The sequence below is a fragment of the Homo sapiens genome, chromosome 21 (assembly GCF_000001405.40).
Source record: "Homo sapiens chromosome 21, GRCh38.p14 Primary Assembly".
Taxonomy (NCBI): Eukaryota; Metazoa; Chordata; class Mammalia; order Primates; family Hominidae; genus Homo; species Homo sapiens.
The window spans coordinates 32878951-32951039 of record NC_000021.9 but is presented as its reverse complement, the minus strand read 5'-3'; the positions used below and the strand labels follow the sequence as shown (position 1 = coordinate 32951039).

General features: G+C 42.9%; 1 long non-coding RNA gene across 1 annotated transcript, besides 2 other annotated features; it reads right to left on the bottom strand.

Annotated features, from left to right (window-relative positions):
* Positions 18337-18416: an enhancer, noted in NCBI's record as "active region_18366". NCBI's record gives its function as "activates an Ori minimal core promoter by ATAC-STARR-seq in GM12878 lymphoblastoid cells {active_cell/tissue: GM12878}" and the evidence as "EXISTENCE:reporter gene assay evidence [ECO:0000049][PMID:35858748]".
* On the bottom strand, positions 18905-71336 carry LOC105377136 (uncharacterized). Its single transcript, XR_937669.3, has 6 exons — positions 70566-71336; positions 66813-66936; positions 64972-65108; positions 57271-57462; positions 23995-24088; positions 18905-20188 (listed from the first exon to the last, which is right to left on the bottom strand). It is a non-coding gene; the product is annotated as an uncharacterized LOC105377136 (long non-coding RNA).
* Positions 31233-32566: an enhancer, noted in NCBI's record as "VISTA enhancer hs1188". NCBI's record gives its function as "enhancer in: neural tube[3/6] | hindbrain (rhombencephalon)[3/6] | midbrain (mesencephalon)[3/6] | forebrain[3/6]" and the evidence as "EXISTENCE:transgenic organism evidence [ECO:0001131][PMID:17130149]".
* Positions 71337-72089: the final 753 nt, after the last annotated feature.

Here is a 72089-nt window from a genome sequence, read left to right as displayed (position 1 = left end):
CTGATCTAAGAACAAAACTTTTCCTCTTTTGGACAGAAGGTGGTCTGTCCAGGTCAGGGTATGGGTCACTGGAAGGGCAGCCTTCGGAAGCCTGCGTTTCACAGCAACCACTTGTTACAATTAGTTTAAAAAAAAAAAAAAAAAAAAGCCAACATGCGGTGAATTGACACTTTTGTGGGTCCCTGAGTCTGGACGGTGCAATTGTTCTGGAAAACAATGTCAGGATCTTCATTTGAAAGTGGAGAGGGTACAATGGTATTTCAAGTAGCAAAATCCCCACGCTCTGAGCCATGTGGGGATTTCATTTCCTTCAGTGTCTAGAACCCTATTCCCCTTCTCTGTACCAAATCCAAGTGTATTAAATGAAAATGCACAAATGAAGAAGGGTTAAGTTGAGCAAGACGGCATCTGTGCATGCTGTCCTAGCCTGCTCCTCAACCGGGCTGACAAATCATTTGCAGAATTGAAATTAGGAAAAGGTCCCTTGACTCTTGGGACAGAGTGCCCTTGGACTCTGGCAGAGTCTAGACAGTAACCCCCCTCTGCCCGCCCCACCCAATGTCAATTCTGTTCTGCTTCCTTTGCAGTAGAGGCCCCAGTTTATACCTGGGCACAGGTCCACGTGGAATAACAACACTGCATTTTGCAGTATTGCTTCCAGCTAAGTGTGTCCTTGAGACTAAGTCCTAGCCAAAGGCTGAAGGTAGAAGTGGTATACAACTTCCAGAAAGCATACTGTAAGGGAAGGGACATTCCCTTCTTTGCTCTCCTTTCTTCCTGCTGACTGGAATGCAGACGTGATGGCTGGACCTCTGGTGCTATAAGAAGCTGTGCTAAGGAGGTAGAGCAGCCCCTCAGGACCTATGGAGCAGAGCCATCCCACCAACCCTGGGCACATGAGACAGAAATAAACTTGGGTCATTTTCAAGCCACTTTTATTTGAGGCCTTGCTTTCAGACAGATGAACCTAATTCTAACAAAGGCAGATGCTAAAGAGATTCTCACTTAATCCTGCCTAGTCCGGATGAAAGTTCTAAAATATTTGTTTCTAGAGACTCCACTGGAAAAGCCAAGTGAGAAGATGTCACCAGTCCCACGTGACAAGCTGGCCTGGCCCTGCCCCAGAGGAGGGTGGTGACAAGGATCAGTAAGCTCTTGTGAGCAAAGCTGCGTCTGCAGGAAGCCAAACCACCCAGTCATGCTGTCCTTTCATGCTAATTGCTGTTTGATGCAAAGCCACTCAAACAAGTCTAGGGACATTTATCAGATAGACAAGGAAAACTAATTCTCCACTAATTTTTTTTTATTTTCAACTGATTTTTGTAGCTTTGTGTGGACTCTTCACCTGGTTAAACAGGCCCCAGAGATAGAGAAGGAGAAATATTTCAGCTGCATTGGGACAAAAATAAATAAATAATAACAAAGGCTAGAGGATCTCAAAACTAAATGCCAAATGGGGAATTATTTGAGCTTAAATAATTTTCTTTTGCAAAACGAAAATTTAGGAGTTTTGCTTTCAATTTTATGTTTTCTAATACAATTAAAGCAAGGCCTGGACTGGTGTAGAGAAATGTGTAGAAAACACTGAATAAATGGGAGCTTCAAGTCTCTGTAAGTCCTAGCTGTTAATGTCCAGCAGAGGTGGCAGGGAGCACACTGATGCCACCCCCTGTGAGGTCATCTAGATGTTACCCAAAAGGAGTTCTGATCCAGACCCCAAGAGAGGGTTCTTGGATCTCACGCAAGAAAGAATTCAGGGTGAATCCATAGAATAAAGTGAAAGCAAGTTTATTAAGAAAGTAAAGGAATAAAGAATGCCTCCTCCACAGACAGAGCAGCTCCAAGGGCTGCTGGTTGCCCATTTTTATGGTTATTTCTTGATGATATGATGAACAAGAGGTGGATTATTCATGCCTTCCCTTTTTAGACCATAAGGGTAACTTCCTAACATTTCCATGGCATTTGCAAACTGCCATGGCACTGGTGGGAGTGTAGCAGTGAGGACGACTAGAGGTCACTTTTGTCAGCTTCTTTATTACAACCTGTTTGGTTTGGGTCAGCTTCTTTATTACAACCTGTTTTATCAGCAAGGTATTTATGACCTGTATCTTATGCCAACCTCTTATCTCATCCTGTGACTTAGAATGCGTTAAACATCTAGGAATGCAGCCCAGTAGGTCTCAGCCTCATTTTACCCAGCTCCCATTCAAGATGGAGTTGCTCTGGTTCACATACCTCTGAAACAGACATTAACAAATGGTGTTGGGACGAAGGATATCCACATGCAAAAGAATGAAATTGGACCCCCTCCATCACACCATACACAAAATTTAATTCAAAAAGGACTAGAGTGCTAAATATAAGAGCCAAGACTATAAAAGTCTTAAAAATCCTTAACCTTGGATTAGGCAATGATTTCTTAGACATGACACCAAAGGAATAGACCAAGGACAAAATAGATAAAGTGGACTACCTCAACTTAGATTTTTGTGCTGCACTATCAAGAAAGTGAAAAGATGACCCACAGAATAGGAGAGAATGTTGGCAAATCATGTTATGTGAGAAAGAACTGGTATCCAGAATATATAAAGAACTCTTACAACTCAATAAGAAAAAGACAAATAAGTCAATTAGAAATGGATAAAGCCTTTAAGTAGACATTCTCCAAAGAAGAAAAACACATAGCCAATAAATACATGAAAAGATGTTCAATATTATTAGCCCTTAGGGAAATGCAAATCAAAATTACAGTGAGTTACCACCTCACACTTGCCAGGATGGGCTAGAATCAAAACCACAGATAATTACAAGGGTTGGTGAGGATGAGGAGAAATAGAAACCCTCGTAGTCTCCTGGTGGAAATGTAAAATGGGGCAGCTGCTTCAGAAAACAGTTTGGCAGCTCCTCAAAAGCTTAAAAATAAAGGTTCCTTAAGACCCAGTAATCACATTCCTCAGTATATATCCAAGAAGAATGAAAACATATGTCCAAACTAAAACTAGTACATGGATGTTCATAGCAGTATTATTCATAATAGCTAAAAAATGGAAGAAACCCAAATGTCCATCACCTAATAAATGGAGAAATAAAAGGGGTATATCCATACAATGAAATATTATTCAGCCATGAAAAGGAATGTAGAACTGATACATGCTATGACATGGATAAGCCTTGAACACATTATGCTACGTGTAAGAAGTCAGTCACAAAACACCACATATTATGTGATTCCATTGATATGAGATGTCCAGAACAGGCAAATCTATGGAGACAGAAAATAGATTAGTGGTTGCCAGGTGCTGGTGGGAAGGGGAAATGGGTAGTGATTGCTAATGGGTATGCAGTTTTTGCGGGGGTGATGAAAATATTCTCAACTTGGATTGTGGTGATAGGTGCCCAACTCTGAATATACTAACCCCATTGAATTGCATATTTTAAATGAGTAAATTTTATGGCATGCAAATTATGTCTCAACAAAGATTTTTTAAAAAGGGAAACAGAATTGACCCAGCAGCCAAAATGAAATCAGCCCCAAAGCAAAGAACCTCTACCCATGATCTGGGGTTTTCAACCCTGCTCTCAAAGCCTCTTATTAACTGCCTGGTCTCCAGGGTCTTGTCTCAGCCTGCCTGGCTCAGTCTCTGGTTGATGCCCAAGGCTTCCTGCCTTGATTGGGCTTCTCTGGACTCTAATCTGTTTCCTGCCCAGACTCACACACTCCACCAGCCCCTTTCTGCTTACCTAGCTCCTGCTCCCACTGTGTCCTGACCAATACCTGTCTCACTGTACATATTCCTGGTGTAACCACACTGCATCCACACTGTCACAGTTGTCATTTATTGAGCACAACTATGTGCCAGCTGATGCCCCAAGAGCTTTACATGTTGTAACTTATTTAATTCTCAAAACAACTCTCCCTTTTGTTTGGAGACAGGATCTTGCTCTGTTGCCCAGGCTGGAGTGCAGTGGCATGATCATGGCTCACCTTAACCTTGAACACTTGGGCTCAAGCCATCCTCCCACCTCAGCCTCCTGAGTACCTGGGACTAAGGTGTGTGCCACCACACCTAGCTAGAACAACTCACTTTGATACAAGTTCTATTATTGTCTCAATTTTACAGATACAGAAAATGAGGTCAATGAGATCACCAAGTTCACACAGTCAGTGAATGGAGCAGGAGGATTTGAATCTTACTCGAGGGATGACTCACAACCATGGGCCACATGGCCTCCCCTGCGATTTGTTGATGATAGCTGATGGAAGCCAAGATCATGGCTTCCAGATTTTCTCTTTGGAGCCAAGTCACACTTATGTGGAAGGACTGGGCTTCTTCACTCCTTCTCCTTTGAGATCTCCTTGGACCCCTTTTTCTCATTTTTTTGCACTCTTCTTCTTGAGATTCGTTTTGCTTCCCATACCTACAGCCAGCACCTGTGGCTTCCCTTGGTCTACTGGAGCCCCACTTTACTCAAAGATGTGGAGCTGGAAGTGCCTGGGAATTTGTATTCCCCCAAGGTGGGCCTGATCCTCTAACTGATGGCATGCAAGTAAGAAAAGCCCAGCTTCCTTGCTTCTACTGGGCATAACTCTGGGGTAATTTACACTCCACTGTCCCCTGCAGGATCAGGTGACAGTTGCCTTGGAGCGATTTTGCCTGAGATCATACATTTGCTCGGTTTCCTCCCTCTCCGTGTCCTGCTTCTTCACTCACTCACCTCTTTTCCCTGGGAGCTTATCTTTCATAAATGACTTGCACATGAACTTTGTCTCTGGGGCTCCTGGGAAACCCAGCCTAGGATAGAACCTACGTAAAGTACTGAGCATGGCCTAGAGCACGTAGTATGTGCTCATTAAATGGCCACTGTTCTTGGCTTTGCTGTTCTAATAATCATAGCTTATGAAGGATGCTTTTCTTTTCTCCACTAATTCTTGAGTTATGACAAAGAGGTGGGGGAAGTAGAAAACTTGAGATCAGGGGTCAGTCTTGGATTCCAACCCTGTTTGCTTCTCTTAAGAGCTATTCAGCTCTTACACCAGATAGCTGATGCTCCCATCATAAAATAACTTTCACATCTGGCCTTGAAGGTACCAGCTGATATATTTTAAAAATTTAAGAAATTTTGAGAGAAGTTAGAGGATTTAGGCCTCCAAGCAGCTAGCTTCTAATGCTTTCCCAGTCTTGCCTCCTAAAAATAAAAATCAAATATTTATTGAGAGTAAAATGTCCAAGTATTAAAAAACCTCTTATAACCACATATCAAATGATGGTCCTTGTCATACAGCAAGGCCTTTCCTAAGTGCTTTAGAGATGTTGATTAATGCAAACTTCTCAACAACTCTGTGAAGCAAGTGCTATCATCACTCCCATTTTTATGGGTCAGGGAACCAGAACAGAGAGGTTCAGTCACGTGCCCAAGTTCACCCAGGCTGGTTGTGAACTTCAGCAGCGTGGCTCCAAAGTCCATGTTCTAAACCATGAGACTATTCCACCTTCCTGTAATAGAACAGGGTGGTCTCATGAGTAGGCAATGGAAGCAGTCAAAGTCCATATCCCTTGAGCGCCTGCTATGTGCAGAGACGTCCAGTTGCCTGAAAGAACTACCATTAGCGTGCACATGTGCACACACACACAGACACATACACACACACTCACACTAACCTCCCCCCAGAGCCAGAGCCTGACATTACCACTGTCTGGTTAAGTCTCCAGGTCTCAGGTAAGGCTACCATGACTAGGTAAACCCACCTATAACCATGAATAGCTCTTGGTATTCATAACCCCAGGTATTCATGGTATTCATAACCCCAGGCATACTCATTTTGTTGCATTGCCCAGCAATTCTCCAATAAAACTATGATCTAATCTTTTCTGATAGTTTCTACTCTGTGGAAGTCAGAAAGTGTGCTGGGAGTATCTGTGTTTTGTAGCACCTCAGAGGTTTCCTCCACAGAGGAGCTCAGAAAGCCTTTGGTGGATGCGTGAATGAGGGAGAAGGGAGAGGTCCATTCAATGGTTTTCCAACTGTGTTCTGAGGAATCCTGGGGTTCCATGGAGGTCCTGCAGGTGCACCAGATCAAGAGAAAGGCCACGCAAGGGGGATGCCAGAGGTATCCTTCTCCCCATCCTGTCCTGCCTCCAGACCCCTTGCCCACCCTCTTCTCACTTCAACCAGAGAAGCTCTGCCTCAATGTTTTTCATATCTTTGTCTGCCACTCAAACAATATTTGAAAACCCCTTTTGGAAGGAAGGTTAGATGACCACAGTCTCCATGTTCTCACTGCTTAGCCTGCAATGAATGTGCTGATGCGGCCTGTGACATTCTGACCTGCCACCACCCTTGAGACCCCTGTCTTGCTCCCTGATGATGTGGGTTTTTTGTTGTGTTGTGTTGTGTTGTGTTGTAAGACAGGGTCTTGCTGTGTTGCCCTGGCTGGAGCGCAGTGGTGCAACCACAGCTCACTGCAGCCTCAACCTCCTGGGCTCAAGTGATCCCCCTACATTGGCCCCCGAGTAGCTGAGATTACAGGCACGCACCACCATGCCTGGCCAATTTTTGTATTTTTTGTCAAGACAGGGTCTGGCCATGTTGCCCTGGGTGGTCTTGAACTCCTGAACTCAAGCAATCTCACCATCCTGGCCTCCCAAAGTGCTGGGATTACAGGCATGAGCCATGGTGCCCAGTCTCCTGATGATGTTTGACACATGAGTCACGGCCCCTCCTGGGGGCTCTGGCTCTGCTAAAGTCTTCTAAACTCTCCTAAACAAATGCTGAGCCAGCTTGAGATTGGCCAGGGGTGAAGGTGTCTGTTTTTCAGTCATCCAGATACAGTAGCCTGTCATTGAGTCCTTTCCCTGCATTCCTGCACATCAGCCTTGCTTTTAGGGGCGGGAAAGCTCAGGCCAGTCAGTCTTAGTGTGTCTTGGTGACTCTGGTGAAACCTTGGTGCCAGGTACCTAGGGAGCATTCTCTATGTTCCTTATTACTGGAACCCTGGGGGTCTCTGAGTGTGGTTCCCTGGCCAGCAGCGTCAGTATCGCCTGGGATCTTGTTAAACATGCAAATTCTGAGGCCCACCCCAGACCCGCTGAATCTGACTTGGGAACTCTGGAGCAGGACCCTGCAGTCTGTGTGTTAATGAGCCCTCCAGGTGACTCTACGGCTCATTGGAGGTTAAGAGCCTCCGCTGCAGATCATTAGAGTCAGCAGTGTCCATTCAGTTTTCTGTGTATCCTCCTGTGAGTCTGTAACCAAGTGGTAATCAAGCTCTGTGTCTTGGAGCTGGAAAGGGTTTGGGAAGAGCCCATTAGGATCATATATATTTGCATATTATGATTGGAGGAACCTGTTCAGACCACACAAAGGTATATGAAAACCAGAACCCATGTGTTCCCCATTCCAGAAAAACCCTCAGCACCTTTTTGTATCTAGGTCTTCCAAGAAAGAAAACATCAGGACCAGGTGCTGTGGCTCACACTTGTAATCCCAGCACTTTGGGAGGCCAAGGCAGGTGGATCACTTGAGCCCAGGAGTTTGAGACCAGCCTGGGCAACATAGTGAAACCCCGTTTCTACAAAAAATACAAAAATTAGCCGGGCATGGTGGCATGCTCTGTAGTCCCAGCTACTAGGGAGGCTGAGGTGGGAGAATCACTTGAGCCTAGAAGGTCAAGGCTGCAGTGAGCCATGATCACACCACTGCACTCCAGCCTGAGCAACAGAGCAAGACCCTATCTTAAAAGAAAAGAAAAGAAAAGAAAAGAAAAGAAAAGAAAAGAAAACACTGGGCAGGATTCTGCCCCCAAAGTCAGGAATCCTGGAATGTTGAAAAGCCATATGATGTCCTAGTGTCCAAAGCCATCCAAGAGGACAGGATCAGAGCGAGTGGGCTTTGGGAAATGCCCCACTTTCCAGGGAACACTAGGAAGCTCTAATCACCTGACACTTGGAAATGCTCACTTCGTCCTTTTTAAAGTAAGTTGTTTATTTTCACTGGTAGCTAGTGATACTGAATATTCTATCAAGCTTTTCGAGTACTATGGACTCCAGAAATGCTAAGGAAGGAATACTTACTGGAGAAGTTTGCTCTACGGTGTTCTCAGAACACTGAAATGCCTCGCCCTATTAAGTCCTGTGAGTTCTCAGTTTCTGTGAGGTGCTTCGCTCTTAAAAATATGCCATGTCTTTAATTCTCTGTGGCTATTTTTTTCTGTATTGTTTTTGTTTTTTTGAGACAAAGTCTCACTCTGTCATCCAGGCTGAAGTGCAGTGGTGTGATCTTGGCTCTCTGCAGCCTCCACTTCCGAGGTTCAAGTGCTTCTCATCTCTCAGTCACCCAAGTAGCTGAGACTACAGGCGTGTGCCACCATGCCTGGCTAATTTTTGCATTTTTAGTAGAGCCAGGGTTTCAGCATGTTGGCCAGACTGCTCTCGAATGCCTGGCCTCAACTGATCCACACACCTCAGCCTCCCTAGTAGCTGGGACTACAGAGCATGCCACCATGCCCAGCTAATTTTTGTATTTTTTATAGAAACGGGGTTTCACTATGTTGCCCAGGCTGGTCTCAAACTCCTGGGGTCAAGTGATCCACCTGCCTTGGCCTCCCAAAGTGCTGGGATTATAAGTGTGAGCCACAGCACCTGGTCCTAATGTTTTCTTTCTTGGAAGACCTAGATACAAAAAGGTGCTGAGGGTTTTTCTGGAAAAACCCTGGGATTACAGGTGTGAGCCACCTGGGATTACAGGTGTGCGCCACTATGCCTGGCCTATCTTTTCTAAACACAAAGCAAGGCTTCACAGATGCTTATTTTTGGTTATTACTTTTCTGTGTCTGTTTGCAAATTCTTTGACATATTTTCTCATGGATGTGCGCTACATCTTTCCAAAAGCATGCAGTCCTTTCCCCACTGCACGCCGTTCTGTGAAAACACACTACCGTGTGTGTGCGAGATGGAGGGAAGTCATTTCAGAAAGGCATTCAACTCCAAACTTTGAATCACATTATTTAAATGTACCAAACAAAGAACAAATGCATTTCTCAATTATAGAACCCATCTGTGAGGTGCTTTCAAAACACGCAGTTGTGCAGCCAGACATTTGATCAAATTCTTAAATCATCTTGAAACAGTAGTTGCCCCCCTGCCCCTCTCCACGTTTGCTTGTGCAATATGATAGCATTGTATGTTTCACTTTTTAAGTTAAATATGTTTTCCATTTACTCCAACCAGCAACAAAGTGATTCCAAACCACTGAGGGTGGCAATAAGCAGTGATAACCGCCTCTCGGAAAGAATTGTCACCAATCAACTTGAACCTTCCAGTGCCCAGGCTGGAATCAGTTTTCTCTGGCTGAAAACAACTACCCCTTCCTCCGGGGAGGTGTAGGCTGGATGCATCATTAGCACCATGTGGAGGAAGTCCTGTTCTCAAAACTCCATAGCTGTAATGTCAAGAAACCAGGAGAGACTTTAGAAGCCATTTGTTATGGGTTGAATTGTGTTCCTGCAAAAGACGTTGAAGTCCCAACCCTCAGTACCTGTGAATGTGACCTTATTTGGAAACAGGGTCTTAAGATGAGGTCATCAGGGTTGGCACAAATCCAATATGGCTGCTGTCCTTATGAAAAGGGGAAATTTGAACAGACAGACACATACACAGGGAGAATGCCACGTGAAGATAAAGGTAGAGATTGGGATGTTGCATCTATAAGTGAAGAAATGGCAAAGATTGCCAGCAAACCACCAGAAGTTGGGAGACAGGAATGAAAGAGATTCTACCACAGCGACTTCAGATGGAACCAATTGCGCAGACACCTTGATCTTGGATTTCCAGCCTCTAGAACCAAGACAATATATTTTTGTTGCTGAAGCCACCCAGTTTGCAGTGCTTCATTGCAACAGCCCTAGGAAATTACCATGCAGTCCACCTAAGTCTACAGATGAGCATCTGAGTCCCATTAATTAGGTAGTTACGGCAAAACTGAGACTTCTTAGAGCCTGATTTGGGGTCCAACAAACTTTCCATTATTGTGTCGCTAAACTCACTACCAAAGGCAATAATCATAGGCCTTGCCTTGAGAGATCACTTAGCATCCCTCTCCAGGGCTTGTTTTCAAATCAAAATCTCCCTCTCAAGCACCAAGGGGCTGAGAATACAAAGACACCCAAGATTCAGCCCTTTCGGCGAGCCGGTCTCCCCGTGGCGAAGGTTTATTTAGCTCCAGTGTCAGGAAGTTTTGCCGAGGCTCTTTGAGTAGAAGAATGGCAGAGGAACCAAAGTTGGTTAATGAGGGGCTGAGATGAAAGAGAGACAGTTGAATCTGTCTTCTTTCTTCTCACCCTCGGGACCAGGGCGGTGTAAAGACAAATACAAGAATACCTTGATAGTCGCCAGTCGCCTCCTCCTCTCTTGAGCGCCCTCTGGTGTTCTCAAGTAAGACAGCAGTAGCTCATTAAGGTTGCAAAGGTGCCTGAGCAAAGGCGCAATTCCTTTATTTAGAAAGCTGGAGGAATTCTTTCGGGTAACTCATTTTCAGAGTTTAATATCCTTCAACTTTCCAAGGACAACAGAGGTAGCAATTCTGAGCTCAAATTTTGGTTTGCTTCCTCACTGTTTTCGGCATTCTTTCTGACCTCAAATTTCACTACCGCGTGTCTTTTACGATGACTTTTTCCTGTTCCACTGACCTTGCCCATACCTCACATACACCGGTTCTGAGAAAAAGGAAAAAGACTCTGACCCCACTTCCCTGGGCACACAGGCAGAGTCGGGCTAGTCTCTAAAGCAGAGTTTCTCAACCTTGGCACCACTGACATTTGGGACCTGACCACTCTCTGTTGTGGGGGCTGTCCCGTGCTTTGCAGAATGCTTAATAGCGTCCCTGGCATCCACCCAACAGAGGCCAGCAGCACCCCCCTCACCTTGTCACAGCTAAAGATATTTCAGATATGGTCAAACGTACCCTTATGTTCCCTAGGAGGTAAAATCACGCCATCGATTGACCTAATGTGCTCTCTCTCAGTATACATACTTTTTTTTTTTTTTCTTGGAGACGAAGTCTCACTCTGTCACCCAGGCTGGAGTGCAGTGGTGTGATCTCAGCTCACTGCAACTTCTGCCTCCCAGCTTCAAGCAATTCTTCTGCCTCAGCCTCCTGAGTAGCTGGGATTACAGGCAGGTGCCACCAAGCCCAGCTAATTTTTTTGTATTTTTAGTAGAGACGGGGTTTCACCATGTTGGTCAGGCTGATCTCGAACTCCTGACCTCGTGATCCACCCACCTCAGCCTCACAAAGTGCTGGGATTACAGGCATGAGCCACTGCGCCTGGCCAGTATACATACTTTAAAAGCACTTTCCCCTCAATGAAAATGAAACTACCACTCAAAGTTCTTTTTGATTTTTGGATGTCATTTACAATTGTGTGTGTGTGTGTGTGTGCATGTGAGAGACAGGGTCTTACTCTATCGCCCAGGCTAAAGTGCAGTGGCACAATCTTGGCTCACTGCAACCTCTGCCTCCTGGGCTCAAGTCTCAGCCTCCCAAGTAGCTGGGACCACAGGTGCATGCCACCACACCCAACTAACTTTTGTAGTTTTAGTACAGAAGGTGTTTCACCATGTTGCCCAGGCTGGTCTCAAACTCCTGAGCTTAAGCAATCCACCCGCCTTGGTCTCCCAAAGTGCTGGGATTACAGGCGTGAGCCACCATGCCCGGCCATCAGAAGTACTTTTATGAGCTAGCCTCTGAAGTCAATACCATTATTCCTTAAATATCCTATTGGTTACACAAGTCAGCTCTGTGTATATGGGAGGGGACTATACAGGATGTGAATGCAAGGAAGTGAGAATTACTAGGGGCCATCTTGGAGGCTGGCTATCACACTGCTGAGATAAGGAGGGTACAAGTGTTTGCCACTAGGGAGTGTAGACAACAAAGTGGCAGTGGTAGGAGTGGATGCAGGTGACTACCAAAGGCTGTGCTGTGGAGTGGATGCTCCTTGCCCAGCTGGGAAGAGCCTTCCTCCATTTTGAATTGCCATTTGCGACCAAGTCCTGTTTATCTCTCTCCAGAATCCAGGAGCATAGCTGTCACTTTGTGTCTTTGACAGAAGCAACTAAACATTGCAGAGGAGACACAGGGTGTCTATCTTCTATCTGGTTACCAGAAAGTCATCCATAAAAATAAGCTATTCCCTGCTCATCAAATCTCCCAGGTGTATGCGCACAAGAAAATGTCCCACAGGACTCCTTCTCATGCACATTTGCTTGTAAGATTTATGCCAGATTTCTCACCAACCAAACCTGCCCCGTCTGCCCCCAGAGGAACAGAAAGCAAAGGATGTTTCCGTTCATTTCTTCTTGTTTCCTTCTTGAATGTTTATGAGATCAGGCCAAAGTCCCCCATGTATCCCAACTCCTAGAAATTATCCCAAATCAACACCAAATGCTGCATAAGTCCTGAGCATCAGCTTTTAGATTTAAGGGTAAGCCCTGATACTACCTGCCATGGGTTGAATTGTATCCCACCAAAAGATATGTTCAAGTCCTAATTTCCAGGACCTCAGACAAATGTGACCTTATTTGGAAATAGAGCCACTGCAGATGTAATTCGGGTGAGGTCATGCTGGAGTAGGGTGGGCCCTAATCCAGCATGTCTGGTGCCTCTATAAGAAGACAGCCATGAGAAGACAGAGACACAAGGAGAAAGCCGTGTGAAGATGGAGGCAGAGATTGAAGTGATGCAGCCACAGGTCACAGCAGGTCCGAGGCCACCAGAAACTGGGAGAGAGAAGAAGGCATCCTCCGTAGAGACCTCAAAGGAAGCAGGCCCTCAAAGAAAGCAGGAGAGATAAGAAAGCCTCCTCCCGTAGAGGCCTCAAAGAAAGCACCTTGATTTCAGACTTCTAGCCTCCAGAGTTTTCAGATAATAAGTTTTTGTGTTTTAGGCCACACAATTTGTAGCATGGCATCTACAGTTTCCACAACTGTGCATTCAACCAGCCACAGGTCGAATATATTTGAAAGAATATAAAAAATAACAATACAACCATAAAAAATAATACAAATTAAAATACAGTATAACAACTATTTGCATAGCAGTTACATTGCGTTAGGTATTATAAGTAATCTAGAGATAATTTAAAATATATGGGAGGATGTGCACAGGTTATATGCAAATACTGTGCCATTTTATATCAGGGACTTGAGCTTCCTCTGATTCTGGTGTCCTGTGAGGGTCCTGAAACCAATCCTTCACAGAAACCAAGAGATGGCTGTATGGTACGTTGTTATGGCAGCCCCAGACAATGAATACACTATTGTTATGGTGAAATTAACTTCTCTCCATTGTAAGCATTTTTAATGAATGAAGTAGACTTTCCTATGATTTTTTTTCGCTTTTGCTGCTGATGCTCCTGATTCCTACAAATCACTACCATTATTACTTAATACTACAACATAGCATTTATCAAGCAGAGAAATAAAATTATTTTGACCCCCAAACTGGGTTTTCACCCAATCACCTGATAACGCAATATAACTGCTTAGGAGAAACATTGCAAAGTCGACACAGATAAAAACAATTACGTGATGTTTTGAGGAACTGCAGCAAGTGTGGAAAGCAAAGTCTATTAGTCCGTTCTCATGCTGCTATGAAGAAATACCTGAGACTGGGTAATTTATAAAGGAAAGATGTTTAATTGACTCACAGTTCCACGGGGCTGAGGCCTCAGGAAATTTACAATCATGGCGGAAGGGGAAGCAAACACATCCTTCTTCACACGGCAGCAGCAAGGAGAAGTGCCGAGCAAGGGGGGAAACGCCCCTTATAAAACCATCAGATCTCGGGAGAACTCACTACCGCGAGAACAGCATGAGGGTTACAGCCCCCATGATTCAATTACCTCCCACCTGGTCCATCCCATGACAGATGGGGATTATGAGAACTACAATTTAAGATGAGATTTGGGTGGGGACACAGCCAAACCATATCAGGAGGCTTTTCAAAGGAAACCTGGCTATCAATCATTTAGGGAGGGTCTCCACCTGCCAACTGAGAGTTACAGAAGCAGAGCCCTGGGGAGAGGAGCTGGCAGGTAAATGCATGGATGTGAGTCACACAGGAGGCCTCATTTCCAGCCCCAACAATTGTTTGTGACCTGGGCAAATGGCTTAGCCTTTTGCACCTACGTCTGTTAATCTGTGAAATGATGATAATTCCTGCCACGTGGACAACACAAGCAGGGGTTTAGCACCATGCCTGGCACACAGTAAGCTCCCAGTAACTCCCAGTAAGTGGCCGCCACCGCACTTTCCTGATGCCACCATTATTCACAACCATCATCTTCAGTGATCACAGAAGATAGTCCCAGTGACGCAGAGAAGACAGCGAGGCCATGTGTTCACCAAGCTCAAGGAAGCAGCTGGTGAAGGGTCACAAATGCGGCTTCAAATGGTGGAAATGGACTCTGTCACTAACTGGTTCTTCCCCTTATGTGACTTTGATTGAGTCCTCTAGCCTCTCTAGAGGTGAATATGGAGGGAAATGAATCAAACATTGAAATACTCAGCCTATAGGGTGATTTTGAAAATTTAATAGGAAAATATACGAAAGAGCATTCTGGAACATAGTAAAGGCTCTGCAAATAACATTTGAATATAAATAGTGATTTTGTTCACAACCATAAAGGTAGCATTAAACATATATATATATATACGTTTGACACATATCTTGGAGGTTTCACCACAGATTGGAATAATGTGTTCTGTTAATTGGGCCAGTGGTATCATAATAAATTAGCATTAGATTAACTGAAAATATAAAAACAGATTAGCAGAGGTTGCAGTGAGCCAAGATTGCGGCACTGCATTCCAGCCTGGGCGACACAGCGAGACTCCATCTCAAAAAAAAAAAAAAAAGAAAGAAAGTACTTCTGACTTCTGCCTTGCTCCCTCTTGGATCACCATCTAAGAGGGAAGCCAGCTGCCATGTTGTGAGGCCATTCAAGCAGGCTGTGAACAGCCCATGAGGGAGGAATTGAGGTTTCCCACCAACAATTAGCACCAACTTGCCAGGTGTGTGAGTGTGCCTCCTTGGAAGCAGACCCTGCAGCCCCAATCTAGCTTTCAGAAGACTACATCCCCAGGTGACACACGACATGAACCTCAAGAGGGACCCTGAGTCAGAACCACCCAGCTAAGCTTCTCCTGAATCCGTGACCCATGGAACTGGGAGATAAAATAAGGTTTGTTGTTGTTGTTGTTTTGAGACAGAGTCTCACTCTGTCACCAGGCTGGAGTGCAGTGGCCAATCTCTGCTCACTGCAACCTCCGCTTTCTGGGTTTAAACGACTCTCCTGCCTCAGCCTCCTGAGTAGCTGGGATTACAAGGATGTGCCATCACGTTTGACTAATTTTTGTATTTTTAGTAGAAACGGGGTTTCACCATGTTGGCCAGGATAGTCTCGATCTCCCGACCTTGTGATCCACCCGCCTCGGCCTCCCAAAGTGCTGGGATTACAGGTGTGAGCCACTGCACCCAGCCGGTTTGTTGTTGTTTTAAGCCCATAAGTTTTAGGGTGTTTAATTACACAGCAATGGATAACTAATATGGGGAGGTCTAAACCTATAAGGCAGATAGGACAGAGTTCCCAATGAGGAAATATCCCTTGTAGCTATAATCGGAACCTGATGTTGCCCTTTCTAATCTAAAAGACTTCAGCAGAACAGAATTCCTTCACCCTGACACTGTGGGGTTTATTTTGTCAGTGCCCTAAGAAACAAGCCAGTTTTCTGAATTCTAAGCATGTAATCAGCCAACTGGGCTGAAGAAGCTGGGCCCCAAGCCGCTCTCACCTGGAGGGCTGGGGCCTATGACCTAATAATTATGCTAATGCACCTGAAAACATACCGTGAGGGTTGTAGCAAACATGTCCTACATCCCCACTGAAGTTCTTCAACTGAGGACAGCATTAAACTGCAGCATGAGACCCTTTAAGGAAGACCTGTCTGCTGCCTGGCTGGTTGGAGACATGGATCAGTTACTGGGGCTGTGGTGGATCCATCTATGGAATGGGGGGCACCCGAAGCTGCAGGAAGCTTCTGTTAAAGATCAGCAGAGGTTGCCTTGGGTTCTTGATGTCCCCCTGCATACTATAGGTCATGCCAGTTACCTGGGGGACAGAAATACTGAGGAGCTGCCTGTGAATTTCTTTTAAATAAATGGTCCTTCCCATATGAAAATTATCCTCACTGGGAAACTATATCCTTTGAATGCTTTCTCTCCTAAATTGGTTCTCAAACTTGACTATGCATTAGACTCACCCAGAGAATCTACCAAAAATGCAGATTTCAGGAGTCCATTCCCAGCAGCTGTTAGCTAGGCCCAAAAAGATGGCTCTTGTTTTCTAGCTGCTCCCAAGATTTTAATTTGCAAACAGGTTTGAGAACCACTTGTCAGTCAATTTATGTGACAAATCCATTTCAAGTCCCCAGTCAAACATCGTGCTGTGGAAGCCCCCAGACAGGCCTGCCCACGTTACAACAGTACGGTGGGAGACATTGGTCTAACAGCCCCCTTACTAAAAGCATCATAAAGCCTAGGTGTTCACTCTTGCCCAGGGAGTGTTAGAATTCTGTCCCCCGGCTCCCTTCTTCAGGCAGTTAATGAGGGGGTTAAACATAAGAGTTTTGGAATCAGACAAATCAGACCTGGGCCCGTGATACTCAAGAGCTACATACCGGCCGGGCGCGGTGGCTCATTCCTATAATCCCAGCTCTTTGGGAGGCCGAGGCGGGCGGATCACCTGAGGTTGGGAGTTCTAGACCAGCCTGAGCAACATGGAGAAACCCTGTCTCTAGTAAAAATAAAAAATAAAAAATTAGCCAGGCAAGGTGGCGCATGCCTGTTATCCCAGCTACTCGGGAGGCTGAGGCAGGGGAATCGCTTGAACCCGGGAGGCAGAGGTTGCGGTGAGCTGAGATTGCACAATTACACTCCAGCCTGGGCAACAAGAGCAAAACTCCATCTCAAAAAAAAAAAAAAAAAAAAAAAAAAAAAAAGAGCTATATACCATTGGGTCAGTTAACTCACTTGGCTAAGCCTTGGTTTACCCATCTGTAAAATGGAGGTTGGATGATTTTGTTAAGGCTGTCATAACAAAATACCACGGACTGGGTGGCTTCAACAGCAGATTTTATTTTCTCACAATTCTGGAGGCTAGAAACCTGAGATGAAGGTGTCAGCAGGGCTGGTTTCTTCCAAGGCCTCTAACCTTGGGTGTAGACAGCCACCTTCTTGTGCTGTCACATGGACTCCCTCTGTGTATGCGTGTGTCCTAATTTTTTTTCTCATAATGACACCAATCATATTGGATTAGGGTCCCCTCATATGACCTCATTTTAACTTAATTGCCCCTTTAAAAACCATATCTCCTGTTATGGTTACAATCCTAGGTAATGGGGAATTAGGGCTTCAACATATGAATTTTGGGGGTACAATTCAGCCCAGAACAGAGGTAATATGGTCATGATTAAATAAGATAAGGCGCCTGAAGCCGAGGCTGTTGGACGCTCTCAGAAGATGTAAACTCCTGTTTCCACGCCTACCAGTTTTGGTGGCACTATGTAAAAAAATCACCTTCAAGAAGTGGGTGGCGGGCGGATCACGAGGTCAGGAGATCGAGACCATCCCGGCTAAAACGGTGAAACCCCGTCTCTACTAAAAATACAAAAAATTAGCCGGGCGTAGTGGCGGGCGCCTGTAGTCCCAGCTACTTGGGAGGCTGAGGCAGGAGAATGGCGTGAACCCGGGAGGCGGAGCTTGCAGTGAGCCGAGATCCCGCCACTGCACTCCAGCCTGGGCGACAGAGCGAGACTCCGTCTCAAAAAAAAAAAAAAAAAAAAAAAAAAGAAGTGGGTGGCACACAGGAAAACTGGCTTTGCTTTCAGGCAATAATCTCCTTAAAACATCTGGTCTGCCCCCACCCCTACCCCCGCGACTGGTGCAAATCAACCCTAGCGCTGGAATCTGAGCAGCTGCAGCCACACAGGGCTGTTTCCTGACGAGGCCTTTGCCGGAGGCTGCATGGAATCCGAGCTTAACACTTGAGACTGGGCTTCTTTTCACAGGCGCTGAGGGCTCAAGCACTTTGTTGCATCTAATCCTTTTTCAGAAGGAGAAAGGCATTTTAATGCGGCCACAAAATCCTCAATTTGGGCTTGCAAAGGGCCCTGGTGGATTTTCACACTTGGCCTGGTCTCCCTGCAAGGTACCAGAAACAAGGCCAGCGACCCACACATGGGACTATCTGATGGTGCAAGGAACAGGGGACCATGGGCCCCTAGAGCCTGAGGATGCACTCTACATGGACTGGATTTTTGCTTCTTAGGTGTGGTCTGCTGTGAAAGTCCACTGCAAGATGATGTCCCCTCTCTGCACCACGAGGGAGCCCAGCGCTCTCAAAACACATTGCTGCAGAGGCTGGGGCAAAGGAACTCATCTCTGAACTTCCTTGTTACTCATTAGGGTGCTAAGGTGAAAGGAAGTGGGTTTTGTCTTTTTTTTTTTTTGAGACAGAGTCTCACTCTCGCTCAGGCTGGAGTGCAGTGGTGTGATCTCGGCTCACTGCAACCTCTACCTCCTGGGATCAGGCGATTCTCCTGCCTCAGCCTCTCGAGTAGCTGGGACTACAGGAACCCACCACCATGCCTGGCTAATTTTTGCATTTTTGGTAGAGATGGGGTTTCACCATGTTGGCCAGGCTGGTCTTGAATTCCTGACCTCAAGTGATCTGCCTGCCTTGGCCTCCCAAAGTGCTGGGATTACAGGCGTGAGCCACCATGCCCGGCCAGGAAGTGGGTTTTTGGGAGCCCTCAAAGAGGCAAATGCGAAGTGCCACAACCACAAACGCTGACCAAGCCCCTGGTGGCCTTGAGACCTTGGGGTGAATGTACAGTGCCCTCTTGTCCACAGCTGTGCTTTGGGGCCCACAGTCTGCTGTAAAAGGATGCTGGCTTGTAAGAGATGAGGGTAGGCAGGGAGCAACCTGGATGTGAGTTTGCAGATCTGGGCAAGGAACTTTTCATCTCTGGGTCTCTGGTTCTTCATTTGGTTACATCAATTACCTACAATATTCTAGCTCTAATGTTTATGATTACTGAATTGCATCCACATCTAGACTAACTAGACGTGATGCTTCTGGTTCAGCCCAGCTAGCAATCAAGCATTGGATCAGAAAGGTGACATCTACTTTTGAAAAGGGAGAGACATTGAGAGAGAGAAAAAGAGAGAGAGAGAGAAAAGCAACATGTTATCTCAGCAAACCAAGCTCAGGGACCTATAATTCTGTCTGGAATTATGGACATCTATAATTTTCCCTGATTTCTCTGGGGGAATAGCCCGGCACAGATCCATGGAACCTGCCCTGTTGTTGTTGTTGTTGTTTTCCCGTGGGTCTCGGGTAAGGTCCAGGCAACTGTATTTTGCATACTCCAAGTAATTTAAAAGCTTGCCAAATTGTGAAGGTCTCTGTTTTAAACCATTTGCCTCTTGCCTAACCAGACTTTCTGGTCTTGCCTTGTTCCAGACTTTTGGCATCCTAATCTGAACAAAATCATCTAATCTGAATAAGATCACTACCCACATTTACGAAGTGGCCCAAACTATCCTTCATCTAGATTCTACCATTAACAGAAGCCTCACCAAGGTATAGAAAGATTAAGACAGTGGCCCAGGGAGCCATTTATATTCTCAAAAGTTATCTGAATCGTAGCAGAATGGGCAACAGGCCTTGCTTGATGGGATTCCTGGGCCTGGCTCTGCTTTGAATTTTGGCCTCAAACATTGCAGAAGCTCTCTTTGCCTCTCAAGATATGAAATATCCAAATGGGCAAAGTCTAGCATGAAGACGAAGCTTGGTCTTCAGCCCCATGACAGACACTACCAGGAAACTAGACTGCAAACCCCAAGGCCCAAGACTTCCTCTACCTGGGGGTATTGGGTGTGGAATTGGCACTCAACGCCTTCCTGGTGGCAAGTGTTGCTTGATGAAACCAAAGTGTCCTCCAGGTTTCTTCTTGCTCGTTAGGAACCAGCCCGCACAGCAGGAGCTGAGCAGCAGGCAAGCGAGCCAAGCTTCATCTGTATTTACAGCTGCTCCCCATCACTCGCATTACTGCCTCAGCTCCACCTCCTGTCAGATCAGAGGCAGCATTAGATTCTCAGAGAAGCATGAACGCTATTGTGAACTGCGCATGCGAGGGATCTAGATTGCTGCTATTTATGAGAATCTAATGCATGATGACCTGTCACTGTCTCCCCTCACCCCTAGATGGGACCACCTAGTTGCAGGAAAACAAGCTCAGGTTCCTACTGATTCTACATTATGGTGAGTTGTATAATTATTTCATTGTCTATCACAATGTAATAATAATAGAAATCAGTGCACAATAAGCGTAATGCACTTGAATTATTCTGAAACCATCCCCCCGCACCCCATCCATGGAAAAATTGTCTTCCGTGAAACTGGTCCCTGGTACCAAAAAGGTTGGGGCAAAACCTGGGCACGGTGGCTCACACCTGTAATCCCAGCACTTTGGGAGGTCAAGGTGGGCAGATCATAAGGTCAGGCGTTCCAGACCAGCCTGGGCAACATGGCGAAACCCCATCTCTACTAAAAATACAAAAAACAGCCAGGCATGGGGGTGGGCATCTGTAATCCCAGCAGGAGGATTGCTTGAACCTGGGAGGTGGAGGTTGCAGTGAGCTGAGATTGTGCCACTGCACTCCAGCCTGGGTGACAAGAGGAAGACTCTGTCTCAAAAAAAAAAAAAAAAAAAAAAAAAATCTGTGTTAGATAACAAAGAATGAATGATAAAAGTAATATGTGTATTAGGCAGAAAACTTGGAAAATATAAAAAAACTAAAACAAAACAAAAGCAACTCTTATCCTAACACCCAGAGATAGCCACTGTTAATATTTTCTGGTGCATCTGCTCTACATTTTGAGTAGATAAAATGTATGGTTAGACTCCTTGTCTTTCAAGTCCTGCACTTTCTCCAGCCTCTACTCTTTTCTCCTCTGTGGTTCTTTAATGGGTTATTTCTCAGAAAAGGATGTCACACTCATTCACACCAAGGTATAATTGAATAATAATAGCTGAGAGTATTACTTTGACTAGGCAAGTTCTATTTTTAACAGACTTAAAGCTTTCAGATGAGAGAATAAAGCAGTTAGCACTTCTCCCCCGCCACCTCCTCTATCTCAGCTATCTCCGAGTCCACTACACTTAGAATGATTAGATCTGAAGTCTAGGCCCAGCATTGTCACAGTCAGCCATTATTGTGAACTTAGACAAGTAATTTCACTTTTTTATGTCTTTTCTGTAAAGTAAAAGGGGTTAAGCCAGGAAGTAATAACTCATTAAAGTCAAACACTTTTTTTTTTTTAGATGGAGTTTCACTCTTGTCGCCCCGATTAGAGTGCAATGGTGCGATCTCGGCTCACCGCAAACTCCACCTCCCAGGTCAAGTGATTCTCCCGCTTCAGCCTCCCGAGTAGCTGGAATTACAGGCGCCAGCCACCATGCCTGGCTAATTTTTTGTATTTTTAGTAGAGACAGGGTTTCACCATGTTGGCCGGGCTGGTTTCAAACTCCTGACCTCGTGATCCACCTGCCTCGGCCTCCCAAAGTGCTGAAATTACAGGCATGAGCCACCACGCCCGGCCAGGTCAAACACTCTTTATTCCATAATTGAATGCATATATATGTACTTACGTATATTTAATATCTATTATAATTATATCTTAGATATAAATATATATTTATGTATTTAATATTTTATTATACAAATTTCTAACAAATTAAAAATAGAGGAAATAGCACAAATTACCTCTATTTACCCATCCTTGGGCCACAAAAAGCAGAAATTCCTGGCCCTCTGATTTTACTTACACTGCCACCTAGTTCTCTTCAAGTACCAAGTTATTTTGAAGCAAATCCCAAACATTATACCATTTCATATGTACATATTTAGTATATGCCTTTAAAAGATAAGAAGTCTGTATTTAAACAAAATGATGGTCATGCCTGAAGAATGAAAAATAATTTCAATTTCATCAAATAACCATTCAGTGGAACTGAATGTGTTTTTGTGCATATTTATGTAGGCATGTTCAGGATTTTGTTTTATTTTGTGTGGTTTCAGGAGCCAAATCTACAAGTTCCAACGAAGTCCTTCGTAGATGCAGGGAGTACTAATAATGTCTCAGTTGGGGAGCTTGCCCCCAGATGGAGCTTGGAACAATAAAGTAAACAACACTAAGTGCCAGGCACTCAGTACATTGCTAAGAAGAGCTGTTGGTGCCTTTCAGTAAGAGGGTGAGAGAGAACGAAGAAGTTATCTTTGGGAAGCCCGACCCTGATCAGAAAGACTTCATCAAGGAGATGCGGCATAACCTGGGGCTTAAACTTAGGGATATGCAAGAAGGAGAAAGGGATGATGTGAGAACAAAGAGAAAAAACAACTCACTGGGAGGCTGAGGCTGGCAGATCACTTGAGTGCAGGAGTTTGAGACCAGTCTGGGCAACATGGTGAAACCCCGTCTCTATAAAAAAATACAAAAATTGGCTGGGCATGGTGGCACACACCTGTGGTCCCAGCTACGTGGGAGACTGAGGCAAGAGGATTGCTTGAGCCCAGGAGGTCGAGGCTACAGTGAGCTGTGATTGTACCACTGCACTCCAACCTGGGCCCTGTCTCCGAAAAAAAAAAAAAAAAGAAAGAAAGAAAGAAAGAAAAGAAAAAGAAAAACCAACTCATTTGACTTTACAAGCTAATTTCCATGAAGACAGGACACATGGGGCAGTTTGAGTTTGTGTTAATCTCTTATTCATATACTTGTCTACTTGTCAAACTTGTATTGAAATCTAGATAACACCCTGATTAGATTTAATGTGTGTCAGGGTGGGTGGGGGGAGATGGTACAAGAAATAGAGACACAACGTTAGAAAGAGGCATTGAGAAGCAAGCGCTCGGTGTTTGTTGCGTAAATTCTCATAGCGGGTGGTGACGTGATAAATCTGAATAATTTTTATATATAGTAACAAAGCAACTTGGTAGTTTCATGAAACAAATTGTCCTGTACTGAGGAGGGACCTAGAATAGAGGCAGACTCTAGCACTTAGGGTGGACCAACCCAGAACTGTTCCATTGCCAAATAGTAGCCTGCTGGTCCCTGGAAGTGATTTTTAGTTAATTCTCATTCTGCTATACTACTCTATAATTTTGACCATTGATCTCTTCCTTTTATTAAAATTTTTTAAAATGAAAGTTGTAAATCCACAGAGTTTAGGGTTAGATTGTTTGTGGGTATTTTTGGCTTGTTTGTTTGTTTGTTTGAGGCAGGGTCTCTCTCTGTTGCCCAGAGCTGGAGTGCAGTGACATGATCCCGATTCACTGCAGCCTCACTGTCCCAGGCTCAAACAATCCTTCCATCCCAGCCTCCCAAGTAGCTGGGACTACAGGCATGCACCACCATGTCCTGCTAGTTTTTTTTTTTATTATTATTTTTTGTAGAGATGGGGGCTCACTATGCTGCCAAGGCCAGTCTCAAACTCCCGGCTCAGCAATCCTCCTGCCTCAGCCTCCCAAAACTTTGGGATTACAGGCGTGAGTCACCATGCCCAGGAAGATAGATTTAAAGCTTATGATAGAGAGCAGTTCCTCAACTCTCCATTTTCCCTCTGCCATTTTCTAATTCTAAAGCAATCACTTTCATTTTAATGGATTCTTTTGATATTTACATCCATATATCTATAATAACATGACTTCATTACTATTTCTTGGTGTTTTCATCTTATGCATTGAACATTGACTTCCTCTACAGATAAAAAAGGATTTTACTGTTTCACATAACATACAACATATACACACAAGAGCATGCACAAGTGCTTGTGGGCGCACACACACACATACACACACACACACACCCCTTACCTCCATTCTTCCTCTATAGTTTCACTGAAATTCTGCAGATTCATATTCGATGCTCTTCAAGTAAATTAAAGTGGAGGTCAGGCCTGAAGAATCTCTGAGCAGACAAAACAAGTTAGGCCTCTTAAGTGACCTAAACCTTGCTTGATTGCAAACATAAGCAAAACTTAACTTCAGATTTTTCTTGCAAATGCCTGTATTAAAGAAAAACATAATTTAAGCCCAAACAATCAGAAGTAGCCAAAAACTTGTAATTATTTAATTAGGGATTTTCCAGTGGGACTGATATGGTTTGGATATTTGTCCCCACCGAAATCTCATGTTGAAATGTAATTCCCAGTGCTGGAGGTGGGGCTTGGTGGGAGGTATTGGATCATGAGGGCGAATCCTTCATGAATAGCCATCCCCTTGGTGATGAGTGAGTTCTCACTATAAGTTCACGTGAACTCTGGTTGTTGAAAAGTGTGTGCACCTGCCCTCCTCCCCCGCCGCCATGCCTGCTCTTGTCATATGACTTACTGGCTTCCTCTTCACCTTCCGCCACCAGTGGAAGCTTCCTGAGGCCTCACCAGAAGCAGATGTCAGTACAACACTTCCTGTGCAGCCTGCAGAACCATGAGCCAATTAAACCTCTTTTCTTTATAAATTACCCAGCTTCAAGTATTTCTTTATAGCAATGCAAGAATGGACTAACGGACATAGACCAAATAAGGCAACTGGATAACTATATCCAATCAAATTTTTCTTTGCTTTACTTCTGTATCTGTCCTATAAAAGTCTCCTGCTTTGTGGTCTGTTGGTGGAGCTCTTGAATACTCCTCGTTTGGAGCTGTCTGATTAATGAATCATTGTTTGCTCAAATATATTCTTTAAAGTTGTGCTTCAATTTATTTTATTTTTCTTTTAGAGACAGGATCTTGCTCTGTCACCCAGACTAGAGTACAGTGGCACGATTATAGCTCACTGAATTCTTAATGTCCTGGGCTCAAAGGATCCTCCTGCCTCAGCCTCCCAAGTAGCTGGACTACAGGTGTGCACCGCAACTCCTGGCTAATTAAAAAAAGGTTTTTGTATAGTCAGGGTCTCGCTATGTTGCCCAGGCTGGTCTCAAATTCCTGGCCTCAAGTGATCCTTCCACCTTGGCTTCCCAAAGTACTGAAATTACAGGGGTAAGCTGGAGCAACCAGCTTCAATTTACTTTTTAACAATGTTTACATTGTTATAATTCTTTAAATACTGTGAATCACTGAACCATAAATACTACATTTATTTTTCCATTTCTGAACAACTTATGCTTTTCCTGAGGTTAAAAATTCCCTTTTTTACCTGACTTACTTTCTCTAATCCATATAGGTAGATATTTTGTTTTTTATAAACAAAGACAATTTTTTTTGTTTGTTTTAATCATTTGTCCCCAAACTGTGCCCTCCTCTCAATTTGTTCAAGCACAATAATTCCATCTTTTTGAAGCAGTCTCTTCTGGAACCTTCTGGATTGTTGTCCTATAAGTCTACTATGCAGTTATTATATTAGTGCAGATTTCCTTCACCTCCCTTCTATGATGGAGTCTCTGTTTCCTGGACCATACATCTTCCTCTTTTAAAATTTTACTCCTTTTTTATTTAAAAAAAAAAAACTTCCAATAGCTTTAGTATAAGGCCTGGAATGTCTGAAAACCTATTTTTTATACCCTTACATTTGATTAATAGTTTTGCTGGGTATAAAATTCTGCCTTTAGAAATATTTTTTCTTCAAATAGTGAAATATTTCTCTGTTGTCTTCCACCATATTGCTTTGGAGAAGTCCAATGACATTCTGATTGTTGATCCTTTGTATAAAGCATGTTATCTTTTTTCTCTCTGGAAACATGTAGGATCTTCTCTTTATTCTCATCATGATGAAATTTCACAATGATTTGTCTCAGTGAATAAATTTTCATCCATCCATAGTGCTAGGTACAATTGTGAAACTTGATACCTTGGGAACTTGATTCAGGAACTTGATACCTGGGAAGTTTTCATGAATTGCTTCTTTGGAAAATTGCCTTCCATTGTCTCTAAATCTACTTTCCATATTTGGATGTTTGACATTCTGGTGTGGTTCTATAAATTCATTATTTCTTCTCTCCTATTTTCCGTGTTTTTACTCTATATCCTGAGAGATTTTCTTAACTTTTTTACTTCTCCTGTTTCCAAGCACTTTTGTTTGTTCTCTGAATGTTTGTTTAAAATTAGTATCTTACACAAGCAACAAAAGCAAAAATAGACAAATGGATTGCATCAAACTAAAAAAACTTCTGCAAAGCAAAGGAAACAATTAGTGGAGTGAAGAGGCAACCTACAGATCGGGAGAAAATATCTTCAAATTACACATTGCATAAGGAGCTAACATCCAAAATATACAAAGAACTCGAACTACTGAAAAACAAGAAAACAAATAACCCCTTTAAAAAATGGCCAAAGACAAATAGACATTTCTCGAAAGAAGACATACAATGAGCAAAAGATATATGAAAAATGCTCAACATCTCTAATCATTAGAGAAATGAAAATTAAAACCACAATGAGATATTACCTTATACATGTTCAACTGGCTATTAGCAAAAAGTTGAAAGATAAGTATTGGCGAGGATATGGAGAAAAGGAACCCTTGTATATTGCTGGCAGGAATGTAAATTAGTACAGTTATTATGGAAAACAGTATGGAGGTTCCTGAAAAAACTAAAAATAGAATTATCATATGATCCAGCAACCCCACTTCTGGGTATATATCCAAAGGAACTGAAGTCAGTATGTTAAAGAGATGTCTGCACTTCCATGTTCACTGCAGCATTCTTCACAATAGCCAAGATATGGAAACAACCAAAGTGCCTGATATAAAAAATATTTTATACACACACACGCACACACAAATGCAATACTACTCAGCCTTAAAAAAAAGAAGGGGACATCTGTCATTTACTACAACATAGATGAACCTGGAGGACATTTGGCTAAGTTCGAGAGAACTGGTTTGGAGCAGAAACACCACATGATCTTATTTATATGTTGAATCTTAAAAAGTCAAATTCATGAAAACAGGGAGAAGAATGGCGATTGTCAGATGCTGGGGCAGGGGAGAAAAGGAGAATGGAGAAAGGGGAGATACTGGTCAAAGGGTACAAAGACAGGAGAAATAGGTTCTGGTTATCTGTTGCATAGCATGGTGACTATAGTTAATATACATTATATTTAAGAATAGGAAACAGAGTAGATTTTAAATGTTCTCACCACAAAGAAATGATAACTATTTGAGGTGATGAATATGTTAATTAGCTTGAACTGATCACTTCACAATGTATACATGTACTGAAACATCACCTTGTAGCTCATAAAATAAATACAATTATCATTTGTCAATTAAAAATAAAATTAGTATCTTATTCTTATTCCATGGATGCAATAGCTTATTCTTAGAATAGTAATGATTAATAATTTTTAAACATTTCTTCTCCCTTCATAGCTTCTATAACTTATGTTAGCTCTGAGTTACTTTCCACCTTTCTCTGGTTCTGCCTTAGAGGCTGTTCTCAAATACCAAATGGTCTTTAACTATCTCCCCGTATTGAATAATGGGTCACTAACAGCTGATGGTAAGCTCTGTGCATTTACATGGGGCTTGTCTGGGCTTCAGCACAGTGACCTGCTTGGGCCGTTTCCCTGGGGAATCTTGGATGGCAGTATGTATGACTCTTTCCTCTCATACTATTGGAAGAGCTGCAGTGAAGGCTTCACGGCTCTCCCATGGAAGCTATAGTCCTTATTACCATTATTCTGGAAACATGATCAGGAAAATGACCAGTGATCTCAACGTTTGGAATGCGAACATTTCTCTCGCCTGACATCGAAGAATAAGCGAGGAAGGCTGGAGATCTAACTACTTCTTAAAAGGACCTGAAGGATGTTTAATCTGTCCTTCTGCTTGTAGATCCACCTTGATTCCCACTTCCATAGGTCTCTGGTGTCACCAGTTTATGAGCAACTGGGTTGACTTTAGCTTGCCCCACTGGCTGCTTATGGTTCCGCTTTCTCAGCCCTGTTGCATCAGTTACTGTATTAGTCCAGGTTCTCCAGAGGTCAGAACCAATAGGATGCATGTATATATAAAAGGGAGTTTATTAGGGAGAATTGGCTCACATGATTACAAGGCAAAGTCCCACAATAGGCCATCTGCAAGCTGGGGAAAGTGAGAAGCTGGTAGTGGCTCACTTCAAGTCCGAAAACCTCAAAGCCAGGGAAGCCAACATTGCAACCTTTAAGCCAAAGGCCTGAGAACCCTCAGGGAAACTGTTGATGCAAGTCCCAGAGTCCAAAGGCCAAAGAACCTGGAGTCTGATATCCAAGGGCAGGAGGAGCAGAAGCAAGTGTCTGGCATGGGAAGAAGAAGGAGGGCCAGAAGCTTCAGCAAGCCAGCTCATTGCACCTTCTCCTTCTGCGTCTGCTCTGCTCTAGCCTTGCTGGCAGCTGATTGGATGGTGCCCACCCACATAAAGGGTGGGTTTTCCTCTCCCAGCCCACCAACTTCAATGTCAATTTCCTCTGGCAATACCCTCACAGACACATCCAGAAACAATACCTTACCAGCCACCCTCAATCCCATCAAGTTGACACCTAATATTCACCATCACAGTTACCAAACTTACATTTGCTTTCCAAACTTTCAGATTTTATTGCTATTATCATTGCTTCTGTTCTCTTCATTCCGTAGGTTTATATGTCTTCCAAAATACCTCCCCTGTTGTTGCTTTAGTGGGGTTTCAGGAGGGACTGGAGGCTAACCCCTGCATTCAACTCGCCATCCTTGAGTGGAAATCCCCACTCATCTCCTCTCAATGGCCTTGGCTTTGGGACTCTTCCTTTCCTATCTTTATCATAAAAATGATCGCATAAACAAAACCAAAGCCAAAGACTTCTCCAGTGCCCATGACCATTTTATTAACTTTGCTTTAATGTGGGAAGAGAAATCTATTTCCTCATTTCTTCACTTGTTGTGGAGCATCTAACAGGAGCAATGAAGGGAAGAAGACTTCAGAGCAAATTCCAAAGAAGGACCGAAGCGATTCTTCCCAATCCTTGGAAAACAACCCTAGCCAGATAGATCTTGATAAGCCCAGTGAACAACCTCATGGTGCGTGCGCTGCCCCCTGGTGGGCAGGCTGGTGCTGCTTTTAGGGTTCTCAGCTCTCCAAGATGGTCCAGGGAAGACCAAACATTGCCAGAAGAGGAGAGATTTGAACTCAGACTAGAAGAGAAGAGGAGAAAAGACGTTCTATATCTAAAATTCTTTTTCATTTTTTACCTATCAGTGTGTCTATGCCAGCATCAATCAATACACCCACTGTGTGTGGCCTATGAAGATAGTGAGATGTTGGTCAAAGGGATATAGCATTACTGAAGGAACAGCTATTTCTCTGGCTTCTAGGATGTTGCTACCCTTGCACAGAAGGAAAGTGCCCTTTGTAAGGAAGAAGACATGTCATTCCACATAAATCGCACCACCAGTCATGTCATCTGCACTACCATTTTATTAACCATTTTACAGCTGCACTATCCAATATGGTGGCCACTAATCACATGTGACTATTTAAATTCCAATGGATTAAAATGAGGAATTCAGCTTCTCAGTCACTCTAGCCACATCTCAAGTGCTCAACAGCCATATGTGGCTACCACACTGGACAATGCAGGTAAAGAACATTCCTGTCATTCCAGCAAGTTCTACTGGACAGTGCTGCTCTAGAGCCCTTGAAGGTGCCTGGAAGTTTCTGTGATTCTCACAGACAGACTTAAGCACACCCTTATCTGTGTTCCTACAAGTCTCTGTTCCCACCTTGGCCACAACATTCATCACAGTCTGACTTGAAATGGAGTTAGTCAAATAATATGCCTGTCTCTTCTCTTTGACCATAAACTCACGAGGGCTGGGACCAAGAAACCATTATTTGCCATTATTCTTAGCAGAGCCTGGCAAAGAGAGGTCCTTGAAGAAATATTAGTTGAAGGAATGACTCGATTATAAACTCCCTGAGGGCAGGTCCAGAATATTCTGATTTTTGTATTCCCCACAGTTCCTCAAGCAAAGAGGGAACCTCAGTAAATATCTGTCGAGTGATGGCATGCTGTCACATCCATCAGCCTGAAGACAGACCTTAGAGTCACTGAGATAAAAAGCCAGATTGCTGTGGCCTCTGCACTCACCAAATGTCTCTTGCCTCTGCCCCTGCACATCTGTCTCCTCTGGCTTTGCACCCCCCAGCTTGCCTCCATGTAGCAGGTCTGATCACAGGTAGCTCCCATCCCACTGTCCACATACACCCAGACGCATGCAGGCCCCATGCTCATGCCTGCCTTTGTCGCTTGGACCTCCTCCTGCCCTTCCATCCTACTCACTCTGCAAGGTCGGCAGAAGCTCCGCCCTCTCCCTGCGTCTGCTCCACCCACTCAGGCCCAGCTGATTTCAGGGAATTGGCCTGGAGCCCTTACAAATCCCCAATGTCTCCCTTTTTTAAATTCTTCTTATAATTCTAGGTAACACACTATACTGTGTTCTTGAATTCTTCGTGACTATTTTCAGCCACTAGTTTTTCTTTTCAACCAGATGGCAAATTCCATGAGGATTTTACTCTTATTTTGTGCTGAAGTCCTTTCTAGAATGGAAAAGGCAAGGCGAAATCCCAGTCCAATCACATTTTATAAATAAAGAGCTGAGTGCAGTGGCTCACGCCTGTAATCCCAACACTGTGGGAGGCAGAGGCAGGAGGATCACATGAGCCCAAAAGTTCAAGACCAGCCTGGGCAACATAGCGAGACCCCATCTCTACAAAAAAAATTCTGAAAATTAACCAGCCATGGCAGCACATGCCTGTGGTCCCAGCTACACCAGTGGCTGAGGCCAAAGGATCACATGAGCCCAGGAGTTTGAAGTTACAGTGAGCCATGATCACACCACAGCACTCCTGCCTGGGCAACAGAGAGAGACTCTGTCTCTAAAAATAAAATAAATATGAATAAGGAAACAGAGCCAGGGATTAAGGGGACCTGCTCAGGGTCACTCAGGTGAGAGCCTTATCTGCCTCACTCATAGATTTGGACCATAGATTTGTGCAGAGAAAGTTCAACCAATATGGAAAGAACCATGCTTCCGAGGGACTCTGCGTCAGCTCCTTAAGCCCAACTGCACTGGTTTCCTGCCTGCCTTCAGCTCACCAGCTTAGCTAGAGGAGCAGCATCTACCTTAGGCCTAGAAGAAAGTCTACATGCAGAGGAGGTGTCAGCTGTTAACTTGACAAAAGATAAGAGCCGAGGTCGTGATCTCCTAATGGCCAGCCAGCCTATTAGTTTAGCAATATATGTCTCCAATGTCAGAGCCATGCCTGGCGGAGGTTTGATTTTTTATTATTCAGGAAGCGCCTTACTTGAAAATGAGAGAAACCTCTAGCAGCTGCTGGAAGTCCCTTCTCTTAAAATAATGACAAGCAGAATCTTCACCTAAGAAATTTGGCTACACGCTCCTTCCGTTCCACTGTGCCCTTCTACTGCCTGGGTACCAGAGCAGAGAAATGGTTCAAACCTGTGGGCTTATAAAAAGAGGATGCCAATCAAATGTAAATAATGATCCCATTAAATAATGATTTTCATTTAAACCCAGCAATACAGATTTCTCAGACTTCGTGATTAGCTCCGTGTCAAATAAACTTTGCTCTTTTTCATTTTTTTAAAGCAGTTAATTTGCGATATTTTGCAATAATTTTAGGGTTGGGTTTGGGCTTTTTTTTTTTTTTTTTTTTTTTTTTTTTTTTAGTAGTGACCAAAAAAATCTTGCTGCACTCAGTCTCCTGAGAATGTTGGGTCGAGTTTTTTGATCCCGGTGACTCATTGATTTGCGGGCTGATGTAGTGCGAGGGGTCCTTATTAGTGGCGTCTGTCCCTGCTGTAATGTTTTTGTTATTTTTCCTCATTTGTTCACTCTGACATCATGTCATTACAGAATGGTGCTGTTCAGGCCCTGCCTCGGCTGTTCGTTAGCGTGTGTTTAATGAGCAGCTTAATTGAGCTGTCTAGTAGGCCACCTGTCGCCCTCCGGACTTATTAACATACTAATGGCCTGACATTGTATTCTCTGACAGGCAACAGGGCTTACTGATTTGATGTCTGGACATGGGGATTTTATGCAGGAATGAGAGCAGGCTTTGGGAAGAAGGTTTAAAAAACGCAAATTAACTCTTTGGTATCTATGTGTTTATGGCTCTCTTGTGGAAAAAAAAAAAAGTTCAACCCCAGGCAGGCAAGGCAAGCATGTTATGGGAAGGAGCCTGGCTCTACCCTTGCAAACCCAGTTGTGGTTCTCCAGGAGAAAATATGCTCCGCATGAGAAGAGCAGGCTTTGTTTCGATTACAGTGTTACTGTGAGGAACTGCCTCAAAGGAGAAATCTTCCGCAGCCCCAGGGAAAGTTATGTGATTAGACTTTTTCTACTGTAGCTAAACAAATGAAAAGTAGCAATTCTCCTTTTGATGAATTGAGTGTGGTCTGTCTGCTCCCCCCACCCCCCCCCCTTTTTTTTTTTGACAGGGTCTTTCTCTGTCACCTAGGCTCTAGGCTGGAGTGGCACCATCATAGCTCACAGCAGCCTTCAACTCCTGGGCTCCAGTGATCCTCCCATCCTCAAGCAAGTAGTTGAGACTATAGACGTGTAACACCAAGCTTGCCTAATTTTTGTTTTTTGTTTTTTGGGTTTGTTTTTGTTTTAGAAACAGGGTCTCGCTATGTTGCCCAAGCTGGTCTGGAACTCCTGGCCTCAAGTGATCCTTCCACCTTGGCTTCCCAAAGTGTTGGGATTACAGACATGAACCCAGCCTGTTCCCACCTTTGAAATCCAGCCGAGGGCTGGATTGTGAACCCTGGGCTGATGGGAATGGCTTAGAGAACTGGTCGGAGCTATCACATGCACGTTTGTAGAGAAAATTGGTTTTGTTGGTGTTTTTCTTCTGGGGTTGTGTGATTGGGTCTTTTCTGTCCTGGGAAATTTCAGGGATGTGAGCATTAGTCACAGGCCACAGGAAGACTCAAGTCCAAGGACAACACAGAGAGATAGCTTTTACAGGAGGACTGGATGTTCCTTTTCTGTCCCTTAACCTTTCATTCCTAGTATCTCCTCCTCCTTCGGTGCCTGCACACAGGACAGGCATAATCATAATTGTAAAGAAAAGGCTTCGTGAATTTTAAAGAAGTCAGTCTATGGAAGGGTCATGACTAAGGGCTGAGCCAAATCTCACCAGCAGCTGTGGAGGTCGGGGTGGAAGCCCATCAGGGGGCTCGGGTTGGCTGCAGCCTCCTTGGCCTGGGCTGAGGTTCCTGCCAGGTTAGCCAAGGAGCTGCAGGAGGCTGAGTCTGCAGAGAGAGCCAGAAAGCATTCCAGAGGCCGCTGCCCGGAAGCTGTGTTCCAGAACTTGGCTTGCAGCTGGCAGACTCTCTTTATGCAAAGCTGCAAGTGAGTTCCCTTCCTCCTGGGCTCTGAGCAGGGGGAATGCTGCAGTGGGACAGTCACACTTCCTTCTCCTCGCTAGTCCCCAGCCATGGCAGGAAGAAAGCATGGGGAAGAAGAGCAGGAACCTACCTACTGTCTATCTAATCCCTCTTTCTTTCCCCCCTCCATCTTTTTTTTAGAGACTCAGTCTCACTCTGTCTCCCAGGCTGGTAGTGGCACAATCATAGCTCACTGCAGTCTCCAACTCCTGGGCTCAAGCAATCCTCCAGCTTCAGCCTCCCAAGTAGCTGGGACTACACGTGCACGCCACTGTGCCTGGCCTAATCACTTTCATGGAAGGAGGAGGTGGAGAAAAAGGAGGAGGATCATAGCCTTCATTTTTATCTCTTAAGCCGAGCCTTTTATAAACATGATCTCATTTAAGTTTTTCACCCCAGGGTTTCTCAATTTCAGCACAACTGACACATTGGCCTGAATAATTCTTTGTTGTAAGGGACTGTCTTGGGTAATGTGGGATGCTGAGCTGCATCCCTAGCCTCTACCTACTAGGTGCCATTCACACCCCCAACCCAGCTGTGATAACCAAAAATGTCTCCAGACATAGCCGAATGTCACTGGACATCCAGCAGGGGGAGTGTCCCTCAGTTCAGAAACACGGGTCTGGAGGTAGGTGTACCACCCTCAGTTTGTAGATGAGAGGCAAACACCCTGTGAAAGAGGAATGGAAGCTTCACAGCTAGTAGGAGGCAGAGCAGGACTTAGACCTGCTGTCTGTTGGCTCTTATGTCCTGGCTCATTCCTCTTCACAGTCCTCCCCAGTCATGGTGTCACCAGTGGTGGCTCAGCTGTCCACATTCCAGTGCTGACCATCAGAGATCTAACATATGTCAGATGTTTGCTAAGGATTTTATATATCATCTTTTAAAATCCTCTCAATATCCCTTTGAGATAGGTACTATTATTAGTCTCTTTTAAAAGATGAGGAAACTGAAACTCAGGAATTAAGTAACACATCCAAAGACAAACGGCTGATAGGAGAGAGTCTCACTCAGGCATCTCTGGCTTCAAAGCACAAGTGTTTTCTAACACAGCACCCAGAACTCCAGCCATCTGCACCTAGAGACCTCCATGCTTAGGATCTATTCTCTTTTCTTGCCAAGAAGGAGCAAGCACTTCCTCCCTCTATTTCCCTGGCTGACCAGGGTGCTGTGCCTGTTAAGTTCCCCAAGGCCAATTGTGATGGTTAACTTTGTGTGTCAACTTGACTGGGCCACAGGATGCCCAGATATTTGATTAACATTATTATGGTTTTTTATGTGCGGTTGTTTTTGAATGGGATTCATTTTTAAATCAGGAGACCCAGCAGAGCAGATTGTCCTTTCTCATGTGGGTTGGCTTCATCTAATCAACTGGAGGCCTGAATAGAACAAAAAAGCCAACCCTCCCCCAAGTAAGAGACAATTCCTCCTGCCTGACTGCCTGCAAACTAGGACATCAACTTTTTCCTCTCTTCAGATGCAAACTGAAACATCAGCTCTTCCTGGGTCTGGAGGCTGCTGGGGCTCCACTGGGTCTCCAGCTTGCCAACTCACCCTGCGGATTTTTGAACTTGGCTTCCATAATCATGTGAACCAATTCCTTATACGAAATCTCTGTCTATCTCTGTATACATTGTATTAGTTCTGTTTATCTGGAGAACCCTGACTAATACAGCATTTGTTCAGCTTTTACACATGGCAGCTTCTTATATCCCCACATTTTCAGCATTTCTGTTTCATTTTGCTTTAGGACTGACTTGTAACCAATATGTATGCAACCAATATGTATGTTTCTTAAAAATGTAATCTGAGACTAATGATGTCAAACATATTCTTTCATTGTTGGCCTTTTGGATAATTTATCACTCTGTGCTACATTCTAGATGAGTTCCTCCATAATCATCTTCCAGTTTGTCAATTTTCTCTTTAGCTATCCAATCTAAAGTTTATCCCATCTATTGGGCTTTGTAAATTTCAGTAATTAGCTGCTTTCGCCTTTTAATCCAAGATTTCTAAATGATTCTTTTTCATATCTATCTGTCTTTTTTTCATTTCTGCCTGGTTCAAGTTCTTAATTTCTTGTCCTTTTTTTAAAAAAACATCCTGTTCATCTTTCCTTTAACTCTTAGAAGATATTCAGCATAGTGACTTTTTAAATCATTTTCAGATTACATCATTGATTTCATTTTCTCTTAAGTGATTTCATCTCTTGACTTTTAATTTTTTTTAATTAGTTTATTTTTGTTTTATTTCATTTTGTTGCAGTGGCCCTGTACTCACCATTCCTTTTCTAGTGGTTTCTTGTGTCTATGTGCCCTCTTAGAGTCTCTGGTTCAGAATCACATCTTACAGTGGGCTTTCAGAGTGCTCATCTTACAGAGATAACTGGGGATATTTTAGTTCTAGTCACTGAGCCACTTAGTAAAATGGCCAGATGCTGGATGCAAGGCTGTATTTGCCTTCTCTCATCTTGTATTTTCAGTTATGCAGGGGTTGATGTAAGCATTTTATATTCTCTTATAAGAGGGAGCCACATTCCACCCTGGCTCTGTTCTTCTGCCTTCCAATCACTGCAGAAAATGAACTCTCTGCTTCCTTTGACTGCTTGCAGATTCACAACCCAGTAGGCTGCTAGCTTCAGTAGCTGATTTCCGTTTTGAGTTTCTAGCCCACAGAGATGTTATCTTTTTTTTCAGCATGGTCATTTTTAAAAACTCTACCATTACTCTGCATTGATACAGATGGGGGGCTCAAAGCATAAATCTTGATGGGGTTTAACTTTCCCCGTTGTGTATATTTCTCATGACCATTCTGCAATATTTTATCAAAACAATCTCCCTACAGGAAATAGTCGCCTAGTTGTTACCTTGGCTTTACAAAGTGCTATGATTAGGAAGTCAGAGTGCTTAGTGGTCTAAAGACTGCCTGGGTTCAAGTCCCAGATCTATTACTTATTTGTTATGGAAACTTGGGCCAAGTTATTTAATGCTTTAAGCCTTATTTTCCTCATCTGCAACATACATCAATAGTATAACTTCCTGCAGTTGTTCTGAGGATTAAAGAAGATAAGCCATGGGAAAACATGTCCCACAGATTCTCTGTGAGAATTGACTGTGAGGGCACACAGTCAGCCCTCAATAAATGTCTTCCATTATTATGATAGTTATTACTTCCTGGTTAGAACCAAATATCCAACTTTAGAATAGCATTATTTTTTGAAAAGTGCTCCAGTGGCCTGAATGGCAGAAGAGAGAAATGCCAGTAAATCATTCACTTCTTACATTTTTCAAAGTACCTTCATATCTTTTATCCCTAATCCCTCAACAAATCTGTATTTTTTTTTTTTCATTTTACAGATGAAGAGAAAACTGAGCCATAGGATGAAGAGAAAACTGAAGCACAAGATGACTGCATGCTTTTGGCCATAGACACAGGGACGAAAAGTCGCACTCACTTGACACTCTCTGGGATATAAGAAGTGCTACCATTTCTTGAAAGGAGATTAGGAAGCAGCCCTGGGAAACCCTGGTACCTCTGTGGAAATCGGCACTCTCCATTTCCCTGCTGAACTGTCAGTGTTGCCGTGCTGTTGGTGGTCTTGGACCACCGAGATCATATTAATACCAACAACAAGCCAGCAACTCAGAGGGCTGCCATTTGCTTCTCCAAACCCATTCTTCACTTACCTCTGCTCTGTTCTGTGTCCTTTATCTGCATGGGTTATAGCAACAGGTTCCCTACTCTCTGGCTCCTGGCTATGTCTGACCAATGGCAGAATGACCAATGATTTAGAGAATCAACCTGGGACAGGGCCATATAAGACTATAAAACAGGCTGGGTATGGTGGCTCACACTTGTAATCCCAGCACTTTGGGAGGCCAAGGTGGGAGGATCATTTGAAGTCAGGAGTTCCAGACCAATCTGACCAACATGGTAAAATCCCATCTCTACTAAAAATAAAAAAATTAGCCGGGCATGGTAACACACACCTATAATCCCAGCTGCTCGAGAGGCTGAGGCAGGAGAATTGCTTGAACCTGGGAGGCAGAGGTTGCAGTGAGCTGCTGAGATTGTGTTGCTGCACTCCAGCCTGGGCAATAGAGCGAGACTGCATCTCAAAAAAACAAAAAACAAAAAACACTAAAAATAAGGGGAAGGGGGTTTGGGGGTAGGGAGAGCATTAGGAAGAATAGCTAAGGAACGCTGGGATTAATACCTAGGTGATGGGTTGATCTGTGCAGCAAACAACCATGGCACGTGTTTACTTATGTAACAAACCTGCACATCCTAGACATGTACCCCAGAACATCCTAGACATGTACCCCAGAACTTAAAATAAAAGTTGAAGAAAAAATAAAATAAAATATTTTTAAAAGACTAAAAAACAACCACCACCCCCCGCAGTAACATAATATATGATAAGTACTTATATACACGTGTTATTACTTTAACATGAAGATATGAAAAATAGGTATTTGTTTAAAATTTATATATGTTACTCAATATTTTCTGTTATATAAATGCTATTATTTAAACAAAATAATAGTAGTACTAGGTAATAGTGGCAATTAAGAGTAATTCATAGCAGGATTAATTAACAAATAATATATGAGAAAACAATATTTTTATAATGTTTCTTTCTGTCCTCTGATACCAGAAATTTATTTTAACTGTTTATTGGATTCTTAAATTTTGTAAGCTACATTGTTGTATATCTCTAAGATACATAAATGTAAGCCCTTTAAAAGAAAACATAAATACAATAGGACTAATTAAGTAGATATTATCTAGATTTAATAAAAAATAGCAATAATATGTTTTTTTCTATTCAATGATACAGTAGGATATTTTTGCTCCTTCTGTTTCCTTTTCTGCTAATACTTCTCTGAACTTTCAAGAGCCTTTAGTACATCCTTATTTCTCTTGCATGTAGTAGAAAAACTCAACATAGTCAAATGTAAAATTCACTTCGTCTTAAAGCTGTCTTCTTTTTTTTTTCTGAGATGGAGTTTTGCTCTGTCACCCAGGCTGGAGTGCAGTGACGTGATCTTGGCCCACTGCAACTTCTGCTTCCTGGGTTCAAGCAATTCTCCCGCCTCAGCCTCCTGAGTAGCTGGAATTACAGGTGTCTGCCACCACGCTTAGGTAATTTTTGTACTTTTAGTAGAGTCGGGGTTTCATCATGTTGGCCAGGCTTGTCTCAAACTACTGACCTTAAGTGATCTGCCTGCCTCAGCCTCCCAAAGTGCTGGGATTACAGGCGTGAGCCACCGCACCCGGCCACAGCTGTCCTCTTATCAAGCCCATATTACACTGAGCCCTGGTGTCAGCCCAAGGTGATGACATTGAGCTAACAATGTTCTCAAAAAAAGCATTTTAATGTGGCGCCCCTACAGGAATTAATGGTTAATTATATGTGTCATCCAGGCTACGGTGCCCAGTTGTCTTGTCAAACACTACTCTAGATGTTGATGTGTAGGTATGTTTTAGATATGATTAACACATAAATCAGCAGACTTTGAGTAAAGCGGATGACCTTCCTTAATGTGAATGAGCCTCTTCCAAACAGTCAAAGGCCTTCAGAGCAAAGACTGAGGTTTCCCAGGGAAGAAGGAGCTCTGTTTCCAGACTGCAATATAGAAACCCTGCCTGAGTTTCCAGTGGATTTTGGACTCAGGTTTGCAACATCTACTCTTCCCTGAGTCTCCAGCCTGACACCTGCCCTGCAGATCTCAGCCTTGCAGCCCCAATTGTGTGGACTAATTCCTTCAAATAAATTTCTCAGTGGATGGATGGATAGATAGATAGATAGATAGATAGATGATAGATAGACAATAAGATGATAGCTTTTTTATTGCTTCTGTTTCTCTGGAGAAAGGGTAATAATAATGTATAGTAAACACATACATTCTGTGAAACCCTTTTAAAATTTTGCCATGTAATCCGCTAGCAAGAACAAGTTTTTAGACAAGCAAGAATTAGTTTGCAGCTCTCCAAGATTGTCCATCCACTTTGTATCTAAAGACTTATTTTGAAAAACCAGATGTTTCTCAGTGAGATTCTTTGTATCAATAAATTAGTTATATGAGTCAGTCATGTCCAAAACGGCCATCATTTTACCTAGTCTGAAGTACATTGGATGGCATTATAAGTTAAACCTTTGTTTCTCACAGAAAATGGTATTAAAGCACAGAGATAATTTTAAGTTTTAAAATCTTAAATTGGATTACAAATAAACTACCAATTTAGTAGAGAAATTAAGAAAGCTCTGTTGCCATTTTCTGTTTTTTATAGTTTTAAACCTGCTTTATTATTATTTTTTAAAGTATCACTTTTTAGAATGAATCTAAGCCTTATTGTCCTCATCTGCTAAGTCCTTTTTTTAGTGAGTTTTTTCACAATGTCCACATAACATCAAATAACTGAAGTCCAGTCTGCCCATCCTTTTCTATGCTCCTTATGGGCTCTTCAAATACCACCAAACAGTTTTGGAGAAAGAGCACATAAGTTCTGTCCTTGTCTCCATTATCAGCCTCAGTGTATTTCCAAATTAAACAGGGACATCCTTCTTATCCCAAACTTTGAAAATATTACTTTGCAATAGACCAACAATTTAATATTTTCTCTATGGCAGGCAATGATAATAGCCACCTTGTAGGCATGCGTCTAAGGAGACTACCTCCTACCATTTCTACAAAGTCAAAAGTCTCATTGTTTCTACACATTTTGAAAGAAATGAAAGCTGACCAAAAGCTTTCATTATGAAATCATCAATATCCCAGATAAGCAAATCACACCCCCTAAATATATGACAATTAGCAGATAAGAGTTTTCCATTTTCATTGGTAAGAAGTTTATAGACTGAAAATAATTTGCCAAAATTTACCTTTGCATTCTCAGTCATATCTGTAGGTAGATTAACAAAGTCTAGTTTTTATTTTTATTCTTTTTATGTATTTATATATATATATTTTGTAGTGATGGGGGGTGATATGGTTTGGCTGTGTCCCCACTCAAATCTCATCTTGAATTCCCATGTGCTGTGGGAGGGACCAGGTGGGAGGTAATTGAATCATGGGGACAGGTCTTTCCCATGCTGTTCTCATGATAGTGAATAAGTCTCATGAGATCTGATGGTTTTATAAAGGGGTGCTTCCCTGCACAAGCTCTTTTCTCTTGCCTGCTGCCCTGTAAGACATGCCTTTCACCTTCCACCATGATTGTGAGGCCTCCCCAGCAACGTGGAGTTGTAAGTTCATTAAACCTCTTTCTTTTGTAAATTGCCCAGTCTCAGGTATGTCTTTATCAGCAGCATGAAAACAGACTAATACAGGGGGTCTCACCATTTTGCCCAGGCTTGTCTTGAACTCCTGGCCTCAGGAAAGGTTCCCACTTCAGCCTCCCAAGGCACTGGGGTTAGAGATGTAAATGTCTAGTTTTTATTCAGATAAGGTATCAGTAATCTTTTGGTTTACATTTTCTGAGTTTATAAACTGAGTGCTGCAGAAACACTGTTTATATTCTGATAAGTGCTGTTTATATTCTGAGTTTATAAGAGCTTATAAACTCAGAGCTGCAGAAAGCATGATTGTGGGGAAGATAGGAAAAGATCAGTTCTACCATGTAAGGGACCAACACATCTCTTATTGTTTTTATTCATCTCTTTTGTTTGTTTGCAAGACATTTCAGTTGTAACCTCTGAATCAGGAAATATAGCCTTACTGAATCCTATAAAATGATCAAAAGAGTGATTTGATAAAGTGATTTGTGTGGTATGACTGAGCTAATGCAGCAGCTGCTATTTTTGACTGGACATTTTTTGGTAGACAACGTTTTTTGATTGACTTAGGGATATCGGTTTCATCTTAGAATTGTGAGATGTCGTCTCCACATGCACTTTCACATCCCCTTCTCCACTGTGCCTGGCTCAAAACTCTTTTCTGCATATTGAGCAGCGTGCTCTGTTTTGATTATTTACCTCTCTAATCTGGTTGTACATGTCCTTCCATATGTCATTAAGATAACACAGTTGGTTAGCCTTCTTTTCCAGTGATGCCTTGGTTTACGCCAGCATTGGTATTGTAATCACTATCTTTTTTAATTATCTGAACTCTTAGAAAATATGGCCACAATATTTACAACTGCTAAAAATTAAATGAGCACTATCTTGATACAAAGGACAACAGTTAGTTCACAGGTAAAGTCAAAGACAGACTCTTAATGCCTGTGATTGCAGTGTACTTGTGACGCACACTTAGTTGCAACCTTGGGAAAGTTGCAACCGTGGATGATCCACTATTCTGAATGACAAGTTGTGGTCCCCAACCTGAGCAGTCAGGGGAGAAACAGCAACAGGGGTTATGGAAGGTGGATCATCTGCACTGTACCCATTTACAGCCAAAACAGTATTGCATTCAGCCCCTATTTTTTGGGCCACCATATGGTTTTTACACATTTCCCCCAAGCTTCTGTGCATATCACCGAATTGATTTTCCAGGATTTAGGACTTTAACTGCTAAAACCAGGATAATCCCAGGCAATCTGAGACGATTGGTCACCCTACCAACGAGGAAAAATTGTAGTTTGGAGGGCAGGAGGAAAAGAAATTACAGCTCCCTCCCTAAGGAATTGATATAAGGCTGGCTTCATTCCTTGACCAAAGCACCCAGGACTTGTCACGTGGCTTTCTCTCTGTCTCCATGTTCCAGTAACTGCTCTTTCCCTCTGCACTTCAGGCCCAGGGACTGTAACAGAGCCCTGCTCTTACTAGCCCAAGAAACCTTCACTGTCCTTTGTGGTTTCTCTAGACCCTACCCACTCTTAACTCGTAAATAATAATTAAATAATTATTAAATGAATAATTATTTATTATTTATATTTTCATATATTTTCATTATAATTATACTATTTATATGTTATAATATATAAAATATTTCCATATATAGATAAAATATAATTATAAGTTATATAGTTATATTTGTTATAATTATATAAATATAACTATATAAATTAATTATATAAGTGTAATTAGGCAACTAATAATATAATTATATAATTAATAAGATAATAATTAAGTATATACATTATAAATAATGTATATAAATTTATAAATGCATACTTATAAATTATAAATATAATTAATTAATTTATATATCTTATAAATCTCATTTAAATTTTATATAATATGCAATTTATATATTAAATATTTTATACATCTATATATACAATATAATATAAAAATATATTTCTATAATTATTAATTATAATAAATATATTATATAATTTATATATTATACATTGTATATATTATTAATTATAATGAATAATTATTAAATTAACTGATAATTAAATAATTATAAAATACTATTTGTAAATAATTACTTTGTTAAAATTTTCTCAAATTACTCCCTATTAGTGGGCCATCTATTTGTTGCTAGGTCCCTGACTGATACAGTAATGGGTTCCAGGAGTAGCCCCAGGAAACAGACCCTCAGAACAGACTCTGAAGATTGAGATAGCCACGTGGTGTGCTGGAGCCAGCTATGACTGGCTTACAAGAGCTGACTGTGTACATCTCTTTCCAACTACGTGTTCAGTGAAATTATGTTGGTAGATTGAAATCAGCCATAGTAGGGAATATTTATACCATAGAAATTTGCAAATGCTACCAATGAGGGCTTCTTTCTTTTCTCTTTTTTGTTTCTTTCTTTGTTTCTCCCCTCCCTACCTTTCTCCCTCCTTTCCTTTCTAACCTTCCTCACCTTCCTCCTTTCTTTTTAAGAATCAGTTGTTCAACACTTACCAGCAAGCCACTAGTTGCTCATCTATTTGCATTGCCCCGTAATACCTATCTTGCCAAGGGGAAATGGCACACAGGTAATCCGTGGCACACTGTGATGTGTTATTACTCAAATTATGAACAGTGCTGGCATGAGATAAAGTTCAAGTTGAGGGCAAAGTGTAAAGAGACTTTGATCCTATAGTGATTCTAAACATTTGGGAGCCAGCTGGCTTCTGATGGTCCTATGGCACATGCTTTGGGGAATGGGGGCTAAGTGAGGACGCAGCAAAGAAGGTAGCCATCTGCAAGCCCACCACTGGGCTCCTGCCTATTCACTCATTGTTACTCAGGGAATCCTCATTAGTTTCTTTTGCTCTGCAAGCTTACACTTAAATTCAACATCTGAGCTGAGGTCATAGCCTAGGCCAGAAAGCTTGAAAATCAGGCGGTGAGGAAGGCTGAGGATGAGGTGCTGATATCTATGCAGATCCAGGAAGCAATCAGGAAAGGTGGCCAGAGGTGTAGATCCAGTCCAATCCATGGTGAGTGACTGACGGATTGGTTAGCCAGTCAGTGACTTGGAACAAGACTTGAAAATTGATGATAAAGAGGTCTGGGAGTATGTGGATGGATCTCTTAGAATGGGCATGGATATTCATGCCTTCTTCACTACAGGGCATTCACTGTGGAGGAGGTTCTCAAAAATCAGGTGGTGTTATGGACTGAATTGTGTCTAACCCCGCCCCCCAAATTCACATGTTGAAGCCCTAACTCTTCAATGTGACTATATTCAGAGATGGGGCCTTTAAGGTGGTAATTAAGGTTAAATGAGGTCATAAGAGTGTGGCCCTAATCTGGTAGGACTGGTGTCCTGATAAGAAAAGGAAAAGACACCAGAGAGCTCTTTCTCTGCACACACAGAAAAGAGGATAAGTGAGGACACAGCAAAGAAGGTAGCCATCTGCAAGTAACGAATAGAGTCCTCACCAGAAATTAACCTTGCTGACACCTTGATCTTGGACTTCCAGCCTCCAGAACTTTGAGAAACTAAATGTCTATGGTTTAAGCTAACCAGTCAGTGGTATCTCGCTACAGCAGCTTGAGCAGAATAATTGAGGTGGTTAAGTTGACCTGTCCTGTAGAGGTTGACTAACCATGTGGCTCACTCAATGGGCTCAGATACAAAGTGGCCATATGGCAGGGGTGGAGGTTTATACATGGGTTCATCACTATGGACTTTTCCTCGCCAGGGCTGATTTAGCTACAGCTATTGATGAGTTTCCAATTTGTCAACAGCAGAGACTGTATCTGAGCCTCTAAGCTGTTACTATTTCCCAGGGATACCAGCAAGTTGATTATATTGAACCCTGTATTAATGGGAGTTCTCCAGAGAAACTTAACCAATAGAAGAGAGAGAAAGAGATTTATTTTAAGGAATTGGCTCACGAAACTGTGGAAACTGGCAAGTCCAAAATCTGAACCTATGTAAGAGTTGATGCTGCAGTATTGAGTATGAATTCCATAGGGCAGCAGGCTGGAAACTCCTTCTTCCTCAGGAAACCTCAGTCTTTGCTCTTAAGGCCTTCAGTGGACTGGATGAAGCCAACATGCATCACGGAGAACAATCTGCTTTAATAAAGTCCATGGATTTAAATACCAGTCGTATCTAAAATATCTTCTCACCGGAACATCTAGTCCGGTGCTTGACCAAACAATTGGCCACCATGTCCCAGCCAAGCTGACACATGAAAGTAACCCCCACAGGGCCCTTCCATCATGAAGGTGGTAGAACTTATTCTTCACAGAGATAGATATATCTCTGATACAGATTTGCCTTCCCTATTGATATAGTTTGGATGTTTGTCCCCTCCAAATCTCATGTTAAAATGTGATCTCAATGTTGAAGGTGGGGCCTAGTGGGACGTGTTTTGGTCACGAGGCAGATCCTCATGAATGGTTTGGTGCCCTCCCTGAGGTAAGGAGTGCACTCTTGCTCTTTTAGTTCACGTGAGATCTGATTGTTTAAAAGAGCCTAGCATCATTCTCTCTCTCCCTCTCTCTCTCTCTCTCTCACCCCCCCACCCTTTCCCAGCCTGTGACACACTGGCTCACTTTCCACCTTCTACCATGAGTAAAAGCTTCCTGAGGCCTCACCAGAAGCAGATGCTGGTGCCATGCCTCTTGTACAGTCTGCAAAACCATAAGCCAAATAAACCTCTTTTTAAAAATAAATTACCCAGCCTCAAGTATTCCTTTATAGCAACACAAAATGGACTAACATGCCTATTCATAATGCTTTGATCAGTACCACTATTCCCGCACTTGCAGAATTCCTCCATCATTGCCATAGTATCCTATATTATCACCTCTGATCAGGTGACATATTTTAGGGCAAAGGAAGTGTGGCAATGAACTCATGCCCAGATTAACCCAAAGGGCCACATCACCCAGAAACTTCTGGTTTAATAAAAAGTGGAGTGGCCTGAGGATGGCTCGGGTATAGTTCTAGGTGGGAGACAAGATGCTGGGAGGTCAGAGAGCTGTCTACCTCTGCCCCATGTGTCCTTAAAGATATCTAAGGTTTGGTGCTGTCTTTCCTTTAGTCAGAATCCATGGGACTGGGGGGTGAGTGGGGGAGATAAGAGTATCCCTGTCACTATCATGTCGTGAAACTCTTTGGAGGGATGTTTGCATCCCATCCCTATCTTCTTAGACTGGGAGGGTGTGGAGATCTTAGTGCCTGTAATGGTCAGTTTGAAGTGTCAACTTGGCAAGGCTGTAATACCCAGTTATTCAATCAAGTATGAATCTGGGTGTTGCTGTGAAGGTATCCTGCAGATGTGATTGGCATCTACAATCACTAGCTTTAAGGAATGGAGATTGTCCTCTACACTCTGGGTGGAGATTTCCAATCAGTGGAAAGGCCTTAAGAGCAGAGCTGAGGCTTCCCTGAGGAAGAAAGTCTGCCTTTGACCTGCAGCATCAGCTCCTGCCCTAGAGTTCCAGGTGGCCCTTCCTGATGGCCTACCCTCTGGATTTTAGACTTGCCTAGGTGGCTGCCACAACCTCATAAGCCAATTCCTTGCAATATATCTCTTGATGTATATATGCTACTTGTTCTGTGTTTGTTTGTTTTGTTTTTTGCTGGAACCCTGACTGATACAGTGTCCAAGGGGAACATGCTTTCCAAGTCATGCGTTTTGGGGAGAAATCTGCCTGCTGCTTAATCAGCAAGCAGAGAAAGGGTCACTGTGTTGAACACAGTAGTTGATTCCAATAACCAAGGAGCAAGTTACCTAATGGGGGAATGGAGTTCTATGTGTGGATCCCCAGAGATACACTGGGAACTTTCTTAGTACTTCCTTGCCCAGTAGGCTTAGACAATGGAGAAAAGATCTCCAAGGACAGAGATACTTCCAGAATGAAGGCTTAGCTCATCCCTCTAGGTAAAGAACTTAGGCAAACCGAAACTGGCATAAGACAAAGGGAACTGTAGAAGGGTGGTAGGAAGAAGGCAGCTGTGATGGCCAACCTGGACTTGTAACCTGCTCCATCAGGTACTATGGTGGTTATACACATCAGCCATTCCTTTCCCTTTCCCCTCATTACCTTGAATGAAGGTGGCTAATATTTTAGGTTTTGGGACTTTGAATGACTTTGTCCTTTTTGGGGACACACATTTATAACCTGGGTAAAGGACAAACATAAACACTGGGGGATGAAGGGTACCCTGTGCTGGATGTCTCTCATTTGCCCCTCCAGCCCTGCTTCCACCCCTGCTCTATGCCATGGGTCTGACCTCAAAGGGCCACATCAATGGGCTCCCCTGCTCTCCAACTTCTGGTTGTCTCCAGTCAATGGGGACGTCATGGGCTGCAGAAGAGATGGGGATAGAAATGTGAGATCAGTCCATGTCCTCTCCTGATCCCTCTCTGGGGTCACTGCAGGCTGGCCAAATCCCTCCAACCCCAGCCCTCTGTGTCTCAGGCTCCTGCGCTCTTAGGCCTGAAGAGGGTAAGTGCCCACCATGATTACTAGCCCAGAAACACCACAGTACTCCTTGTGGCTGCCCTGTAACCTGCCCACATCATTGTAAAGGGTCCCTTTATTACACTTTCCTCAAATAACACAATTTGAGCATGCTGTCTGTTGCCTGCTGTACCCTGAGTGATAAAGGACTATTTGGGCTTATTGAGCTCTGAGCATCTCTCCAAAGAAGATAATCAGAGACTCATGGATGAGAAGGGACTGTGGGTAGAGTTGAGACCACTTTCCAGCCAACCTAGATAACAAACAGAGAGAGGCTCTGTAAAAGAATAAGATATTGATTTGGGAACACAGCATTGCAATGAGAATACATGTGCCACAGTAAATTACATGCATAGTTAGGGAGGTGAAGGAATACAAAGGTTTTTAGAGGAAGAACTGAGGTGAGCACATCATTGTTTTGAGGTAACTATCTTTGGCTACAAATATCAATACCAAGGGTGATTCCAGTCAAGGTTGGGCAGACAGTTGCTGCGCAGATGTTCCTGCAGAAGTACTCTTTGTGTAAGGTTGTGATGGCCTCTGTGCAGGGTTGCGGCTTTTGCAGTCTTTTGTGACAGTTTGTGTTATCAAGCACACAAACGTAAGAGCCCTCTCTTCATGGCTTTCCCTGGCTCTATTTGTGAGGTTGGGTTTTTAACATAGTGACTCCATTTTAATTCTGACAACTCTCATGTTCCATTTCCAGATGAGACAAGCCGCCAAGGTCGAGAGTGGTGAAGTGAGAAATCCAAGGTCCTTTAGCCAAGCAGGGGCAGGGCAGGGACCCATCTCAGATCTCCTGGGCCCATGTACTGCAGTACCTGACCCTTCCTTCTGTCTGTCTCAGGCTCTGTGAATGACTCTCAGGCCATCTAAGTGTAAGGAGTCCTTTGTAAATCCTTCCTGAGGTGAAGAAAGTAACACCTGCCTTGCAATCCCATAGCAAGGACCTTCAAATCATACCAGGAATAAAACTATATATGCAGGGCCCCATCACGGAGGTGCTCTGTGGAAGTCTGTGGGTTCTAAGTCAAGCCACGCCCAAACTGCGAGGCTGGGGAAGCTGTCTCCTTAGCCCTCGCCAGCTGCTGCTCAATGCCCCATTCTTAAGCACCCCTATTCAAGATGTCACCTGACAACTGGGAAGTTAACAGATTTTCTAAGGCATTATCCACGCTGTTTACAATAAGTGAGAAACTCTGTCAAGCATGGGTTTCTACAAGTAATTATGTAATGAGAGTGCAAAGAAACAGCAGGCTTCCTTAACTAAAACGACCTCTTTCTCCCAGACTGGCAACAGGAGAGAACTTTACTTATGGGACACGATTAAAGATGAAACTGTATTTCTGGCCTCTCACCACTTGAATATTCAGTGGTAATCATCTTCCCCTGCTTTAGGTAAAAGTTTCCGCAGGTCTCAGGAGTTCGACATGCACTTTAAGTCAAAAATACTGTCTTATTTCTGATATTAGGACATCTGTGACATATATAGATAACAGTTCCAACCTGGAAGTGGTGTTCATCTTTCTCCTCAACCCCAGCTCAGACCTTTTTCAGGCTGGAAGCCATGGTGGGCACAAGGACTTGGCTGGTTTCTTTTCTTTTTTCCACCTTATACTTTTATTCCTCTCCATCTCCACCCTCTTAGCGCTACTCCATTTTTGTCCTGTCAAGTGCGGGGGCAACACAGTAGAGAGGAAACCATACAAACATGGGAAATGTCTTAAGGCTGCTTGCATCTTTCAGCCCCAATTCTTTTTTTTTTTTCATGTTGTTTACTTTGAAATGATTCCAAATTTCCAGAAGAGTCGCCAGAATAATACAAAAACTCTCATAGTATAAGTCCTCTCCCCCATCTCTCTCTGTCTCTCTTTCTCCCACAGTCTCTCAATCTCCCTATCTCTCTTTCTCATGTGTATCCTGAGATTCACCTTCTCACTTTATTTTCCTAAACTGTTTGAGAGTTCATTGCATCCTCAACCCCTTTCTTTCTTTCTTCTTTTTTTTTAAACCTTCAACTTCTATTTTAGATACAGGGGTGGGTACATGTGCAAGTTAGCGACATGGGTATATTTCATCCAGGTAGTCAGCATAGCACCCAGTAGGTAGTTTTTCAGCCCATGCCCCCTCCCTCCCTCTCCCCTCTAGTATTCTGCAGCATCTATTATTCCCATGTTTATGTCCCTATGTGCTCAATGATCAGCTCCCACTTATAAATGAGAATAAGTAGTATTTGGTTTTCTGTTCTTGCATTAGTTTGCTTAGGATCACACCCTCCAGCTCCATCCATGTTGACATAAAGAACATGATTTCATTCTTTTTATGACTGCATAGTATTCCATGGTACCACATTTTCTTCATCCAATTGCCTATTGATGGGCACCTGGGTTGATTCCATGTCTTTGCTATTGTGAATAGCATGGCGATGAACATATGAGTATATATATTTTTTGGTATAATGATCTATCTTCCCTTGGGTATATACCCACTAATGGAATTGTTGGGTTGAATGATAGCTCTGTTTTAAGTTATTCGAGAAATCTCCAAACTGCTTTCCACGGTGGCTGAACCAATTTACCTTTCCACCAACAGTGTATAACTGTCCCCTTTTCTCCACAGCCTCAGAAGCATCTGTTGGTTTTTGACTTTTTAGTAACAGCCATCCTGACTGGTGTGAGGTGGTATCTCATTGTGGTTTTGGTTTTGCATTCTCTGATGGTTAGTGATGATGAGAATTTTTTCATATGTTTTTTGGCCACTTGCACGTCTTCTTTTAAGAAGTGTCTGTTTGTGTCCATTCCCCATCTGTTAATGCGGTTATTTGGTTTTTGCTTGTTGATTTAAGTCCCTTATAGATTCTGGATTTTAGACCTTTGTCAGATGAATAATTTGTGAATATTTTCTCCCCCTCTGTAGGTTGTCCATTACTCTATTGATAGTTTCTTTTGTTGTGCACAATGTCTTTAGTTTGATTACATCTCACTTGCCAATTTTTGTTTTTGTTGCAGTTGTTTTGGGGGTCTTGGCCAAAAATTCTTTGTCAAGGCCGATGTCAAGAAGGGTATTTCCTAGGTTTTCTGGTAGGATTTCTATTGTTTGAGGTCTTACATTTAAATCTTTAATGCACCTTGGGTTAATTTTTGTATGTGGTGATATGTAAGGGTCCAGTTTCAATCTTCCGCATATGGCTAGCCAGCTATCCCAGCAACATCTATTAAATAGGAAGTCCTTTCACCATTGCTTGTTTTTGTTGGCCTTATCGAAGATCAGATGGTTGTAAGTGTGTGGCTTTATTTCTGAGTTTTCTATTTTATTCCATTGGTCTATGTGTCCATTTTGGTGCCAGTATCATGCTGTTCTGGTTACTATAGGCTTATAGTATAGTTTGAAGTCAGGTAGTATGATGCCTCCAGCTTTTTTTTTTTTTTGTGCTTAGGCTTGCTCTGGCTATTCTCAACCCCTTTCTTTACCCCCAAACACTTTAGTGTATGTTTCCCAAGAACATGGCATGGAGAGTCTCTGATCATAGCACAATTAATCAAACTCAGAAAATGTAATGTTAATATAATACCATTATCTAATAGATAGCCCATATTTAATTTTTGCCAATCATCCTAAAAATGTCCTTTGGGACAATTTTCCCCTGACCCAGGCTCCAATCTTGATCACGTATTGCAGCTTGTTGCCATGTCTCTTTAGTCTCTGTTAATCTGGAAAAGTTCCTTAGCCTTTCTTTGTCTTTCAAGTCATAACATTCTTGAAGAGTGCCGGCCAGTGGCTTTGCAGACTATTCCACAATGTGAATTCAAGCTGCTTAATTGTGCATTTGACAGGTGTATTACATAAGCAATGCTGTGCCCTTCTCAGTGCATCATATCAGGAGCCAAATGATGTCAGTTTGTCCCATTGCGAGTGGTGTCAACTTTGATCACTTCCATAGGGTGGGGTCTGCCAAGTTTCTTCACCTGATTACTATAATTCCCTTTGTAATTAATAAATAATCTGTGGAGAAATACTTTCAGAGAATTTAATACCTTGTCCCTCTTCAAACTTTTATCCAATAGTTTTCATGTCCATCAGTGTTTCTTGTCTTCAGCTCCAAGCCTTATTGCAAGTCAGTCTTGGACCGATTCACCTTCCCCAGTGGAAAGTTCTTATGAATTATAGCTGCCACTCACCCCTGGGGGAGGGAGTCACTGCTCCCTTCTAACATTTGATTCTGGTATCTAATGTTAGATGGGTACAGGACCCATCACCTAATCTGCCCTAGTAGAACTAAGTTGGTATGTTTAAGCCAATCTTTGTTTATGGGCACCACAGAAGAAAGGAGACATGAAGGTCTGATACCATTCCTCAGAAGCCACCTTTCTTCCATCACCTGGGACTGCCTGACCTTGACCACCCTCTCTTAGACTCCTCAATATTACCTTGTCAAGAGACAGAAAAGGTTCCTGATCTGGAGGAACTTCTACTTGCGCAGTTCCCACCAGAGCTTTCCACTGTTCTTCAATGACCACAGTGGGCTTCAGTCCTTTTCAGGGAAGGTCCCTGGATCCATGGGGTCTGGCCTCACTCTAAAGCCCTCCACAGTATATTCACTATCTTGATTGGGAATGTTCCTACTCCATATGCACATGCAGTATGTGTGCGATGTCCATGTATTGTGTATGGTCTGGGAGAGGACGGGGAGAAGACACCTTATAACCGAGGACTTAAAGTGAGAATTTAACACAAATAGCTGTTAACTAGTTATAAAATTGTTTAAAAGTTAACTGGAAAGTCACAGATGGAAGTAGCAACTACAAGAAGCAGCACCACCTTAGGGCTGGCAGAAACAAAGGGAAGAGCTATTTTTAAAACATATAATGTAATGACTCTGAGGAACAGAAACTCAGATCTCAGAGGACAGGGCCCTGCCCAACTGCTGATGATGTTTCTGGGCTAACAAGAGGGACCTTGTAGGGCTTAAATTCAGTTCTGTGAGGAAGATGCTCCTGCCAGCTAGTGCTGGTCCTCAAGGTGGGGGAGTGGTACAATGAGGTAGGATCTATAACTGTTGGAAACACCGCTCACTGCATGCAGCTCCTACTGTGTGAAAGAACTGCTGCTGCTGGGGTGAAGAAGCATGCTTGGGTGATGCAGAGAGGGACAGGAAGCAAACAAGAAGGAGCAGGTTCCTTTTTTCTGCTCCAATCTTTTAGCTTCTCTTCAGTACACCCTCTTGGCAGAGCCTAACATGGAGCCTGCAGGGAAAGTGAACATGTGGTTTGTAAAACCTCTGCTCCAATCCAATAGCATAGAGCAGAATTTAGAAGGGTGAGTCTGGAGCTGAAAAACAACAATAAATAGCACATCTTCAAATTTAAAATGATGGTGTCTCTCAAAAGGATATAGCCCATGAGGATTTATAGTGGGTGCCAAATAGCAAGAAAGATGGTCTCTCAGGACAATAGTTTTATTTTCTATATAGTCGTCTTGAAGGGTGGGCTCCCATCTGAATGGAGGACAGAACAGACTTAGATAAGTTGGGTGTGGCCAATTGTTACCCAAGCCTCTGGTTGAGCAGCTTTGGGGAAGAGGAAGGGAGGGAGGTAGATCTGAGGATAGTATGTGTCATATCAAAAGACAATCTGATGGAAACAACCCAAGCATCTATCAACAGATGAATTGATAAAGAAAATGTGGCATATCCATACAACGGAATATTATTCAGACATGGAAAGAAAGAAAGTTCTGTGCATGCTACAACATGTAACATGTTGGAAATATTATATAAAGTGAAATAATCCAGGCACAAAATGACAAATGTTGTATGATTGTATTATTCCACTTGTATGAAATTTTTAGAATAGGCAAGTTTCTAGAGAGAGAAAGTAGGTTAGAAGCTACCAGTGGCTTGGAAGAGGAAGAGTGGGGAGTTATTGGCTAATAGTTACAGGGGATGCCCTCTGCCTTCTGCTCTAGCTCTTCAAACCCTCTTATAAGCATCATTCCCTACATTAAATGCCTTTCCACATTTCAGGGTCCTGCACTCATCCAGTTCCCCTACTTTGAGTGGGAGAGTGACATTTCTCATCTTTTTAGAGTAGTTCATATATTCACAATAACTCACCCTTTATTTTAATTTAATTGCCCTCTTCAGAGCCCCATAGTCTTTCCAAGCACCTCCCTGGCTCAAACATTTGTCTCAGTAACAATGTCATTTGCTGAGCCTCAGTTTCCTCATCTAGAAAACGAGGATGGCTGGGTGCGGTGGCTCATGCCTGTAATCCCAGCACTTTGGGAGGCTGAGGCGGGTGGATCACAAGGTCAGGAGATCGAGACCATCCTGACCAACATGGTGAAACCCCATCTCTACTAAAAATACAAAAAAATTAGCTGGGCGTGGTGGCATGTCCCTGTAATCCAAGCTACTTGGGAGGCTGAGGCAGGAGAATCACTTGATCCAGGGAGTCGGAGGTTGCAGTGAGCCGAGATAGTGCCACTGCACTCCAGCCTGGCGACAGAGCAAGACTCCATCTCAAAAGCAAAGAAAATGAGGATACTGATCCCTGATATGCAAACTTGTCCTGAAGATAAAATGAGTTATTATCCAATGGAAAAGCTGTGTTATAGATGAATGCATAAAATGTTAGATCCATGAAAAGTTGATTAGTAAGCATGACTTCCATGAGTTGACCAGTGAAGAAATGATGGTATTTGCCTATCTTTTAAAAGAAATATGTGTTTATATGTATTGGTATAAATGCTATATATTCATCTATATATTTTTCAAAATGTGTGTGCAGTAATACATATTAAGATTTAGAAATTCTAAATGCAGGCTGAATGCTTAAATGTCAAGTTTAAGTTACAACACAAGGTCTGCAAACTGTGGTCATAATCATTTAAGACATTATGACTCACTCAATATTTATATTTTAGAAGTAATTTATTTTATTGCAACCACCAATAACCAACTGAAAAACTTCTAAAATTCAAGATAAACTTTCTGTGGCCAAGTCCACGCTCTGATCAGCAGCCATTCTCTCATTAACACTTGTGGCCCCGCTGATTTCTGCTCTCATTTGCACTGTGTAAAAGGCCTCTGACAACCTCCTTTCCACCCTGTTCAAACAAACAATAGTCTTTGGAGCAAAGAAGGAGATCTGTAGCAGGTGAAAGTTTAGTTTTAATGATGGAGACACCAAATTGTTTTTAAAGTTGAAATATATAAAAGGCTCCAAACACACTTTAATGTCTCATTTCTCACAATTACCTCATTATAGTTTACCAAATATTTTACTTTGAATCACAGGATCTTTGAAAGAAATTCCAAAACTAACCTTTTGCACATACGTAGCTTATTAGTAACGGAAAAATTACTTTTCTCTCTGATTGTGAATTTTTTTTTCTCTCCAGAACATAAAATAAAGACATAAACTTATAGGGCTTAGAGGTTGTGACCAGTGACATTTTCACATTTTCTTGAGGAAAGAAAATCTAGCTTGAGAGGGTAAAAAAAAAAAAAAAAAAAAAAAAGTGTAAGATTGGTCATTTGTATCTACATGCAGCAAAGGAGCTATTAGGCACTGACAAGCTACTCAGATCAGAACACCCAAGACTGTTGTCGTTTCTCTTCATGCCCTGCAATCATTGAATCAGGTTATTTAATTGGTGTATAAAAAGTCACCTTAACACAATTCATGGTCACCTTTCTCTGAAATCTTCATGACAAAGGATTTGTGAAAACTTTTCTAAACAAACATAATCTCTCCAATGTTCAGCTATATATAGGAAGAAGAAATGTCAACATTGATATACAGAATCCCTTTCCTTGAGGCCTCTTTCCCACTAAAACCCAGAGGTAGCATTAGATAGAAAGACCAGATATGCCCTGGCAAGGATGGTAACAGAGTATATTAGTCAGGGTAAACTACACAAGCTGCAGTAACAAACATCCCCCAAACCTCTGTGGTTTAACACATGACAGGTTTATTTCTGCTTGTACCACAATCCATTTTAGATTGAAAATTTCCCTCCCAAGCAGTAACTCAGGATCCCAGACTCCTTTCATCTTGTATAGCACCATTTTTAACACATGGCCTGCAAGGTTGCTGTGAAATAGAAAGAGCCTGTGGAAAGCAGATACTCAATTGTCTAAGTTTGGTCAGGGTGCATATTTCTTTGGCTAGAACTAGTTTTTTTGCCAGATCTAAACACAAGGGATCTGGGAAAGTAGTGAAAACTGTACATAAGAAAGGGTCAGTGAGTCTGCTGGAATAATGAAGTGGTCTTGGTTGGAGGAGGTTCTAAAAACTGGGCTCCTGGATCCCAGAACACAGTAAAATACCAATGAGTTGCACTCACTTCAATAAAACAAATTACTCTTCAATTTGTCTCAACAAATTCTATTCACTTCCAGTGATATGGTTTGGCTGCGTCCCCACCCGAATCTCATCTTGAATTGTAGTTCCCATAATCCCCCCATTTCATGGGAGGGACCCAGTGGGAGGTAATTGAATCATGGTGGCGGTTACCCTCATGCTGCTATTTTTGTGATAGTAAATGAGTTCTCACAAGATCTGATGGTTTTATAAGAGGCTTTTCCCCCTTTTGCTCAGCACTTATCCTTCCTGCTAGCATGTGAAGAAGGATGTGTTTGCTTCCCCTTCCACCATGATTGTAAGGTTCCTGAGGCCTCCCCAGCCATTCAGAACTGTGAGTTAATTAAACCTCTTTCTTTTATAAATTACCTAATCTCAGGCAGTTCTTTATAGCAGCATGAGAATGAACTAATACACCCGGTTATTCTTACGTGTCCCTCATTTTACATGATTAGACATGCATTTGATTTTGTAAGTATTCTCTAGAATTTAGCAAAGTCCAATGCATTATCAAATACAATTTAAAAACCAACAAGTTGGCTTGATCTAAGTGCTCCTTGAGGATGAGGGCTGAGTTTTACTCCTTTTGATGGGACCAGAAGGTAGGATATGGCACTCAATGTTTGTCAAACAAGTTAATTAATGAGCAATGTTGCTGACATTTAAATCTCAATTTTTGAAAATCTGTATCTATCCTAGGCTGTCCCCTGGAACCACTTTCCAATTTTCCATCCTAACTGCTTTCATAGTTCTAGCCTAAAGGCTGCCTCCTGTGGATATGTGGTAGAACAGTGATGAGTCACATGACTAAATATCTCCTCCTACAAATGACCCCTCCCCACCATCACCAACAGTTTCCAACCAGATGAAGGTGGACTTATGTGTTGATTACTGATCCATGAAAGGAATTCCTGACCACACAATGAATTAACCTCCTCCCCCCAATTAATACTTAGTAAGCCATGAGTATGGGAACCTGATTTATCTTTTTCCAATGATACTAACTTTAGACTTCATTTTCTTATTTAATCCTCATGCTGACACCAAGGAGAGGTAATTTTGCAGATGAGGAAAATGAGGCACATAGATGTTAAGTAACTTGCACAAGGTCATACAGCCAGGACATGCAAGAACCAGAATTTGAACTCTACAGTAATTCTATATGGGCCAGGGGTGGTGGCTAACATTTGTAATCCCAGCACTTTGGGAGGCTGAAGCGGGCGGATCACTTGAGCTCAGGAGTTCGAGACCAGTCTGGGCGACACGGTGAAACCCCATCTCTACTAAAAATAGAAAAATTATCTGGGCGTGATGGTGTGTGCCTGTAAGTCCCAGCTACTTGGGAGGCTGAGGCAGGAGAATCACTTGAACCTCAGAGTTAGAGGTTGCAGTGAGCTGAGCTCACACCACTGTATGCCAGCCTAGGCAACAGAGCAAGACTTCGTCTCAAAATATATACATACGATTTTACAAGGCCAAGAGGGATAGGGTGTAATTCAAATTTAGTTGGGTCAAGCATCAATTTTAAGAAGGTCCTTACCTGAAAGAGGTGGGCCAAGATCTGATTTCTAGAGTTCTGAGGAGAAACAGCTTTTGCCAAGTAAAGCACATTTTCAGTCACGGAGCCTGGAGAAAGGACTAGCAGCATCCAGGTGGGGAGCAGATTCATCCACCTGCCATCAGGGATCCAGGGCTGTGCTCCAGAGTCACCGTTTTCCTAAAGACCTCGAGGCTGTCATAGAGGAAAAGCAGGAAGTTAGGTCTAAGGGGGGTTCTGCTCATGCTCAGAACAGCAGCCCTTTGCTATGGTGTTCTCAGTCCTCCTCTCTGGCCAGGAAGGAGCTTCTAGGTAGTCTTCTAGGCTGGGATTTCCTGGTCCTCCAGACACAGGAGTGCTAACAGAAGCCAGGCTGACAGTACAAGAGAGGAAACGAAAATGCAAAACACTCACCCCTAGCTCCCTAAAGAAAAAAAAATGGGCCAGGCAGGGTGACTGTAATCCCAGCACTTTGAGAGGCTGAGGCAGGAGGATTGCTTGAGGCCAAGAGTTCAAGACTAGCCTAGGCAACATAGTGAGATCCCATCTCTACAAAAAATTTAAAAATTAGTCAGGTGTGATAGCGTAAACCTGTAGTTCCAGTTACTCAGGAGGCTGAGGTGAGAGGATCATTTGAGCCCCAGGAGTTTGAGGCTGCAGTGAGCGAGGATTGCACCACTGCACTCCAGCCTGGGTGACAGAACGAGACCCATGAAAGGAAGAAAAGAGAAAAGGAAGAAAAAAAGGGGGAGACAGAAAGAGAGGGAGAGAGACAGAGAGAGACAGAAAGAGAGAGACAGAGAGAAATAAAGAAGGAAGAAAAGGAAGGAAGAGAGAAGGAAGGAAGAGAAAGTAAGAAAGAAAGAAAGAAAAAAGAAAGAAAGAAAGGAGAAAGAAAAAAGAAAAGAAAGAAAGAGGAAAAGAAAGGAAAGAAAGAAGAAAGAAAAAGGAAGAAAGAAGGAAGGAGGGAAGAAAGGAAGTTAGGAAGGAAGGAAGGGAGAGAGAGAGAGACAGGGAGCAAGAAAGAAAGAAAGAGAGAAAGAAAGAAAGAAAGAAAGAAAGAAAGAAAGAAAGAAAGAAAGAAAGAAAAGAAGAAAGGAAAGAGAAAGAAAAAAGAAAGAAGAAAGAAGGAAAGAAAATACAAATAGTATAAAAATTTGAAATTTTTATCCAGGTGAAAATAACATTAAGTCAATTAAAGACAGTGTTCTTTCCAGGAGACGCCTACCACATCAGCATTCAGGTAATTTGTGCTCACCCAGACACACACCAAAACCGTCAGTCCCCCATGCCTGAGACTCACAGCCGTCAAGCATCCAGTAGCAGCAATACGTGGGAGGCAGAACTAATATCTTAGAAGGAAATGCCCATTAGACAGAAAAGAGAGCAACAGTGTCATTCCACCAAGCTAACTGACACCAGAGTTGTACAGCTTTGTAAATTCTTTTTGATTATTTGAGGCTATCTATATCACTGATATGCTTTAATGCAAAGTCTTCTGATTTTTCATTGAGAAAAACAAAACTTCTCGGGCTATGGAAAAATCTGTGGCTTGGTTGTCCATGTTTGGCATTAGCCAGCAAAACACTGCTTTTAACTCTGTGGTGCTGGGCCTCTTGTTTTTCCTGCACCCCTTTTTCTTTATCTTTCTTTCCTAGGCATCATTACCATTTGTCAACTTTTCTTTTATGGTTCTCACTTCATGTGCCATGTGGCCTCTGCATGGACAATTCGCGACATGGCAGCCTGCTTCTTCAAGGCCAGCAAGAGCACAAAAGCAAATCTGTTTGTAAGTCGGGTTTCGCACGATGTAACGTAAGCCCAGGAGTGACAGCCCATCATCTTTGTCACATTCTACTATGAAGCAAGTCACAGGGTCTGCCCACACTCAAGGGGAGGGCAGCACACAAGGGTGTGAATACCAGGAGGTGCGGACCGTGGGGCCACCACAGGGTCTGTCCCCCACACCAGGTGACTATGAGGCATCCAAAAAAATGGAACATTCTCCTGTGGATAGATGGTGAGGGACTTTGGCACATCTCTGAGAAAAAAAGTAATTTTTATTATTAGGACAGGGTTTATATTTTGAAATCAAACAAGCCACTTCTAAATGGAAAAGGGGAGCTATTTTTCCATCTGGTAGTCCCTCCAATGCTAGGATGTTTTCTGCAAACACAGCAAGATGTTGACTTGTTTGGGGAAAATTCTGGTCTCTAAAAGTGGGAACAATGGAAGTAGAAGGTGAGGGGGCAGAGCTGCCCCTGTGGGCTTCTCATGAGTGGTCAGAGGAACGGCAGGTCGGGGGCATCCAGAGCTGCATAGTCCAGCACTGGCCACAGCACAGAGCCCCCAAGGCTCAGGCAGGGCTTTCAGCTATTGGGGTAGAACCCTCCCATTTAGGTGATGCCAGGATGAGGTACTATGGAGAGGCCATTTATGGCAAGGCATCCCAAATTCTATGTAATTTCACTTCTGACTAAAGTTTTTTTTTTTTAATTTGTTGAATAGAAAATATTTTCACAGGGAGTTACATACACATAGTGCATATGTATGTGTGTGTATATATATGTATATATGCATGTGTGTAGATAGATAGATAGATAATCATATGTCCTCCCTCCTCTTCCTGATCCCATCTTCTCAATTCTTGTCCTCCCATCACACATATGCTCACAGATAGATAAGCAAGTTTCGTGTTTTTTTTTTTTTTTGAGACAGAGTCTCACTCTGTCACCCAGGCTGGATGGCAGTGGCACGATCTCGGCTCACTGCAAGCTCCACCTCCCTGGTTCACGACATTCTCCTGCCTCAGCCTCCTGAGTAGCTGGGACCACAGGTGTCCGCCACCACAATCGGCTAAATTTTTTTTTTTACAGGGTCTTGCTCTGTCGCCCAGGCTGGAGTGCAGTGGCACAATCACAGCTCACTGCAACATCTGCCTCCCAGGCTCAATCAATCCTCCCACCTCAGCCTCCCGAGTACCTGGGACCACAGGCATGTGCCACCACACCTGGATAATTTTTTGTATCTTTGGTAGAGACGGAGTTTCACCATGTTGCCCAGGCTGGTCTCAAACTCCTGAGCTCAAGTGATTCACCTGCCTCAGCCTCCCAAAGTGCTTGGATTACAGTTGTGAGCCCTGCGCCTGGCCAGCAAGTTTCTTATGTACATTTCAGGGTATGTGTAAGCAAATATATAGACATTATTTTTTCTTAATACAAGAGTTCACTCACATGGTGAACTCACTGTGCGAGTTAAGTACACATGGTACTTGCCTCTGCTTTTTTGCACATTACAACATATCCTAGAGATTATTCCACAGCAGTCCATACAACACTGCTCATTCTTTACTTACAGCCACATGGTCTTCCATTGTGGAGATGTACTGATCGATTCAACAGTCCTTTACTAATATTGATGGACAGTTGGGTTATTTGTCAATCTTTCACTCTTATCAGGGCTGTTCCCAGGATTGAGATTGTTGGGCAAAAGGATCTATGAATTTCTGCTTTCATATCTATCGCTCCACTACCCACTGTAGGGGTCGCACAAATTTACATTCTCACCAGCCTTGCATAAGTTTGTCTTGTTTCCCCCCAGCCTATCACCAAATTTATGAATTTTTTTTCAATCTGCTAAAAGAAAAGCCACCGATACCAAAGTTTCTGAAAATCAAGTGTGTCACTGGAATATTGATTTCTTCTTTGGCAGAACTTTTTTTTTGTAGTAAACTACACATAATGTAAAATTTGCCATTTTAACCATTTTAAATGTACAATTCAGTGGCATTAACTGCATTGACATTGTTGGGCAACCATCACCCCCATCCATCTCCAGAACTTTTTCATCTCACAGAACTGAAACTCTGTACTCGTTCAACACTAACTCCCCATTCCTCTTCCCCTAGTCCCTGGTAACCACAATTCTGCCTTCTGTCTCTATGAATTTGACTACTCTACATTCCTCAAATAAGTTGAATCATACAGCATTTGTCATTTTGTGTCTGACTTATTTCATTTAGCATTCTACCCTCAAGATTCATCATGCTGTAGCATGTGCCAAAATTGTAGTCCTTATTTAAGGCTGAATAATATCCCGTTGTATGTACATACCGTATTTTGTTGGATCCATTCATCCATCAATGAACCCTTGGGTTGTTTCCACCTTTGGCTGTTGTGAATAATGCTGCTGTGAACATAGGTGTACAACTATCTTTTTGAGTCCCTGCTCTCAAGAAGGAGGGGCATCTTCCCTCCTTCTCTAGCAGGTATAAAATGAACCTCACCCCATAAGTTGCTATGGAGGAGCCCTGGTCTTTTGTTCTCTTTACCTACCCGGGAGAATTCCATTCCAGGCTGCCTTTTCTCTAAAAGCAAGGTGCACACACACTGCAGTCCACTCCTTGGAACTATTTGGGACCTTAACATCACACTTTTCCAATGGACAGTGCCGGCCATGTGATTTCTTAAATTAAATATCATGCAACTGAAAGCAATCAATGGAAGTCAACAGACAACATCTAGAAGAAGGGGCAGCAATGGTCTTCCTCTCCTTTGTGTAGACCAGAGTGTGACATCCAGTGCTAAGGAATGCATCTGAACGGGGATGTAAAAGGAAAGGAATGTATTCAAAAAAGAGGAGCTGGGATGCTCAGGGGAATAAAATCCTGCGTTACAAGAGACACAGCTGAAAGGGCTGGGATGAAGAATTGAGAGAACAAACATATGACAGTATTTTTTAATATTTGAAACATATGACAGTGTCTGTTAATATTTGAAAGGCTGTCATGAGGAAGGCAGATTTGATATTGATGACCTCAAGAGAAGCAAATGGAGTCACTAGGTATGAGTTCTAAGGAGAGAGATTTGGGGTTTATTATAAAGAAGTGTCCAAAGATGGAATCAGTTTCTTCACAAGGCTGTAGAGTGAGTTTCCTGTTCCTGGAACTATGTAAGTCTTGACTACATAGTTTCTTGACTGGATTGAGAGGGAGGGAAAGCAGGCATTGGTCTTCCTTCATTTTACACATACAAATAGCTGAGGATCTCCTACGTGTTTAAAGGCTGGAGTTGGCTTCTATGTGTTCCCTTTTTCTTTTTTTCCTAAAGGACAATGGTTGCAGTTAGAACCTCTTCCCAAATATACAAGTACCAGAGATCTCGCAGCAATGAGTGACATTTCAAAGAGCTGATTTCATTTCATGGCTTCTTAAAAGGCCCTTCATTGTTGCTGACTTTAGGGTCAGCCCTTTGTTTCTATAAAAAGCCAGATAGTTTGATTTCTATAAAGAGTCAAATATTTTATGCTTTTCCAGCTATTTGAGGGTCTCTGTCACAACTACTCAATTCTTCCATTGTAGCACAAAAGTGGCCACAGCAATACATAAATCAGTGTGACTCTGTTCCAATAAAACTCTATTTGAATTTCACATAATTTTTACATGTCACAAAGTATTTTACTCTTCTGTTTTTTTTTTTCAACCATTCAAAATGTAAATTCTTACCCTGCAGGCCATAAAGAAAAGTAGACAGCAAACCCTAGAAAATCTCATCAAATCTAAGGAACTGTTGCCCAACCAAGATGCAGGAGGGGACAGAGCTTGGCCTCAGGAACACCTGCCTCCAGGGTCTCCAAAGCTATCAAGAACCTCTCTCTGCCTCTTGTCTCTGTGTCTTTCTTCTGTCTAGCTGTAAGCCATCATTTACCTCATGTAGACAACAGTGTCTACACTGTTGTCACATCTTATAGCTATGGCCGTTGAGACTTATGAGCCGACTATCTATGTCCCAGGTATGCACATCTTGGGACAAGGAGGCACTGGTCTAGCTGGGTCAGGAACCAACCACAGGAGCAATCATCTGAGGCTGACAGGTCTGGGAAGGTAAGAACATGGCAGATCCCATGGGAACCCCAAGAATGTGGAGGGCAGTTCCCAGACAGATAAGTGGGAGTTTGGGGTGGACCAAGCAATACTGTCTCCCTTCCATAACTCGCAAAAGAGGATGTGTTTTTGTCCATACACAGGTGTGTGTGTGTGTGTGTGTGTGTGTGTGTGTGTGTGTGTCTGTTGGGTGAGACAAAACATCTACACATTTTTAAAAATTCCCAGGATGTGTTCTAATAAAATATTTAGAACACTTGCTAGCTCAATAACTTTCTATGTTATTTTTAAGGATGTATAGGACCAATTAACAACACCACAGAAAAAGAGGTATCTGAGGCATGCAGGGAAGAGTGGTCACACTAATTATATTTCATTTGCAAATTTTAGCATTCTTCCTTGTTTTGAGCCAGGATTTGATAAGCATCTTTCATAGAAAAACTTTTTACATCACTTGCTGGTTTCCATTTCTGGGCCCAACACTTGCTCCCATTTTGGAGAGAAAATGTTAATGATTCTCCTGCTTTTCTCACAGGGAAGTTGCTGTTCTTTCAGCAGACATTTAATAGCTTCTCAACACAGTCAGAGCCCAGAGGTCACTATGATACCCAAAGGTCTCGTTCTGAGATATCACCACAGGGAGGATGGCTTGGGGACAGCTGGCTGGCTGTCCACCTGTTTCAGTCTGTCTGTTAGTTCCTGGAAAAGTGTGGGGTTTCACAGCCTGATCAGATGAGCAAACCCATATATACCAAACCCTCCATGTATGTAAGACACCCAGGGACACCACATGTCCCTGTGGGCCTGCAGAAGGGCTGAGAGTCTCATGGGCAAGAAGAGAATTGGGACCAAGACAAGGATGCTGCAGACTGTGGGAATCTAGAACCAGGGGCTGTCCCAGGGACCAGAGGCTTTAACAGCAAAAGCCACGAAAAAGCTGATGGTGAACTGTGAGGCAGTTTCCAAATCTGCGAGCATCTTCTTCATCCTTAACAGTAGAAATGGAATGCAGCCCTCATTCCTGGACTGTACCGAATGCAGGAAAAGAGAATGTCGGGGGCTCACAGGGCTCAGCACAGTGGGGTCCCTGTCTATAAAAGTTATCTGCTAGGTATTTTGGTAAAGGGGAAAAACTGAAAGATTAACCAGACCAACCCATGTCAAGACTATTAGGTGCCAGAGGAAGAGACTGAAGATGCATGAGAGGGAGCAAGTTGTGTTTATGGCTGTGTAGTACCCAGGAAGGTGCAACCCACATTTGTGAGGTTGTTGTTGGTGTGCAGGTTCAGGCTCTTGACTTCACGGCACAAAAGAATTTGAGAGCGAGTCCAAAGTGAAAGTAGGTAAAGGAGCTTATTGCAAAGCGAAAGTACACTCCGATAGCTGGGTTAGAGCAGGCTGACAGCGCCCACTGACGCTGAGGGAGCTCCCTTTATAGGAGTCTTACATGATTATTCATGAAGGATGGGAATGGGCATTGTTGTTAAGCATGCCGTGGGAGGTCTCCTGGATGCCCACGCACTACTGCTGTACACGCTAGCACATACATCCCATGTCTCATTAGCATCTGAAATCTCCACCCAGGGGTGTGTTTTTAGCATTAAAATGAGCATGGTTCAGCTTAAGGACATTGGTCGTGGACTTGTGCATCTGTGCGGACTTGGGGATTTTCCCTTTTGCCCCTGCTCCTCTCTGCTCCAGGATGTCCTAACCAAGAGCCTCAGATGCAGTTTGTGCACTGTCGGGTGGTTTGGTCTCTCCATAAGTTTGACAACTTTCCTGTTTCCTTTCAAGGAAGGCTGTGATCACCCTCTCCAACCTACCTCAAGGTGAGCACCATTTGTCTTCTGGGTGTCCTTCTTTCCCTCTTTTGGTATCTCCTCCCTCTTTTGGCATCCTCATCTATTCAGCAAACATCAATAGAGGACATCATATGTGCCGAAGACTCTCTCAGGGGTGTCTGGGGGTGGGTAGAAAGTACAAGATGATTAAAAAATGATGAGTTCATGTCCTTTGTAGGGACATGGATGGAGCTGGAAACCATCATTCTCAGCAAACTCTCGCAGGGATAAAAAACCAAACACTGCATGTTCTCACTCATAGGTGGGAATTGAACAATGAGAACACTTGGACACAGGAAGGGGAACATTACACACCGGGGCCTGTTGTGGGATGGCAGGAGTGGGGAGGGATAGCATTAGGAGATATACCTAATGTAAATGAAGAGTTAATGGGTGCAGCACACCAACATGACACATGTATACATATGTAACAAACCTGCATGTTGTGCACATGTACCCTAGAACTTAAAGTATAATAAAAATATATATATAAAAAAAGAAAGTACAAGATGATTAAAGGGAAGCTTATGGTGTATGCAGATAATCACACATATGAACCAATAATCAGGATACAATAGGTACTAAAAGAAGGGAAGCCTATCGGGGTGGGCTTCAGAGAGGAGGTGACATTTGCTAGAGGTCCTTAGGGTTGAATAATCTTTGCCAGGTGCAGGAAATGAAAGGCTGCTTTAGGAAGAGGGAGTAGGGTATTGAGTTCTGGGAGAATGGAGAGTTGGTGAGTAATTCAGTGAGATCAGACCTGGGGGTACCTGCAAGATGGTGACCTGAGGTGATGTGGAAGGTTGGATGGGAGTCTGGCTGTCCAGGGTGCTTGGCACATATTAGATGTTCAGTTAATGTTTACTCGAAGGTGAGAGAAAGAAGAATAATAGCAAGCATACAATATTGAACGTGATAATGACAGTACACATAATAGCTGTTTACTGATGGCCTACCCATTCTTTTTACTGTTTACAAAGTATTGGGAAAGAAAAAAATGACAGAATTTCAGCTACTTATTACTTTGCACTTCATGGCATTTCTCTACCTCTCTATCCACCACCCATCCATCCATCCTGTCTATCATCAGCCATCTATCTATCTACCTAGGAAAGAAGCAACACAAGAGGAAAAGACAGGAAAAGAGAACTCTGGACCCCTCTGATCTCGAGTCCCTCTGTGACAAGGTGATGGGAGCTAAGACGGCATGGCGAGACCATCTGCCCTGCCTGTCCCAGCATCTGCTCTGGAGAGTGGTCGATCTGAAGCTGGCGCAGGCCCCTATGGGATGCCAAGAGCAGCATCTTAGGGGGGCATTTTCCTCCCAGGGGTGTGCGCAATGCCATTCATGAAAGCCTTCATGCAGGGGAAGGGCACGACCTCTGACAGAGCTGCCAGAGCTCGTCAGCTCTGAGCCTTGACCCTTGGGTGAAGAGGGCATCGAGTTACCTGGCAAAGCGCAGCTCCTTTTTCAGAACAAGGGCTGAGTTAAAAGTACATATGTTAACATGGAGAACCTTAAAGATTTTCAGGGATGAGCAACAGCAGTAAGCATCTCTATTGATTTCCTGAGATGATCTTTTCACCTGTTCAAAGGGTCAGGTCACTGCCCAGGGCACCATCATCTGGCAGATCAGTGGAAGGGAGCGCTTTTGACAATGCATGGAACGGCGTGCAACAGATCCTGCATGTTGTAGAAACTCTATCTCTGGAGTAACTAGAGAGTTTATGAGGATGCAGCACTAGGGAGGGGTATATCCACTTCCATGTGTCGCTGGAAGGTGACATCATGCATGAGAGTGAAGCCCAAGGACGCCTCCTACCTGCCAAGCCTGTGCTGTCAGCTGCTGTCCTGGGAAGCCCAGCAGGTACTTATGCCACCGGCATTGACCTCGTGAAAGCCTTTTTTGGAGCCTAACAAAACTGCCTCGAGAGCTCGTTTATGAGCTGTAAAAGAAAATTTGTCTCATTGTAGTCATGTCTCAGTTTAGACTCAAAATGATATAGCTCAAATGGATTGCTATCTTATTCCCCAGACTGGGCTCAACAAGATGCATAGCTGACTTCTGTTAAATTCTTCTACATGCCCGGCACTGCACTTTGCATCATTTGATGCTTTCAAGAACACTGAGAAGTATAAATGATTACTATCTTCATTTTGCAGATGAGGAAACTGAGAATAAATTTGCAACAACTGATTACAGTCAAAAGAACCTGCTGCTGATTCTGAAGAGACATCAGAAGTAATGATACCCATCAGCTTTAAGTGAATTTATTGGCAGCTCATTGAAATAAGCATATTAAAAACATCTCAAGTTGACCTGTTTGAAAGGGATAGTGCCCGCTGTAAACTCTGACTTGCACGTGGCAGGTGCATATAAATGCACTAAATGTGGCCAGTCTGAGTTTAATGATGGAATATTACGATGGTAAAGAGAGTGTCAGCATCAGCAGCTCATTCTGTCCCCCAGTCATTCATTGTTTTTTGAAAGAATTCTTTAGAGATGGAATCTTGCTTTGTTGCCCAGACTGGTCTCAAACCCCTGGCCTCAAGTGATCCTCCTGCCTTGGCCACCCAAAGGCATGAACCACTGTGTCCAACCCATGTTCACCTTTGATGGGCTCCTGAGCTCTCAGTATTGCAATGTTGTTGATTTTTTAAATTATTTTTTTCTTTTTCAAAGTGAGGAAGTCAGTTTCCATCGTCATAGGAATAAGAAGCATAAACTTGCCAACAGAACATAATGAGAAGGAACTGGATTTGAAGTGTGGCCCTCAATTCCTAGCAGTGTGTGGGTGTTTGTCATGTTTTCTAGCTTCCTGGCTCCTTTTGAACACCTCTCTTATTATGGCTTGGGGGTTTCTTTCTTCCTAAAGTAGAGGCCAGATCCTCAATTCCCAGCCTCCTTGTTGGCTATGGAACAGGTACGTGGCTGGGGCTGGGCTCATGGGTGCACCCGTGTAATAATCTTGTTTGGAGGAAACAGGTACTGCAGAGAACCCACTCTCTGGCAAAGATGGTGGTTGTGGAGGCATCTGGTTTTGGGGGCAGCAGTGACAAAAGTCCTGGAGTTCAGTGTCTGCCATAATAAGCACCAAGTCTGTGCCCAGTGGGCCAGTGGTAGGTCTGTGTTTGGCTGTATGATTGGGTTTCTGGCTACAAGGCCTGTCTTCCAGGCCTCCTAAAGGCTCTGAATTACCTAAGGAACCATTTGATGGGTAGCCTTGCTCCCGAGGTTAGCTGGGGTGGGTTCTTCTGTTTGCTGCTAAGAACCCCAAGGCAGGCAAATAGCCAACCAGTAAAATCTGCAATTGTCAGAGGTGTTTGAAACAGATTGGATCCATCTTGAATAGGGGCTGGGTAAAATGAGGCTGAGACCTTCTGGGCTGCATTCCCAGGAGGTCAGGCATTCTAAGTCACAGGATGACATAGGAGGTCAGCACAAGAGGCAGGTCACAAAGACCTTGCTGATAAAACAGATTGTGGTAAATAAGTCAGACAAAAGCCACCAAAACCAAGATAGCGACGAAAGTGACCTCTGGTTTTCCTCCGTGCTCATTATACGCTAATTATAGTACATTAGCATGCTAAAAGACACTCCCTCCGGTGCCATGACAGTTTACAAATGCCATGGCAACATCAGAAAGTTACCCTATATGGTCTAAGAAGGGGAGGAACCCTCAGTTCCAGGAATTGCCCACCCATTTTCTGGAAAACTCATGAATAATCCACCCCTCGTTCAGCGTATAATCAAGAAATAACCATAAAAATGGCCAACCAGGAGCCCTCGGGACTGCTCTGCTTATAGAGTAGCCATTCTTTATTCCTTTACTTTCTTAATAAACTTGCTTTCACTTTACTCTATCGATTTGTCTCAAATTCTGTTTTGTGCAAGATCCAGGAACCCTCTCTTGGGGTCTGGATTGGGACCCCTTTTTGGTAACACAATGATAATCTTTGAAAAACGTCAATGATGTGAAAATTACTGCATTTTCTTTGAAGCAATTTGAAAGAACATTTGTTCTTATTAGTAATAATTAGTAATAATTGCCATCAATTTCTGAGCAATTACTAAGTGCCAGACACAGTGCAAAGTGCTTCATATCTACCATCCCATGAAATCTTACAACTCTATAGGGTGCATGTGATCAGCCCCATGTTACAGCTGAGAAACTGAGCCTTAGAAAAGTTAAGTGACTTGTCCAAAGCCACACGTGTAACCAAAAGTGGAGTGCGACTTGAGCCAGGTTTATCTGAAGCTGAAGCTCAAGTTCTTGACTACTGGGCTCCAGTCATGTGCAACTGTCAACCAAAAATGGAGCTTTGAGAGGCCAAAGATGTCACACACCTTCAAACTGCACATCACACAAGTCTTCATAAGCCTCCAGTGCCGCTGTTACTGTGCCTCTCTACAGTCAGGACCCAACCACTTATTTTTGCCTCTCCTTTTACTCCCAACATTCATCTTCTTACTCCGAATCTGGCCCGACCTCTAAGTTGCCCTTGTTGGACCAAACATTTTTCCTATTTGTTAAATATCCATTTGCAATTCTATGTCCTAATTCATATTTCAATGTTACCCTCTTTTCCTATTTATAAAATTCCAATTTCCATATCGCCACTGTCCTTTTTGACCTTACAGGAATTAGATATCCTTGACTCTTTACACGGGAGAACACCCCTTTTCTCCTAGAAACTCCATAGTTCCTACTGGACCATGGCAAACCCCCAACCCCCATTAGCTCAGTGGAACAAGAAAGGTAGGGGAGTCATCTAAATTCTGAATACTTGTAACTGTGGCCAATACATCATGAATAACCAGAACAAAGCTCTTAAAATATTCATATTTCTTTTCATTCCAAAATCATGAATATACCTTTATTCCTTACTAACGATGTATTTTAAAAGTAATTCTTTTACTACTTCTCTGTTCAAATGCTCCAAGTTTGGTGTAAAAAAAAAAGTCACATATTATTTATACTCTTTGGAACATCCTCAAATGGATTTTTTTTTGCTGGGGAAGAAAAATAATACTGATGTTAAGCACCCCTCCCACCAAGAATACGTTCATCAAGGTTGTGAAGCCCTTCACAGCATAAGAACACACCCGTGGCAGGTATCTGAAGTCTTAATCCCCTAACTTTGCACATGTTTTTAAAGCAGGTGACAAACAAATATTCACCCTTGGTGCTATTAGGTCCTTAGGCTACAGTCAATGGGGCATTGTTGAGACCAGATCTTCTCTTCCATTAATTCATGGTGTTATGTATTGCTGTGGTGTATCCTTTAGAAAACACACAGCCTCTCTGGTGTTTTGCTTTGTTCTGTTTTGTTTTGTTTTGTTTAAGGCAGGCTGGATTAAATGATTTAAGGTCATTTTTGATTCTAAGACTCTGTTTCTCTGATCGCTCTTCTCTCCCTGCCGTCTGTGGGGCGTTGTACTTGCAAAAGCCTTCCAGACAAGTTCTCTGGCTGAGACATAAATGCAATTATTGGGGGCTAGGGGGAGGCCATTTAACAGGTTATGATGGATTCTGTTCTGCCTGTTTCAGCAAAGCTGGCACCCAGTACTTACCCCCCTCCACTGCGGCATTTATCTACACGGTGAAAATCTTGCTCTGAGAAGCAATGTTGAATCCCACAGATGCTTGTCCCTGGGACTCATCAGGGGACAAAGACAGAGCCACACAGCCCTCATTAATCCACGTGGAAATAAAAAAGATTAAGCAGCATAGACCCTGTGACCACTGAGAAAATGACAGAAATAAAGATCATTATGTGCATCTGGTTTTCCAGGGGAAAGAAACGGAGATAAAGCCTTAAGTCTTTAATAAGGCTAGAAATTAAAACTGGGATTAACAACAACACGAAGCATTTATAAGAAGCCGTCCATGACATTCCTGCTTAGGTTTTGCTGGCCTGGTTTCTGGAACATTTTTTATATTGTTAATATTTATCACCAGCTTTTTCTTTAGTTGAAAAAAAAGTCACTGCCCACTGGTTTCAGGTTCACAGCCTTCTCTCTAGACATACTAGACCTGCTTCAAGACGATACTTGTTTAAAACCAATTATTCAGCACCATTTTCATGAGGTTTCTGTAGAGATAGGGGAGTATGTATTGCTTAATTTCAATGAAGTTTTGAGGTCTGGCTTTGCTCTGTGATACACAGAGGAAACAGCTTCCCAGGAGAGCTGTCCATGCACCACGCATCTTAGGCCTGGGAGGGGCAGGAGGGGAGGATGGACTATCCCCACATTTAGACACCCCAGATTCTCCTACCAGAGATGCAGTGGACATCGGCGCCTATCCAGGAGGCTGTGTTAAAATGTAACTGTGCCATTTGGTTGAACTATGTGCCGCCCACCCCACCAAAAAACACACTGGAATCTTAACCCCTGGGACCTCAGAATGTGATCTTATTTTTGAATAGGGTCTTTATAGACCTCATCAAGTTAAAATGGGCTCATTAGTGTGGGCCCTAACCTTATATGACTGGTGTCCTTATAACAAAGGAAAATTTGGACACAGAGACAAACATGCACAGAGAGAAGGTGATGTGAAGACACAGAAAGAAACTATGCTTCTTGCATTCAATATAATGTTTTTCAAATTAATTCATGATGTTGCTTGTATTAGTAGTATGTTGCTTTTGATTGGTGAGCAGTAATCCATTGTAAAAATATGCCAGTTTGCTTATCAGTTCTCTTGTGTTTTCAGTGTGGGGTTATTAAGAATAAAGCTACCATGGACATTCTTGGACACATCTTTTTATGGGCATTTTTCTTTGCAACATACCTAGGAGTAGATTTTCTGGGTGATAACATGGGCACACATTTAACTAAGATTACACTAATTTATACTCCTGCCAACATGGTACAGTTGCCACTGAAACTACCCTCACAAGAATTGCATGCTAGGCTCACAAAAATTGCATGCCAAGTTCTGGACAGAAATATAGTCATAATTAAGCATTAATAAGGCTGCACATTGGTCCACTTCCTTATAGCTGCTTGCTAACCAAAAGTCATGTAGCACTAGATACAACCACTTGCCCATCCTATACCCTTCCCACAGATGGAATTTCTGACCTTAGAATC